The following is a 69,527-nucleotide window of genomic DNA, read 5'->3' as shown; positions in this document are numbered from 1 at the left end:
CACGCTAACTGCGCTGGAATCCAATTCAAGAGAAGACAAGGGTGAAAGGTTCCAGCTGAAGAGACGTGACGGGATCAGACTGTCCCGCAGCCCCTACTGAGGTAATGGGTCCAGGCCAGAGCCGCACTGCCCACGTCGGAGAACGAGACAGCAGGCGTGCCGGGCCTGCCCACGCGCGGGCTCTGTACCGCCGTGAGAGCTCTCGCACCCTCAGCTGGAAACTAAGCAAGTCTCTGGGTCCCACTAACAACGTGTAACGAAATGAGGAGCAGAAAGAGTATGTTAAACATCACCCCAGAGATAGGTCGTCTCCAAATCTAGACTACAGGAAACTGTAAGACAAACCACTTGATTTCAAGGAAAAAGGAGCGGCGGGGGAAGCAAAGAAAAAAAGAGAAACTCTAGATAAAAAACACTTAGGAGATGGGGTGCCGGGCTGGCTCGGTCGGTGAGCGGAGCAACTCTTGCTCTTGGGGCACGCGTTTAAGCCCCATGGTGGGTGCAAAGATCACTCAAAAATAAAATCTTCCAACAAATAAAAAGAGAACCAACCAAAGAGAAGATATAAATCTTAAATGGAGGGGCGCCTGGGGGGCTCAGTTGGTGGAGCAACTGCCTTCGGCTCAGGTCATGATCCTGGAGTGCCAGGATCCTGTCCCGGAATCGAGTCCTGCATTGAGCTCCCTCCTCGGCAGGGAGTCTACTCTCCCTCGGACCTCTCCACTCTCTCTCGCTCTCTCTCTCTCTCAAATATAAAACTTTTAAGAAAATCTTAAATGGAGATCCATTCAAATAAACTATTCAAGCAAATTTTGAGATAATTAGAAAAATCTGAACACTAGCTGGCAATTTTAAAATACTAAGAAATTACTGGTGATTTTTTATGTTGATAACGGTTTTGTGATATCCTTAAAAACAGTCCTTATCTTTTATAAATACACTTTGAAATATTTATGGATAAAAATTTTGTTTTAGTTGGCGATAGTCACTGCAGTCTGTATATAATAGTAAGTAACAGAATGTTATACAGACAGCCCCGTGGGCAATTCTAGGAGCCAGAGGACACACTACAGTCAACATTTCCACAGGTCACAATACAAGCAACATGATGACACAGAATATTAAATGGCTTAAAATTATCTCATCAGTTAAGGAAAACATCATAACTTCTCAACAGTGCGCGCAATGATCCCTTAGAAAGGTACCGACTACAAGCGTCAGACACTAACAGGGCTTAAGGTAAGGTTGTGAGTGACTTTTCTTCATTTTCGTATGTTCTGGATGTTCAGCAATGAATGATTCCTTTTTAAACAAAATAAATTAAATGCTAACATTTTTAAATTGCAGAAAATCCCACAAAAATGCACAATCTCCTAATTTTTATCATTTCCATGTTTCCTTAGTTCTTTGTAACTGAGACATTCTCTCTCATGACCAATTCAGTTTTGATTAATCTACTTGTTCGTGAGAACTTGTTTTTCTCAAAGAAGCACAGCAGTGACGACAGACAGACACATACACGACCAAACAGCGGACGGAGACAAGACTCCTCCGAAGGAAGAGACTCCTGTATAATACTCGCTGTCACAGAACCTAGCAGTTAGACCCGAAGGACTCGAGGGACGTCTGCCCACCAGTCTAACACCAGAACAAGCGTACTGGAGCAGCTGCGGGCGGGGCGGGGGGCGGGGGGCGGGAGAGCGGACGGACGCAGGGGGGAGGCTCACAGCGCAGGCTCCAGGGTGCCCACCTGCGTCAGGTCCTGGCCCAAGCTGGGCTGTCTTTAGGACCTGTCCCTGCCTGTGCCCTCATCTGTGAAACGGAGGGAGCTGTCATGAAGCAAACAGGGAAAAACACATGGAGACTTCTTGGAACAGACCTGGGCCAACAGTTAAGCGTGTCGGTTATGAGAGGGGTCTGACCTTCTCTTCCAGTGGCATGACAAGGATGCCCCCTACTTTGAGAAGACTCTTCATGTACTCTTCATGCTCTTTCTGCACACCAGCCCCACAGTACACACGATCGTACTGAGAACAATCTGGAGAAATCTCCAGGCAATTGCCAGTAACAAAGGAAGGTTCACAGAAGTCAAATCTAAAAGCAAAAAATGTTTTCCGTAACTGAATATATCACATTGTAGCAAGTCTCTACAGTAAATCTATCCTACCCACAGGTTACGTTTTCCTTGCACATAATAAATACCACTGACAGAGTCAGAAGCTGCAAGTCAGACCCCCAAAATAATTGTATCATTAATAAACCGAACCCTAGAAATCCCAAACAAAATATTATGAAAGTGAACGCCACAAACTTAAGACAGACTTCTATCATCTAACTTCCCATCACCACTGTCTTTGCTCTGTCTTTACAAATCATCACCTTATTTAAGATCTAAGAAAAACAAGCAAAATGAGGGGCACCCGGGTGGTTCAGTCGGTTAAGTGTCCGACTCTTGGTCTCAGCTCAGGGCACGACCTCAGGGTTGTGAGACGGAGCCCCATTTGCTTCAGGTCCCACACTCAGCGTGGGGTCCATGTGAGATCCCCTCTGCCCCCGCACTTATGTGCACAAGCATGCGCTTGCTCGCTCTCTCTCCCTCTCAGATAAGTCAATCTTTAAAAAAGTAAAACATAAAAACCAATAAAATGAAAGAAAACTACATTTGGTGTTTCTAAAAATGTTAAATCCTAAAATAAAAACTTTAATGCCTTATTTAAAAATGGCAAGAGGTAGTTATATATACTGTCCAAATACAAATGCAATAATTCTGTTTAAGAATTAGGAGATAAATTATTATCTGTGTTGGAAACGTGAAAATCGGGCAAAATGAACATTCTATTTCCCTCTCCTATTACACTAGAGAAGAATTACCTTTCCCTGGCGTCATAATTAAAAAACCTAAAGCCCTCAAAAGCACAAAATATTTAAGAAAATAATTAGAGGGGCGCCTGGGTGGCTCAGTGGGTTGAGCCTCTGCCTTTGGTTCAGGTCATGATCCCAGGGTCCTGGGATCGAGCCCTGGATCAGGCTCTCTGCTCAGCGGGAAGCCTGCTTCCTCCTCTCTCTCTCTGTCTGCCTCTCTGCCTACTTGTGATCTCTCTCTCTGTGTCAAATAAATAAATAAATAAAATCTTTCTTTTTTTTTTAATTTTTTTTAAAAAGAAAATAATTAGAACAGCTTTGCATACACCCAATTCTCCTGCCAAAACTGAATCATGTTATATGAACACTAATAAACTTTTCTCTCCCGTCTAATCAAGTTTAAATTATAATTCACACAGCAACCCAAGGGTAGTATTTGATCTTACTTGTCAAAGCTGTCGCTGGTTCTAATGAAGAAGTCCAGCTTCTGCTTTGCATATTCTATTACATCCGAATGGAGTTCAACCCCGTGGTTCACACCAAAAGGACCTAAAATGTTCCAGAATAAAAAAATTTTTAGTACTAGGGCAAGAACTCTTACTCTTTGTTTTATCCACTGCAACGCACCAGATTCAGCATGTATAATTACATGAAGAAATTCGCAAGGTTTAGAGGTCTTACCACATTACCAGGCCTAAATCACCCAAGCTAAATCTTTAAATACGCAGGGTAGACTATGCTCACCACACTGTAAATATTAATAACTGTAAATGCTTGTTTCTTTGATATTACCGACGCCACAGCTTTCCAAAGCCTGGGTTGCTCTGCTCTCAAACCTTTGAAGAATTATTTGAAGATGTAAAAAAGCCAAGATCTGCAACCAAGAATTCAAGATCTTACTAGTGAATTAAAGAAGAAAGACATTATTTCCAAATGACACTGGACTCAGGACTGTGTTCCACTAGAGGTTGCCCCAACTACTCAGACATGGGCACAAATAGCTTTTGATCATTAAAATAAAACTGTAACAGGGGCACCTGAGTGGCTCCGTCGGTTGAATGTCCAACTCTTGATTTCAGCTCAGGTGATGATCTCGGGGTCCTGGGACTGAGCCCCATGTCAGGCTCTGTGCTCAGCGCGGAGTCTGCTGCAGATACGCTCTCTCCCACTCCCCTGCCCCTTCCCCCACTCGTGTACGTACACATTCTCACTCTCTTAAATGAATAAATAAAATCTTTTTTAAATAAACTATAACCAAACCACAATGAAACATTTTTTATATCAAAGGAATTTTATCAGCAATTGGAAATAACGATGTGAGAAAGGTTATAAGCCCACTTAACAATAAACGTATTATTCCCTCTGTATAAAACTGCCTCTAGGTCAGATCTACTGATACAGACAGCTTGGGTGAGTCTCTGTTTTGGGAATTCACTTATACGAAGGTCAAAAACAGGCAACACTTATTATGATGACGGAGGACAAAAGGGTCCTCTCTCCTCTCTGCGTGGGGAGGGACAGCCGGAGAGCTTCTGGGGCGCTGGTCCTACTCCATACCTTGTTCTGGGTAGTACCTGCACGAAATTGAACACGTACACAAAAAGTCACCAAGCTCCACACCTCACACGTGTTCATTTACTGTAGGTTAACTTACACAGCCATTTTTAAATATCTCCATGGGAAAATCAACAGGGCATGAAGAACTTTATTTACTGGGCGGACATACCGAAGTCACAGTGCAGCACTTAACCCTACGGCCCAACAGAAATACTGAAAAATGAGCAACCATCTGCGCACCCGTATCTTGACATTTTGCCACTTGGGCTCTCCTGGTCCCCTGACAGCACAACACCCACCCCAAGCCAAGGCCTCCTTCTCCTCCACCTGGACAGCTCACCTGGGGCTCTCTTCTCCCAATGTCTGTCAAATGCACAGCTGCTGCTGAATGATTCTCACTGAAACACAACCTACCTGAGAAGCATTTTCAATAATTACATCAAATTCAAATTGTCCAATCTCAAGCCCCTCTGCCAAACCACGGACTTCCCTCCCCACGGCCCTCTGGCTAGGAGCTCGCGCCAGAAACCAAGCAAACCTTTACTTCCGCACTCTTCATAGTTTCATTAGCCTCCTCCTTTATCAAAACCTGTTAAGCACTTAATTCTCATAACAGATATAGGACATAGTTCCTAACCCCAAGGAGCTTAACACCAAACAGAGCAGTAACACGGAGCCCCCGACTCAGCCCAATAGAAAGCTGACTGAGGGGACGGAGGGCACAGGAGTAAGGACTGAGTCCTCAAGGGCATGGCACTGAAGCCAGCCCAAAAGCCCTCCCACCCCTGCAGGAGGGCTTCCCACTCCCTCATCACACAGCACCTTCAGGCCCCTGCACACAAGTGCAGCAGCAAAGGGATGAAGTTCAGGGCCAGGCAGGAAGGCAGCCGGACCTAGAGAAGAGTCGGATGAAAGACTCCAGACCTCATGGCTGCGGGCTCCGGGAGGCCACCACGGTTTTCGGCCCTGAAGTGGTGTGCAACACTGAAGGCTGAGCTGACCAGAACCCGCGGGGTCCACACAGAGGCATCGGCCATGCCAGCGCAAGGTGTCAACCCGGGAAAGCAAACGCCCAGTCGCCTCCTTCACATGCATCACAGCGGCACGGAGTACCCACTGCGACCCCCAAGAAGCCTCCCTTCCTTTACAGCTCCCCCACCCAACATCTGATCACACTCCCAGCAAACAGGGAGCTCCCAGAAGAGAAGCTGTTGAGAAGTTCTGGGGCATGTCAAGTGCAACAGGCCGCGTCTGGCTTACTACAAGAACCGAGCATCTCAGTTCCTTTCCAGAGCAGCTCTAACCTAGTCCGTTGGATGCCCCATCCCACTCTCCACCAAACACCATCTCACCCTTAGCTCCCCCAGTTTCTCAGCTGAACTGAAGGACCTTTCACTAATTCCAGAAGGATACATCACCTGGGCTCTTCACAAAGCAGTCTTGATCCAAGACAAATTAAGTTCAAAAAGCATATCGCTTCAAAAAACAAAACAAAAACAAACTTAAAAATTTGAGGATAGCAATCTGTGGCCTAAAGTCAAAGGGTCAGTCTCAAAACTTCATCAAATTCCAAACTCTAGGAACATATAAAGAACCCAAAATTTCATTCCACACCCACAAAATCAACTGTCCCTGCTGAGACATTCTGTACCGCGCTGTGGTGCAGACGCCGTGCTCCCTCGCCAGTGCGGCAGCAGCCCCAGCCCCGCCTCCTCTGCAGAGAAATCTTTCCAAGGGCAGGTCAGCCCCCATTACTCCTCTGGCAAAACGGTTCTATCTAAAACAGACACCTAAACCCTCAATTATTGGACACTGCCGTTTCAAGAACAAAAACGCCCATCGCCACGTGCAGTCTCACAACTTACTTGGGGAGAGAGGCAAAACCTGTGAAGTCCTTCCCATCCCGGGAATTTACTGACAAACAACACCGTACAAGTACTAACTTTCTGAGCATTAAAACAAAACAAAACAAAACTTCTTGGAAGAACTTTAACTTCCAGGGAACTTTAAACTTGGTCTCTGTTTACAGAGTGACAAAGCAGGCTGGGTGACTGTATCGTAAAACGAAAAATCACCGTAAGGTCCTGATTTACACACTTCTCATGGCCCTCTGCTGTGCGGAAGGAGGGTGCACTGAACAGACCGTGGAGGCACAGGTGGGAGGGGGAAGGGAACAGGACGGTCCCTCCAGGACACTCCAGCCCCCCAAGACTGTGCATAAACCAAAGCAGCAGACTGCTCAGAAGGCGCTCCGACGAGGGCCCTACAGAGGAGACACTGCCCCGGCACCAGGAGACAGACGGTGCTCTGCTGCACTCTGTCCAGACTCACCGAGAATGAGCCCCACCATGGAGCTGAGGTAGCCCGTGCCGCTGCCCAGGTTCAAGAAGGAGAGGCCCGGCTGCAGGTCCAGGGCCTCCATCACTTCCGAATAGATGCACGGAGCCGAGAGGTGGATGTTGCCGTGCTTCCACGCCAAGTCTTTGTAAGCGTTTTCTTTAAACTCGTCAAGGTAATAGTCCGCGCGATCGATAGCCCGGAACGCCTGCTCGACCGGCGCGGTCCGGATGTACTGCGCTTCCTTCAGGTTGTCCACCAGCTCGTCGTTGTCCTCACCGGCGCTCACCGCACCTCCCATCCTCCGGATCGCACGCGGGCAACGCTGCAAAGACAGACGTTTCTGAAGGGCTAGCTACATTAAAGGCCAGAGCACACCAGTTAGGGTTCTAATAACATGCCAGTCTCAAATTCTGAATTCTGAAAATATCACAGATGGAATATATTGGATCAGCAACTGCCTAACCCACCCCCCCCTCCAAATTCAGAAAGAAAAAAAGCCAAAGATGAAATCCCATTATAACCGTCCGGAAGCTTGTAATTTACAATTTCAAATGCATTCAAATGAACTGGAGGTACCTAACACATATCCAACAGCTGCAAACCGCATTGAAGAAAGAACTCGATATTTTACGACAAGTCATCAATCTACAAAGTCAGGTATTTAGGGTTAAAATTATCTTGAATATGGATCTGCATTAAAAGGGATATATCCACATATGGCAGAGTCAATGGATATAAGCATAAAAAGAATATAGATGTGTCTACAAAAGTCACACTACTACCAACTTCGCTTTGAATACTTCAAGTACTACAGATCACTTCTGATAAATAAATCTTAAAAGCAAACAAAGGAAGTAAAGGTACACAACACACACTATAAAGTTACTCACTGTTTATTTGAAATTTGAATTTAACTGGTGTCCTAAATTTTACCTGACACCTCTACACCCCCACATACACATCAAGTCAAGGAATCCACTCAATCTGTTCATTTGGATATTCGGATGTACAAATTCCAGGCAAAAATACTACAGGATGAATGGTGATATTTTATTTTAACAAATACAAAATCTGTTTTCAAGCTACAACTGCTCCAAGGACTCCTACTCCCCCTTTGGAAGTGTACGTAACGCAACCTTTCTACCCCTTTAACGAAAGGTACATGGCTTTCCTTCTTCCCAACTGCCTTCAAGAAGAAAAAGCAACAGTGTGACCCCTTCTTAGCCACCTGCTAACATACAATGTGCTTCCATCTAACTCACAGGGACCGTCACCATAAAAATATCTTCTCCAATTTTATAGGCACCCCATGTAACTCTTTCTGAAAGAATTATTTTACTTCACATAAAATGGTAACATTTTACAAAACACCTGATGTAAACTGTTGGGGAAAACAGAAAGCACCAGACTTCACAAAGACTGACACATTTTCTAATTCACTTCCATAATAACATACTATAATTTATTATTACAAAGTGTATCTTTGCTTTCCCCCTCCCAATCCTCTGGATTTCTAACAGCAGAACAAGAAGCATAAAAACTGGGGGAACAGCTTCCGTACACATACCCCACGCACACTACTGGCAATTGTGGTGGGAGAGGTTTTCCCAGGAATAAAAATAAATGAACTCATGATAAATCTTTAGCTTCTCACAACAAATACACAAAATATGTGAAACCTAGGGCTTAGTATAAACGCTCTAACATTTCACAGTTGGAACAGCTCATCTTCATCATCAAAATTTTAGACCTGAACATTAAGCTTTCTAAATCACCAGGATGGCCCAATTATTAGATTTTCACCCCATTTCAAGATGTTCTGGAGCCCTTGCTAGGTTAGGGTCCATGGCCAGTTAACTTAGCCAACTGGACGGACTGCTAATGAGGTCAAGCTTAATCTTCAATAAGCTACTTACTTCTGAGGCTACAGTCTACATCCCTAGTCTAGGACAGTCATCTTAAAATTTAGGTCACTGCTTAAAAGTGAAGTTGCGCTTGCTGCCCAAATGTCTATGTGGGAAAAGGCCTGGAAACCACGCATCTTCCATGGTGGATCAAACTCTCTACGTAATGTTCTACCATCCTATCTCAGTGCCATCATTCTACCTTCAGAAAGCAAACACTAACTCTATATTGGGTACACTTTATTTTTTCTACCATGTAATCTATCACTTACTTCCCACTTCATCTCACTTTGAAAGTTTACTCACATGGAAAAGCTAGCATTTTAGTAAAAAGAGCTACAATCTTACAGGCACCACCCACCAGTCCCAGGGGTCTGGTTAGCTTCACAACATACTGAGGCAAACTGGGACCGAATAGTCATTTTACTCCTGATTACAGACCAGTGCATGAAGAGACTAGAATTCAAACCCACGACCATCTAGCCGAAGGCCTACATTCTCAAATTCTCAAAGAAAAAAACGTTCTTTAACACATAACATGTTGGTCATCTTTGCCCCAAATGACAGACTCTGTGACGATGCGGGAGCCCTCTCTGTTGCCGTCGGTAGGAAGCGTGTGACCATCAGCAGGGTCTGAGAGTACTAACTCTGCCTGCTCTTCTACCTCTCCTCACACTGCATACAATCACGCTTACTCCTGACCACCCCAAAACACCAACAACAGATTCAAAGATATTCTTGCCCAACCCAATAATGGCTCTACCATCTAGTCAAATCCAACTGCTGGAAGTAATGAGAAGTAACTTCTGGATGCTGTACTTGATTCTACTTCGCAATCCTCAGTATAATCCACTCTTCTGGAGTCACGGGCCAACAGGACCACCTTATTCTCGCACTGCTCCTTCCAAAACCAACTGCCAAAGGGCAGTGAGGAAGACAGGTGAGCAGCAGCAGCAGCCATGGGAAGGTCCCAGTCCTGAGCCAAGGAGGCTAAAGCCGGGTCAACCAGCCTGAAGCCACGATCATGGGGGTGTGCGGTTCCAGTCAACACTGCGTTTGTCAGATTACACACGGAGGGCCACGGCCCACCCCGCATATCACTCCTTCAGGGAAATACGGACGAGGTAATTTCATGTGGGAGGAAGGACCCTGTCCTGCAAGCCCTGAAAAGTTTGCCTTTTTTGTAATGCAAGGGCCTGACTTAAGCTGTGACTGCTGAGGAATAAACACTTCACCTCTGCCAACCATGTCTGAAATCAGCTCTTAATTGGTTTCCGTAACAGTCCTTTTGGGCCACTTGTCTTTTCCCTTCTCATTTTTCTCTTCTCACGCTTCACATTCCCTCTTTTGTCTTAATATTCCGCAGTAAAAAGGAAGCCCGAGAAGCCCTAGGCTCCACCCTCAACCCCGATGCCAGCAGAAACTAGCCCTAACTCTCTTCACGGCCCCACCTCACTGTGGGACCCCAGGTATGCTGTCAACTTTCCAGGTTCTGTAGGTAATAACCCGCTACTCTTCCCTCTGCTTCCTGCCGGCTGTTGCTGAACGCTGTCTTGGATTACAGGAACTGCAGGGGCTGGCGCAGGTCACGGAGACCAGCAGAACACAGAACCAAAGCCACACCTCCTGCTGGCAGAAGAATTAAAAGAAACAGAGACTTGCCGTGAAAACTAGAACTCCTACAAGCGGGATTTTCTTCCAACACTAGAAAGGCTGCCGTGTGTACCCCATTCCTGGAGCTGACAGAAGCTGGATCCGTGGAACACGTTAGATGAAGATTATCTCTACTCGACACAGAAAAGCTTGCTAACAACTAGAATCCCAAACACGGACCTGTTCTTAGAACCTCCACAGCCGGTCTCCCCCAGGGAGGGCCCAGGTTAGGTACAGCTGAGCTGGGCGCCAGGAGGCCTAGGCTCGGACCCCTTCCCCTCAGAGGCCCCCTCTCATGGCACCTCTAAAGCTCTACTTCCCCCGAGCACAGCCCCAAGTTCTGGGCTGACTGCACCGATTCTGGACTGTCTACTCGACACCCAAATCGCAGCCGCTGACTTCGACCACTGCCCTGCGGGAAAGAAAGAAGAAGACCACGACAGGCCAGTGATGAACCAAGGGGCGGGCAGGGATCTGGGTCACTTTCCCGAGGGGCAACGCTGGAGCACACGTCAGCACGGCAAGTCCGAAGCGCCGGCACCAAGGCCAGCCGAGCTCGCCTTCCCCAACCACCCACCTTCTCCGGGGGCCTGGAGTCCCGGGGTTCTGAGCCACTTCTCTGTCGGAAGGGCAACAACTGCCCCCACGGCTCCGCCCTGGAGACTGGAAGTTCCGTCCTCCCTACACCTAACCGGCCACTCCCAACCCAAGACCGCCAGGGGCGGCTTCCACGGCTGCGCCCGCGGGTGCAGCCAGACGGTCGCCTTCGGAAAAGGCCCGAGGTCACTGGTGCCGAACGCGGACCCGCCTGCACGCGCCGCGCGACTCCCCGCAAACGTCCCCCGCTCGGCACGCCCGGCGCGGGCCGCGCGTCTCTCCGGCACGTCCAGGGGCGCCAGCGACGGGCCCCGGGAGAGGCCGCGGGGGCCCCGGGGAGCCGCAGGGCCAGCCAGGACGCCCCCCCCACCGACACGCCCCCGGAGCGCCGCAGGGGACGGGGCCGCGCTCCAGAGGACACGCGCCCCGGGAGGGTTGGGGGACGAGGGGACACGCAGGAGGGGGACCCGGGGACGGGGCGGGCAGACGCGGGGGAGGGGAGCTGGACGTCCGGGAACGGGGGAGGCGGGGAGAGGCGGGGAGAGGCGGGGGCGCCGGAACGGGGGGGCCGGCCCCGGAGGAGGGTCCCGGCGCTCCGGACCGGGGGGGGGAGGTCGGGGGGAGGTCGGGGGAGGGAGGTCGCGGGGGGAGGTCGGGGGGGGAGGTCGGGGGGGGGAGGTCGGGGGGGGAGGTCGCGGGGGGAGGTCGGGGGGGGGAGGTCGGGGGGGGAGGTCGCGGGGGGAGGTCGGGGGGGGAGGTCGGGGGGGGGGGAGCGACCTGCCGCCCGCCACAGGCCGGGCCGAGGGCGGCGGCGGGGGCGGCTCTACCTCCGGGCTCGGCCGGCCCGCGAGCTCGGGCTGCCTAGGCCGCGACCTGCAGCTCCCCCGGCGCCCCTCGCCCGTCCGGCGCCCCTCGCCCGCCCGCAGCCCGGCTGCGCCTCCCGACCGCCGCCGCCGTAAACATCCGCCGCCCCACTGCGCCTGTGCGCGCAACGGCCCGACTGCGCGTGCGCCCGGGCCTGGCTCTTAAAGGGGCGACGGCGCGGCGGGTGGGCCCCGGCGCGGACGGTCGGCGAGGCGCGTGGGAGGCCCCGCACGCTTCCGGGGTATTGGGGCGGGAGCGACCCGAGAACAGCTGCAGGCCAGGGTTAGGGCTTCCCCGCACCAGCAGAGCCGGGACCAGGGAGGAGGGCCAACAGGTGAGAAAGAAAGAAACTGGGACGGACAGTAACTCTCGGCAGTGGCTCTGGCTTGGGTGACACGGACGTCCGAGCCAAGGTGCTGGGACAAGAAGGGTCCATCTGTGCCAAGAGAGGGCCCCATGGCTGCGGCCCCGCGAGCGCCCGCCGTGCACACCCGAGAGGAGGCCACAGCAGCCCCCACCCGTCCTGCGCTTCCGTGGCTGGACACCGGCCTCTGCGCAGACCCTTCACCGCTTTTCTGGGCCTCGGCGGAGAAACACAGACTTGGAACAGACCCCATCCAAGATCTGCCCCACAGAGTGAACCGTGAACCCGTCCATCCCATGTCGTGGAGCCGGTGTGCCCAGCCGTCTCCGCTATAGACAGCCGCAGGCATCTGCAGTGACACAAGACCCAGCGCCTGGGTTCTCAAGGTTTCTATTCCTAGAGGATGGTGGCGTCTGGGCAAGGGGCAGGCTGGTACAATTCTTTGGGTCCTACAAGGCAAAGAGAACTGGTTTTGAATAATATGAATAGGAATAATATGAAATGGAACATTATGCAGATAAGAACTTCCCAAATCCAGGGGAGGAAGGAGGAGAAGCCTGCCTCTAGGAGGAGTGCACTGCTTGGGGGGGCGGGGCGGGGGCGGGGGTGACATGCTGGGCGGCAAGAGGAAGGTCCTACAGACCTGGAGAAGTTGGGGTATGTGTGCCCCCGCGTATGTCCCACACAGAGAGTGCAGAGTCAGGACATGTCTGCTCTGGTTGCCCTAGTGAAGCAGGCCAAGCGAAGCTTCGGCGGCCTGTGGGACACCACATAGGAGGCCAAGTCCCCAAGGGCTCATGTTAGACCTGATCTGCGGCAGGGAAGTTGTGCTGACAGCATCAGGCTTGAGATGTTGACCAGGCACGTGGCGCCTGCACACGCCACCCTCCAGGGGAGATCGGTCTGAGAATCCTTGGCTGGGCATCAGTCAAGGTCGTTCCCATCTCAAAAGTGACCTTGTGGCTCTGTGATCAGGTCCTCAAGGCTGCCCCCCCTCACCACACCCCGGCACCCAGGGACCCAGCTTCTGCCGCGCACATGCCGCGTATCCCTTTGTGAACCACCTGCACAGCCCACCTGGCAGACTTGGTGAAATTCTACCCCACTCTTCCTTTCACTTCAGTCCGGCCTTACCTGTGGTTTTCCAAATGAGCTTTTAGCAGCAGAACCCTTTCTTTGAACACAGTGTCAGTAGCCCCCCTACCCCATCTCTACAACAGCTACGAGCATAGCTACTGGGGAGGATAAGGCTTGCCACCAATCTCATGACCTTGACACTGCCTCTCAGAGTCCTTCCTACCTGCGTACCTCTGGTTATCTGTGACCGTTTCAAATTACAGAGGTCACAGAGCCACCCTTGACCCTCTCCCCACCGCCTACACCCTCCATATACTCTACTCTGTCTTGGCCCTGTATCCCTCATTCTTGCCAGGATAATGTTCACTGACCTCCTGCATACCTTCTCGCCACCCCCTCCCTCCCTGGGCTCTGCCAAGTCATCTTCCTGAAACACAGTATGATCACATCAGTCCTTTAGACCTTCCCTTAGGGCCCATGGGCCTAGCTCTCCACGGTTATTTCCCCACCCCTCTGTGTCAGCGCCACCAGCCTTAGACCATCAGGGTTATCTCTGTAGAGTGCCACAGGAAGCACTTTATGTGGGTTATTTCTGCGACGTGGATACTAATATGATCTCTGAGAATGAGAGGAGCGGTGTCTGACACCGCTAGCCTGGCCCTCACGGCAAGGCCATGGACTCTCCTGCTGGATGTGGACAGTCTTGCAGAGGCACCACATGGTGATACAGTGAGACAAGACATCATAATTGTGCCCAAGCACAGACAAAAACAAGGTCCGTGAGTCACCCACAGACCCTCAGACATGCTCTCTCCCAGCCGACAGCAGTGAGCCCTGCTCCTTCTCCTTCATCAGTTACAGAGGAGCCCCCCTGGGGCAGAGCTGGGGGGGGGGGGCACAGAGCATCTGCCTGCAGAGGAGCCTCCCTCCACCCTGCCCGCCTAACAGAGACCACTCCCTGGGAAGTCCCTGCTCCCCAACAGCACCCAATCTGCTAAGAGGCTCCCTGTCTGTCAGATGGAAGTGTCAGTGCCCAGCCAAAGGCCAGTGGACACACCCAGCACGGGATGAGCTCATTTGTCTCATCTGTGAGTAGCAAGCCCACCATGGAGGGCAGCAGCGCGTCTCTAACAGGAGTCGGGAGACTTGCTGAGGGGTATGGGCTTGGGCTGGGAGACGTGTGGGCCGCTCGTGGTTGGCATATCTGGAGGAGGAGAGCCCAGGCATGGGGGAAGCCGTGTAGACGCCTGAGGTCAGTGTGTGCCTGGGTGCTTGTGGCTGGAGCTACCTGCGGTGGATTGGGTCACTGTCTTCAGTGTGCTGCATGAAGACTTCCTTCGGCTAAGATGGCCCTTTAAAAATGGTTTTAAGGGACGCCTGGGTGGCTCAGTTGGTTAAAAATGGTTTTATTGTGGAAATAGAGAGATAACATAAAATTTACCATTTTAGCCATTTCTAAGTGTGCCACGCAGTGGCATGAAGTACATTTCTCACTGTTGTGCAAACATCACCACTATTCATCTCCAGAAATTTTTTCATCATCACTAACTGAAATGTGCCAAGAAATTCTGAAACTCTGACCACGATGGACTGGATTTGCTCTCATGCCTGAGACAACCAAGAAGTGGGCTACTATGTGAAGCAAGCATTCTTAGAACCTGGACATTGTGCAACAAAGCTCGGGGACTCCTGAGAGATGAGAGACCAAGGGGCTGAGCCCTCCCAGGGCTCAGAGGGGGCCGAGAGGGGGATCCCACGCAGAGCCTAGAGGACTCCCTGAGGAGAGGAGGTAAAACCTGGAGGGCCGGGAGACCAAGGTGGCTGGAGGGCGCAGGGCAGGGGTCGGCTGGGGAGAAAGTGACAGAGAGGACTTGGGAACCTGCAGCAGCTCTCCCTCAAGGGTTCAGTGGAGAACTAATGAGCATGTGTGTGTGCAGAAACAACCCAGGGCCAGGGAAAGAATCGTCCAAAAGGGTTAGAGGGCACGCTGCCTGTGGTTGCGCGAGGCAGAGAGGCAACAGGTACCAGCAGCCACACTGGAAAGATTCTCGGTTCGTGGAACCCCCGTGCCTGGAAGAGTACGCAGGAGGGTCTTGCCTCCGGAGTGAGTTACCAGCTCGCCACAGGCTGATCCCTGCTCAGACCCCACCTACCATATCAGAGAAAGATCTAAAAGGATCAAAATGTTTCCTGGCCACTGTGACCCAGACCAAAGCTCAAGAACATTTACAGGACTTTGGTGAGTGCTGTGAAGTGTGTAAACCTGGCACAGACCTGTACCCCTGGGGATAAAAATACATGTTTATAAAAAAATAAAAAAATTAATTTAAAAATTTAAAAAAAAACATTTACAGGAATACAAAATACCCAACACTCAACAAGGTAAAATTCACAATGTCTAGCATCCAGGCTAAAAGGAGTTTCTAAAGGGTTATAAAGGAGAGAGCGTAACAAGGACGTAAGTGCAGACACAGGTTACATCGAGAGACCCCAAATCTAACTTCCAGAAATAGAAAAAAATACCGTGGATGGTATCAGCAGCAGCTTGGATGTTGCTAAAGAAAGGGTTGCAGACACGGCAGCAGAAACTACCCCAAATGAAATGTGAAAACAGCATCAACGGCACCGGCACCGGGGTGGGGAGGCAACCTCATGCGGCCTGACACACAGTAGAGACTGTCCCAGAAAGAAGGGGCCCAAGCCGGGACAGAAGGGTTAGAGTGGAGGAAATGCTGGAATCTCTCCCACTTTGATGAAAACTCTGACCCTCAATGAGCCCCAAGCACGGGAACGTGGAAGAAAGTAGCAAAGCACAATATTACCAAATTGCTCAGAACCAATGATAAAGAGAAGAAATCTGAAGCTCTCAGAGAACAAAGACTTGTCCCCAACAAAGGAATCAAGAGGGGGAGGCCGGCAGGTTACAAGACACCACGTTGACCACCAGGCGTCGCCCCTGGGCCGCGGCTCGGGCGAGCCGGTGCAGCCCGTCCCCCAGAAAGGAAGGAAGAATTCCTCCTCCGCACAAGCCCTGTGCAGCCTCGTGAGGAGGAAGAACTCTTCCTTCCGCAGGCAGAGTTAGCCCTTCTCTGGACGCGTCGCACGCTCATGGGCTCTCCCTAGTCTGCGGGTGAGTGCAGCGTGATGTCACCTAAAAGCACCGGTGAACTCCAGGGCATTCGTACCAGAGATGACTGAGAGTAATTTCTCGTCTTAAAGCACTTTAGTAAGAAGTTAGTGATGTGTGGGCTCCGGGAAGAGGTCTGTGATGGTTCGTTTCTGTGTTCGCTTGGCTAGGCTCCGTGCCCAGCTGTTCCGTCAAACGCCGATCTAGATGCTGCCGGGGGCATTTTTTTTTTTGAAGTTATGAATAGCATATCATTTTTTTTAATTTATGTATTTTTTCAGCATAACAGTATTCATTGTTTTTGCACCACACCCAGTGTATTTTTTCGCCGTGATTAGCATTTAAATGAGCAAGCACGGAGTAGAGCAGATTGCCCTGCATGATGTGGGTGGGTCTTAACCCAAGCACTTGAGACCCTCAGAGTGAAGCCTGACATCCCTCGGCCGGCCGCAGCCCTTCCCGGTCTCCAGCCGGCCCCCTGCCCTGCAGATTTCAGATGTAGCCTCCCCAGCTGAGTGTGTCAATTCCACAAAATACAGCCCCTCGTCACCCCACTTCCTGTGCGTGTGCGTATTTTACATACATGGGACACAAAGAAGTAGCAGCAGACCAGGGTCCGGAGCCCTGCCCACACAGTACCAGGGGAGGAAGCACCCCAGGAGCTGACACCCCCCTTTCTTTAGAGATGGAGGGGCAGAGGGAGAGTCTGAAGCAGGCTTGACGTGGAGCTCAGTGTCACCACCCCAAGGTGATGACCGGAGCCAGAACCAAGTCAGACACGAACCCAGCAGAGCCACCCGAGTGCCACCCCCACATTTCTTAAGCGGCGAGTCCTAGAGTTCAAGGTTCCTGGGGTTCCCCGTGCCCTTGGCCATCCCTTCAGACTTTCCTCCCTAGCTTGTAACCTACAAGAGGAAAGGCTTGAGGGGAGAACATGAGTGCACGGCAGCCTTGGAGGAGGGAGGCAGTCTGGGGAGACCCATCTCCGGAACTCCGGAACGCCGGACTGCAGCTGTTGGCCAGGCCAGCTGCTCACAGGGTGGGAGCAGCAGAGGTACTCACCTCCACTCCCCAGATGTGGGGCTGCAAACAGGAGGTGCCTACAAGCCCAGGCCTTACCTGGCAGCTGTCGTGGCACATCAGGATGCCAGGCAGCTCACCAGAAGCAGACCTTAGAGACAGGAGCGGTGGCTGGTGTACGTGGGGAGACACAGGGAAGGGGGGGAGTTCAAGGCTGTCCTCAGAGTGTCAGGGGAGGGTGTCTGCCCTGGGGCTTGGGCCAGCGCTTTCCACTATGTGTTGTAGACCCCTTTACAGAGAGGGAAACCGAAGCGCAGAGACTAGAAATGACCTGTCTCCAACTGTGAGGTGGCCCCTGACAGACAGAGTGTCTGAAGCCAGGGGACCCCATGAACGGGACTTGCCCAGCACCCCTAACTCTCATCCATGCAGACACATTTCCTGCCCGCCACCCCCCCCCCCGCAGAGAGCACACATGCTGTGCTTGGCGTTCTCCCCCCCCCCCCCCCCGTGTGCTCTCTGAGGCTCTGTATGGGGCAGCTCTGTATGGGGCAGCTAGGCGCTCTGAGGCAGCATCTGACTGGGGCCGCCCAGACGTGCTAGGCATCTCCCTTCGGCCACACCAGTTCTGAACCTCAGTCTTGGCCGGAAGAGCACAGCGGCTCCGTGGGACTCTCCACGTAAAGGCTGGAAGAACTTGAACAGTGTTGGAAGGTCCCCAGTCCTGACTGAGGGCCTGAACGTGCCAGGCAGCTGCCCTCCTCCCACAGTGCTGGCTGCTCAGGCATCAGGGCGCTGCTGCAAGCTGCCCCGGGGCACCTCCCCGTGGCTGGGGGAAGCGAGTGGTGAGTGAGCCTTGGGGCCTGAAGCAGACCACCAAGGTGACAGGATCCTCTCACGGATGCCCCTGTGGCAGCTTCCCAGGGACCTCGAGCTAGTGGGGCGTGGGGGCATCCAAACACTTCCGCTGTTCCAGAATGACCCAGTCCCCACTGTGGGGAATGCACAGGTCTCCCTTCTCCTCATGCCCCGAGGGGATGAGAACAGATAGGGAAATGGCAGCAGAGACAGTCAGCTTCTCATGGCCTAGCCCATGGCCATAATGAGTGTCCTATTCATAGGACACTTTGGAACTGTGAGTCAGGCAGTTCCCTCACTGCTCAAGAACATGGGAGGGCTTCAGATCAGGAAACAGATCCCGCTCCCGGGCACATACACACATCATTTCTCAAACAGTGTCAGAGGATTGCAAACCCCAGAAAGGCCCCCCTGGATTCAGCACTGCAAGAAGGAAATGTGCTTGGGGGCCTCTCCCAGTGACCCCAGAGCTGCTTTCAGGCCCCACCTCAGACCTGAGCTCAGCAGAAATCCTACAGAGCACCAGCGCCTGGGAGAGGGCCAGGGAGCTAGCTGACATACCCTCTGGCACCAGCAAGAGGGTACAAGTGTGCTGGCGGCTAGAGAAGGATTAGGAATGTTCTGGAGACTGTGGCCCCATTACAAGGACCATGTCTTCGTCCTTTCTGTTACTGACAAAAATGTGTGCAGGGGAAGACACTGCCTTGCCTAGAAAAAGGATCTTGCACAAGCGTAACTACCCTGTGGAAGAGCCCTGGCCAGCTCTAGTGACAGTGAATCAGGCAGGCAGCCCAACCCAGCTGATGGGGGCAAGGAGAGCCCCCTGCAGGGACATGCTCCACCCCACTCAGCTCTGCAGGCAGGACAAGCCACAGAACCAGGGGAGAGCCTGCCTCTACCTGGAGGAGACTTCAGAGTGTAGATCTGGTCCCAGCGACCTCAGGGAATGGTCAGAGCCTCCCAGAAGGCCGTGGTGCCCACGAGGCCGACTGTTCCAAGACTAGGAGACCTGTCTGTCCACACTGCGCCTGGACAGATTCTTCCTGGGGGCTCCTGCCTTCTCCTCCGGCTCCTCCGCACCCGCTGGGTCTGACTGCTCCATGGAGCTCAGCTGAGCTGACCCCGAGAAGGACAGACCCCAGGGCCCAAGGGCCTGATGTCAGTCCTGACTGGGTAGCCAATCCTCTGGGTGACCCTGGGCAGCCTCCTGGGCCTCAGTCTCCCGGTCTGTATGATGGGGGCAATCCTAACCTTCTGCCACGGTGTTGAGAAGGGGTTCGTCTTTACTTCCCTCCTGTACCTGCTCAGGGCTGAGCCAGGCAGGGTTTTGTGTGCGGTGACTCAGCTGAGACTGACAGACCTTTCAGGTTTGGTGCCTGATGGGGTCTTGGGTGGTCAAGCCCTGCTTGGGTCCCAGCCAGTAGCCCGGGGGCATGGTGTAGGACTTAAACGCACTTCTGCTTGGTCTTCGCGATACGGCAGGTAGGCTTCGGGTGGATTCCTTACCGTCTCTCCATAAACAGCACCACATTTCTCCTTTGCTGTTTTGACAAGTTCTACAGAGAGAACTGCGACAGAATTAAATACAAGGAAAACACTTTTGACAGCGTGTGAAAGACATGGGCAGAAATGTGTCCAATTTGGCAGAGGTACTCTCTGAGCAGCGATGGGCAGGTCCGATGAGGGGTGTCCGCTGGCTGGGTGCCGGGAAGGAGCTGTACTTTCCTCCTCTACGGTCCCACGTGGGGAGCAGGGTGGGTCTATGGGCTTTCCTGCCCCTCCCCCTCCACCCCTCATCCTGGAAGTGGCTGAGACCTTACCAGCTCCTGCAGTCCTGTAGGGCTCCTGGGGTGCCCCAAAGACCTATACTGGCTCAAGATATTGCTGTGGGGGGTGGCCAGCCCTCAGGAGCCAGAACCAGCCCAAGCAGACACCTCAGTTAGTAGGAGGGGCTCCCCTGGCGCTCAGCAGTCGCCGTGTCCTCACCGTCCTCTATGAAAGACAGGGCATGGCCGGGGCCATAATCTTGCATCCCCTCTCAGCTAGACACGTAGCCCAAATCCCCACCTGTTCTCCCTCAAGTCACACGCTGCCTTCATTAGGATAGGCCCCATGGGTGGCCCAGATCGGGGTTCCACGGTAGCACCGACAGCCGTGTGACGGCCCCTCTTGGTAGCTTGCATGTGGTCATGAGTTCTCCAGCTGGAGGTGGTTCGTATCTCACCGGGCCTGGGGAGGGTCAGGGTGGGAGCCATCAGTGGGCTAATGTGGTCACCTGGGTACCTGTCCTATGGCCTATGGGACATCCAGATGGAGTCCCAGAAAGTGCTACAACTGGGAAAAGCAGGCTTGGGAAACAGTGTGGGAGTTGTCGGCACGTGGCCGACATGAGCTGTGGGGATGTTGACTCAGGGAAGAAGGGAGGCCAGGATGTGGACTGGGGCAGCTTCTGAGGAGGACACCGGGGGCCAGCATCCATGGGGCAGGTGCAGGCTGGGGCAGAAACCAGGAAGGGACCACAGGCAGATGAGAAGGTGGCCCCGTAGAGGAAGGGAGGACGGAGCCATAGAAGTTTCCAGAAGAGGCCAGGCTTCAGAGGCCTGCATATTGTAGACCCAAGAGGCAAGAGAGAGAGGCAAAGACAGTAGGAGCAGGGGTGGAGAGATGGGTCTGGGGAGCAGGGAAGGCCCACGACGTCTCTCCTAAGGGTTAGCTGCCCTCCAAACACACCAGATGTCCCCAGGTACCTTGGACCCTGTCTGACTCAGACCGGGTTTGGAAATCAGGCTCAGAATGTCTAAGCATTGTCCTTTGTCAGGTCAGATGGGAGCTCCAGGTGGGCCTTCAGGGCCAGATTCCCAGGGAGGCCAAAGGGGTTGACAGATCAAGTTGAACATCCAAACCTAAGTCAGGTTAGAAGCTCCGAACCTGAGGCTCGCCCTGTGAGAGCCGGAGCCCCACCCAACACTAAAGTGTGAAGACGGTGAGCGGCCACACAAGGCCAAAAAGCCAAACACAAGCATTTAAGCAACAAGGAAAAGAAGAAGGGGGGAGGGGAGGAAGAAGAGGAGGTGGGGAGGAGGGAAGGAGAAGTTCATGCTCCACATAACTGCAAAGTGCAAGGGTGGGCAACCTTCAGTTACGGCTGGATCCAGGAACTATGGAAGGATAAGCGTTCTCTCATCCTCCTTGACCTCCCCAGGAATCTCCCCATTTCTCAGCTCTGCTTCCCTCCAGAATGTCCAGACTCTCTCCTACTGCAGATGGCTTCCTCTTTGTGGCCAGAAGAGATGGCCTGTGGCAACCCCCATCCCGCCCCAACCCCCTACCCTGTCTGACCACCTCAATGGGGAGAATTCGCTCTGAGCCCAAGAGAAAGTGGTGCACTGCATGTGCTCAGTCACGTGGGAAGGGGCAGGGCACTGTGACTTAGACCTCTCAGAACCACACCTCAAGGGAGAGATGTTGGTGCCACATGGGGGAGCAAAAAGAGAACCAGACGAGAGACAGAGGCCGGCATCATCACACACACGCTCCTGGGTACAGTCAGAGTGGACTTTTATTAGGAAATCACCCTGCAAACACGCCGAGAAGTGCTGTGCTGTGGGTTCCACGCATTTCCTGAGGAAGGGGAGCACAGTATCGGCGCTGCCAGAGGCACAGGGAGCCCGTGAGTGGGAACTGCTCGGCGCCACGCGCGGCGAGCACTCCTTCACAGCAGCGCGACTCGGCCCTGGAGAACCAGCACACAGACGCCACACGAGGACCACGCCAGAGCACACACACCTGCGCTACACTGAAATAAATGAACAATACAGCGTGCCACTGGCTGCTGCCGTGCCTGAAACAAAAGGAACCGAAGGGACAAAGAAAACCACAAAGTCTTTCTTTCCATTGACCCAGGGAAAAATATCCCCAAATTATCAAAATTCCTCAGTTACAAAATACTTTTTTAAAAATTCCATTATTAAAAGAATAAATAACAAAATATATAAAAAATAAGTAGGTTGCATCAAAATTATAAGAAGACTTCTATATATAGAAGTTAGAGCAAGACCTTTTTGTGACCTTTCATATTCTATAAATAGAAGTTAGAGCAAGACCTTTTTGTGACCTTTCATATAGTCCGATCATGGAGTTTGCCTTGATTTCACGGGTTTCCCTCTCGTGGTGTCCTGGCATGGGGTCTAGTTGTAATAGTACAAAATTAATAAATAAAAAGGTTAAATAAATAGCAAATGTTAACATAAGAGGTTGTGAATATAAATACTTACATCTTGACAAAATTAAATAATTTACAGAATAATTAAACTAACTACTTTTTTATTTCTTCCAGGAAGTGCAATTCTCTACGTTTAAATACTAACTTGAATTGTAGTCACAACCGATCTGGACTCTATTTACATGTTAGGGACATTGCGTTGAACACTTTCTAGTACAATTTTTTTCTCATCTTGAATGAATGGATCTTAAAAGAAATGAATCTTGGTCGTCTCTAAATTAGGAATCTATCCCTGACCCTGCTGACGCTGTCCCCATCTCATTCGAGCGTGGCCGTGACCGGGGTAGTGCGGCAGTGACAGGTCACGGGCACGGTGGACACACAGAGATCCGGAGACCCCGGCCCTGACCTAGCCCTGGATCTGAAGGCTGCCGCCCCAAGAGGGAGCGTGACCCCGAGCTGTACGTGTCTGTGCAGGTGCCAGCCCCCCGATGTGTGAGGTGCTCTCCTGTGGAACATCCAGGTGCATCCCAGGCTGGAGCCCTCACGGTGACCACGGGCTGTCGGTCTCTTTCTAACCCACTGGAACGGTGCTTTATTCCGTCCTTAAGACAAAACTAAATTAAATGAAAACAGAAAACACACTTGCCACATGGACCTCATTGAGCAGACACGCACCCTTGGCCGCGTGCTCCAGGCTGACGTGTCACCCACACCACCCGCCCCGTGCCCACGGCTACCCTCCCAGCCTCGACAGACAAAGGAATACTGTGGTTGCAAAGTCTGAAACTTCCCTGAGAACCTTGTCCATGAGCTTCCACTGGAGACTTGGAGCTGCCCTTCAGATCTCTTTCAAAAAACAAAAATAAATCGCTTTGTAATACGCCGTGCCTTGCCCTGCACTCGTGTGGGGAGGTCGAGGCCTCCAGCCTGGCAAGCCCGGTGAGAAAGACACGGGTTTCCAGGCACCCCTTTGGATAAGCCTGCCCTGGGCTGCCAACTGGTCGCTGCCAGTTGGGCGTCTCCACCGCGGGGGCAGGGCAAGGGAGGTAATCGATGGAGCCAAGTCGGGGTGCCCCAGGTGTCCTGATCGGTGGGGTGGCTTCTGGATGGTGAGCTCTAGACCTGGATGCCCCTCACAGCCCGTTTGATGCTCTCCAGGAGGTCCTTGTTCTCGGGGTTCTGGTAGCACTCCTGGTTGGAGTACATGTCAGTGAGGGTGCTCACGTAGGCATCGAAATTCTGCTCACATATTGGCTCCTGGGGAACAGAAGTGGGTCAGCAAGCCCCATCCGTACAATGGGTCCGTGATTTTCAGAAGCCACAGCAATCTATGGGTGAACACAGCACGCCCCCTGAGACAAGCCCAGGCCTTCCAGGGGCACCACCGGCACCCTGGGGCTGAGACAAACATGAGTGTTCCCACAGCCCTCGGAGACGGAGAGCCTCCATGGCCGGCAGCCTGGGGGGCCGAGCGCCTGGACTGAGGCCCTTCAGGCAGGACCCCAGATGCAGAGAGGTGCCCCGCCCTCCTCACCTCCCCCAGAGTCCTGGGGCTCAGCCACCAGCTCGGCAGTGTGCCCGCAGGGCCACGTCCTGCTCACCATGTGCGGAAGGCGGATGTTGGCAAGACTTCGGATAAGGGCCTGGCTCAGGCCCGACAGCTCCAGAAACAGGGCTTCGTTCTGCTCCTCAATGACCTTGTTCTCCTCCTCGATGTTCTTGAGGCTCTTCTCCATGGAGGAGATCTGCACCAGACCAAGACGGGAGATGCCTCCTGCCGTGGGAGCGCCACGGACCACGTCCCTCTCGTGCTCCCAGGACACACCCAGCTATCTGTGTCACATTTCATGCCTCTCTGGGAGCGGGCAAAGAGGCCGGGACCCTGGTGCCCGGATGGAGGAAGGGCTGCGGTGACGGAGCCAGGGGCCGTGTAGAGCCACAGCCTTCTGAGCCACCTCTGTCCTGCAGGGTCAGGGAGGAACACAGACTCCGAAGCACCCTGGGCTCACGTCCCAGCCCACCACCCGCTGTGCTATTAAAGTTCACCATGTTTCTTCCTCCTTGTCTGTAATGGGAATACTGCATCCATTTTGTGAGGGTCTGGCCACCTTTGGGTCTTCCTCCCACCAGAAAGACCAACAAAACGCCTTCACAAAGCTGTGGAAGGCAAGCTTCTCTTTCTGCCGGTCCTAGCTGAGCAGAGCCCCTCAATGACCCCTCCAGCACACCCTCGAAGGGAAGGCGACAACAGGGCTGACAGTCATGGCCGGTCCTGCCTGCCCTGGGGCATCTCAGGGTCAGCGCAACCCTAGGTCCAGGTTCACAGCTGGTGTGGGGAAGGTGGGAAGCCTGCCTGGGGCCTGGTCTGGAGAAGACTTGCTTGGGCAGGCAGCTCCCAACCGAACTGCATCCCAAGGGAGCTCGAGCAGTGGCTGAGTGTGACTCACTGCACCATGCCTTAGGTGCAGGAAGGTGAGCTGCCTTTTAGGGGACAATGCAGGGAGTGGGGTGCTTTCTTCCAACCACGCGGCTGGGAAACATCGTGCTTCAACGCCTGCTAACAAGTCCTTGGCTTAAAACAGTTTGAGTAGGAGTTAGGAGTCTGCCTTCTCCTTGCCCGAGCCTTTCTGCAGAGGACAGGACTGAAAACTCCCTCCAGAGGAAAGAGGGCTCTGAGTCGGTCCAAAAAATGCTAGGGAATAAAAAGGTGGAAATCAGCGAAAGAAAAGAGAAGAAAGGGAAGGAAGGGAGGAAGGAGGAAAAGAAACAAGAAAAGAAGAGAAAAGGAAAGGAAAGGAAAGAAAGACAAACCAAAGAAAAGAAAAGAAATCAGAGGAGCTGCCCCCAAGGCTTGGGGAAGAGAGAGAGCAGTGAGAGACAGAGGGTGACGGGTCCACAGTGATGTGTCTCAGCACCCAGAGACGCCCCAGGAACTCCTCTGCCTCTACTGCCTGTGAGCCTGAGGGAAAATGATGCATGGCAGAATGAGAGTCCTTCCTGATCTCCATGGGCTGACGCTATTTTTATCTGGGCTTCCAAGTCCAGCATAAAAGCCTCTTGGCCAGTAGAAGGAACAGCATCACAAGACACGTGGGCCTCCAGTATGTCCCACTGCAGCCTCTGGGAAGGGCCTCCCCACCTTCCCATCTGTCCTTTCTGCCCTCAGACCCTGCAGGGTCCGGTCACCTCCTTGTCCCTCTGTCACTGCCATAGGGGACAGAGCTACGTGGGGCCCCTCCTTCTGTGCCCCCAGCTCTGCTCTGGCCCCCTATTCGATAGCTAAGGATGGGGCTTCTTTCCAAAATAAGAACCTCATTGCTTTTTTTTTTTTTTTTTCCTGATGGCCAGTGTTCATTTTGGGGAAATCACAGAGATATGCTGCACATACTCGAAGTAATTTGTAACCTTATCACACAGCAATAGTGACTCTTTCAGAGACAGACACATTCCCATAGAAACGCGTTTCTCTTCCAACAACCTCACAGAGTTGATTTCTATTATTCTACCAGTAAGGACATCAAGGTACAGACTGATAACAGGTTTGCCAGGTCACTAGGCTGCTACATGGCAGTCTTGGGGTAGAATCAGGCTCCGGCCCAGCCCTCAGAACCCACCCCATGATATTATTCCTTCGGACAGGGCCAGCAGCCAACCCTGACCCCCCAGCCATCGGGACCCCCAGCATGGGCACCTCAGGACCCCTACTGCTAGAAGAGCTATCGAAGCTGGCAGGTGTGGCTTGTTCTGAGTGTCCCTGAGCCTGACAGTGACCTTGATGAGGAGCTCAGCTCTCCTGCCTCATGGAAGAGGAGGCTGAGAGGACAAGGACCCCTTGAGTTGAGGGGGTGGTAGGTGGGCAACACCATCCACCTGGGACTGCACCTGGGCCTGCAGGTGCATCACCCACTGGGACTGCACCTGGGCCTGCAGCTATGCCACCCACCTGGGACTGCAGCTGCACCATGGCGGCCTCCATCTCAGAGTTGGACTCGTTCAGATCACGAATCTCCTGATTCAGCTGCTTGATCTCCTCATCATTCTCCAGTACTGCTCCAGAGAGAAACCTTGGTTGTGGCTCTTGGCTTTACCCCCAGGCCAGCATGTGGGGGTGCAGTGGAGGCCTGTTTTCTAGGTGGAACTGAGGACCCTCTCCAAGCAGAGGTGACCAGCCTAGCATGCTGGGCAGCTCATATCCCACATGTTATGCTAGAAAAGTTGGTCTTGGAGACTAGTGGCCATGTGTCTACATTTGCGCCCTGACCCTAGGTGATGGGTAGGAGAGTATTAATCTCTCTGTCAGGTATTAATCACGAGGAGGAAGATGGAACTTTTCCAGGCGGTGCTGAATTTCCTCAGCTTCCTTCTTCCTTGAAACTGAGTTCACAGTTCCACAAACCCCGAGAACGTGGCTGCTGCTGCTGCCATCAGGGTTCTCTGACACCAACACTTACCAGTACCCAGGTGAGAGCAGGCATGCCACTTGAGTGTCAGGAGCCCAGACTCCAGGCAGCCAAGGGTTCAGAGCTGAGGCTGGGAGACCTGTCGCTCAGGTCAGGGGTCTGTCCCCACTCGTTCAGGAGGGACTCTGCCTCCCTAACCCTCCCACCAGCACTGCTCCTTGCCCGGGCCGCGGAGGTCCCTCGGAGGAGCCGCAGGGACTTACCGTCACTTGTCTTGAACTTGGTGCTGAGACCCTCATCCCCTGAGACCTTTCCCTTCTTTCCAGCAAAGGTCGCTCTGGGACAGCCAGACAAGCTGGAAGCAAAGGTCACACACCAAAAACCAGTGCAAAGTCACACACCAAGGTCCCGTCCAAGATGACACGTCATAAAGAACGCCAAGTCCTTGCTGGCTGGCAGCCTGGTAGGGTCCTGGCTTGGAACTTTCTCAGTGACTTCCTTTGTTTCTCTGCTCCCTGGCTCCAGCCCCCGAGCTATACGCTCCTTATTCAGCATCCAGGCCTTTCCCAGCTCTGGCCATAGCCCTAAAGGCTCGTCCCCAGATGGTGGGGGGCCAGCTCCTTATCCCCTTCTCAGAGAGGCCTTCCTCAGTCTTCCTGGTCTCTGTCCTCCCCACAGCACCTCCCCCTTCCGCCGTCCTCAGTACCTCACTCAATCGTTCGCTTAGAATCGTGGCCCCACCCGCCTGGCCCAAATCCACCCTTGTTCCCGGCTCTGTCTAAGGGCCTGGGCCTGGTGTGGACCCCTGTGAAGGCTTGTGGAACGAATGAGCTAATTAATCTTCTAGGCGGAGAGACAAGGGCAGAATGAAAGAAAGACAAAGCAGGACTGTGTGGGAACCCCTTGTGCCTTGGTCAACACCTCAGCTGCCTGGCACCCAGAGGAGGAGAATGGGGGCTCTGAGGCCCCCCAGCCCTGGAGCAGGTATTGGGGGACAAGCGAGAGCCCAGGCAGGGAGATCTCTTGTCACCATGTCTCTTCCACAGCAGGCAGAGGCCTCAACCCAAAGTTCCAAGGAGAGGCCCCAGCGGGAGGGGACAGAGCCTCTCGTGAGAAGCCAGCGGCCTGTTTCCAGAATGCGCACTGAACTCAGGGCTCTGCTTGCTCTTGCTGAAGGGATGCTGCTGGGATGGGGCCAGGGGAACTCCTGACAGCAGCCTCATGGGGTGACACGTGTCACAAACACCATGGTCTGGTCCCCAACACATCGTCCGTGGCTTTCCCCAGTCGGCTACCAGGCTGGGCCTTGCTTTTCCCTGGAAAAACTGTAGGCCACAACTGAGCCCTAGTCTGGCCCATCCCAAGGAGCCTGCCCGACGAGACCCAGGATATGTGGGGCCATTACCTCCTGTGGGTGAGGAAGCTACCGTTGGCGTGGCCGGAGCCGTCACAGCCCGGAGTGGGGCAGGTAGGCCCCTCATTCTTCAGTGATTTCCAGGAAAAGGGGGAGCCATTAAGGGAGCCCTCTTTCTGCCTCCGAGCAGCCAATGGGCAGCCAGATGCACTTCTGTGGGATGCGTATTTGCCACTGATGTGACCAAGCCCCACACAGCCGGGAACAGGGCACCTGGCACGAAAGGGTCAGAGGTGAGCACAGGGCACTGGAAAAGGGGGGAAAAGCCCAGAGACTCTCCCAAGCCGGACGCTGAGACTGCTGGGGGCTCCTGGATAAACTCCCACTGCCCGAGCGGTTCCCGAAGCCGTCCCAACCAGACAGGAAAGCAGCAGGGGCCATGTTCCCTCTCCAGCTGCAACCTCGCACCCCTGCATCCCTGGAAGGTGACCAGCGACCCTCTCTCCCCAGCGCCCAGGAGCCGTGATGCCCCTGGGCCCTGGGCTAGCTCTCTGGAGCCTCTGGGTCTACACCTAGACCTTGCTGCCACATGAAGTCTACATCACCCCAGCAACACGGAGGCCACTTCTGGGGGTTGCACCAGGCACAGCACCGGGGGATCCTGGGGGTCCCAGGAGGTCACCAGTGCACCTGCAGCCACGCAATGTGGGGACAGCTGGGGCCCCTCACCCCACAGCACCCCAGAATGAGACTGTTGTGGCATGATGTCCACAGATGTCCCAGCTTTGCTTTGCCACATCTGAAATGCGTGTTCTGGAAGGAAGAAGCCAGGCTACCGGGCTCATGCAAGAAAGACTCAGTTCAGACGTTCCGTTGTGACTCCTGCCCGAGGCCGGCTTGTAATGGCATTTCCTGTTGTTCAGGCTGTTCCCGGACAGGGAGAGAAGCCCTTGAGGAAATAACACAGGCCCCAGGAACCCGTGAGGTAACTGGAGAAGGTTCAGAGTGAACACCACCACCCCCGCCTCGCCATGCTGCCGTCGGGATCCGTGCACCACAGAAAACAGGCTAATGTGGGGGGCTCCGGGCATCCGACCTCATGGCCTTCAGGAGAGACCTGGACCAGAAGTCCCCGCCATACCTTCCGAGCACCAGCATTTCAGAATCATGGGCTCTGAGCTTGGGACCCCCTAGGAACCCACAACTGCCCGAAGATGAGATCCTGCCCTGCAAGTTCTCAGTTTTCTCCCTCCGGCAAACGAGGCCTTTGTAACTGGCCATTTGGTTTTACCCACTTCGTAGGGGCTGCAGGCCTGTCAAACACACAGGACCCTGAAAAGGGACACGTTCCCCCAGTTCAGACGCGGTCCCTGGGGTGGGAAGGTCAAAGGCAGGAAGTCTTCTGCGGGGCGCGGCCGTCCCAGAGCCCCTGACACGGCAGGTGAGGGACAGGGCCTTGCTGCCCAGAAGTGGCCCCTGCACTGTGGCCTGGCTCCCCAGGTGGCCACTGTAGACATTTTCCCAGCCTCTTGGCCTGGATCTGTCCTTACTTGTCCCCTCTCGGTGCCCATCCCTCTCTCTTCTTCTTCCCAACCACGTGGGCCTCAGACAGGCAGGATGGCCACAGAGCCGGTCAGGGTCATCTCAGCAATCAGTCCAGAGTAGAAACACTGCCACGGGCCCAGTAAGGTGCTTAGGGAGGCTGCGCTCCATGTGTGCCCCTCACACCTGGACACCGCCCAGCTGTGGGGGCCCAGAGGACCCTGACGCAGCTCTGAGCCCCCCAGAGCACAGCATCAAGAGACCAGATGAGAGATCGCTCTTCGAGATTACAACACACGGTTGAGTCTGAATTCTGTTTACTCATATTCTTTGCAAAACCCTAACCCTCCTCATCAGGAGAGATTCGGGAACGCCTTCACAGTGACCGCTTCAGACATGTCGACAGTAACACTGCTTTGCTTTCCCTCCACATCCAGTGTCCAGTCCTTCTGAGCTGCCAGGTGAGCTCATGTCAAGATGCGTGTGGGGCACCAGGTCAGGTAGCTTCTGTGCCTCCCAGGTGAGCTGGCAGTGGGACCCCCAGGACCCCTCTTTGTTAGCTGCAGATGTGGCTGGGGACGGTGGCAGGGGCGGGGGCTCTCTTCCAGCCCCGGCGACAACCCACCCTGGCACACGCACAGACTTGCACGGCCGCTGACTTTATTCTGGCCAAACGATGCAGACACAGGTGTCCTGAAAGGGAACGCTTCCCCGCACAGCAACCCAAGCAAGCCGGAGCCCAGGAAAGCCTCAGGCTGCAGGACCTGATTCAAGATGGCATTCAGTTGTAAATACAGTGAGGGTCTGTGGCTGGGGAGGGGCCCTCCCCGCCTTGCCGTGCAGCCATTCTCCACCTGCTTCTAAGTCATATTCTCCACTTGGCTGCAAAAATCTTGATATTTAAAAAGCAAAGTTGACAGCACATTAGCAGGAGGAAAACCATTTTTTTCCCGTTAACTTGAAAAATGCTGATCGTGATTTTCATCATTTGCAAATGCAGCCCAAGTCCCTTCGCACGACCCGCCAGCAGACCCTGTCTGCCTCCAGAGCGGCTTGCGTTGACACGGCTTCCCGGAAAGACAGATGCTCTTCCTTGTGCTAGCGTTTTAGTGGCTGCATTCATGACACCAATGTCCACATACTTTGCATTTTTGTGTTAGCATCCATTGTAGTTTTACTGTAAACACTAAGTTAAAGAAACAAGCCACAGCTTTTCACACCTAACAGCTGGTGGGGCCAGCCCCCTAGAAGGGTGTGGTGGTTGTCACTCGGGTCTATCCTCTGTGGCCAAGCAGATGTTTGGGTGCAGCTGGGCTGAGCTCCAAGGAGGAGCCACTGACTTGGTCCTGGTTGCTCCCCTCCACAGCGGTGGGCATCCAGCTACACTTGGCCCAAAGGCAACACAACCAGGCAGCCGGGCTTTCTGTGCACCTGCCTGGCTATGTCCTGACCAAGCCCACCCCAAGGTCTGCACCAGCCGGAACCCCTCCTTTCCACTGCTCAGCTGGCAAGGGGCCCGACTGCTCTGTCCACTGTCAGCTCTGAAAGTCCTGGGAAATGTGAATGATGGGTCACTCTGTGTGCCCCTGTGGCCCAGCCTTGCCCCTACCAGAAAGTGGGAGGCTCAGGGGGCAAGTTCCCTTCTGCAAGCATACACTTGCAGCAATGCAAGCCCTGCCAAGTGGGGCTCTCACGGAGTCAGTGTTCACGCACCAGCCCCTGATGACAAGTTAGACGCCCCCAGGGAGACGGCCAGGAGAGGGTATCAAGGACTTTGAGCATGCAAGGCCCAGGATGTCCTTGGTCCTCCTCACAGGAGTGTCGAGGTCCCGGCTCAGGGTGACCCTCCTCGGATTGCTCTTTCCATACGAGCTCCTGCGTTGGTGTGTGAGTGTGCAGACACATCCGGTCTGAAGACGGATCATCTTTCTAACCACCCTCTCCTCCCTGACTCCTGCACCTGTCGTTTCCCTGCACAGAAGACCACAGCGGGGCAGGTTTCAGTACCCATGAGCTCTGGGGCGCTGCCCCTCATGCCCTGAGCCCACGTCCAGGTGGGCCCCCAGGTCCATGGGCAGCAGGGCCCTTTGCCTCTCCTGGCCCCACCAGACCCCCCCACCCCAGAGGTGAGGCGCACAGACAGGAGCAGTGCCCGTGCGTGTCCTTGATACAACACGCACGGCTCCAGCTTCCCAGGTGCCCACACACACCGCAGGAGAGCTTCTGTAAGAATGGGCATGTCACTGGCCAGCGGTGTTCATGACACGGGAGCCTAGAAGGAGCTTTTCACAATTAAAACAGACAGGAACCTCCCAATTCTGCAAAGCCCCCACGGGAGTCAGTAAGACCCCAACTTACTTCATCAGCTCGGGGTCTTCCTTGTCGTCCTTCGTGGGCGTCACCCTGGCTCCACTTTTCTTGGCCCGAGGGCAGCCTGACAAGCTAGTTTTGAAAAAGGAAGAAAAGCCACGGTGGTCCCAGAACAGCAACCTCTCAGCCCGTCTGCCCTGCCCCTCTCACTCTGAGACTGGCAGCCCCGCGGGTCCCCAGGGAGCTTCTGTCCTGGAGCACTCTCCAGGGCAGGGGCCAAGGCAGGCGGTGTCACCATGAGCCCTCTAGGTCTGGCAGCACAGGGCGGCCTGAGCAGGCTTCAGGAGATCAGTTCAGACGACAGAGACAGACAGGGACGGAGAACCAGGCTCCAGCTCCCAGCAATGTCACTGTCCCCTTGGGAGCACGGCAGCTCTGTCTGCAGAAGAGACAGCCCCACCCCGACTCCATCCGTCCTGGCGCCCCGGGGCACGGCTCACCTTCGGTGTGAGGCGTAGTTCCCTGTTATGTGGCCGGAACCGTCACAGCCGGGGGTGGGGCACCTGCGGAGGACAGAGGATTTGGAACCAGAGCCAGGGAGGATGCCTGACCAGAAAAGGGCCCCTCTGTCCCGAGTCCCTGAGCGGGCCCACCACCTCCGCAGCACTGGTCTCGGAAAGGGCGTGCGTGTCCGGCCGGCCTGCTGCCATGACGCCCGGCCTTCAGAACAGTGCCACCCAGTCTCCCCAAGGGGTCCCAGGAGGCCAAGACAGGAGCTCATCTCTACTGCAGGAAAGATGGGCTCCCACTTTGGCCTTCTACAGGGCTCTAGGCTGGACTAGAAGGTTCCAGAACACATATGGGCCTTTACACAGCATTCAGAATGGCAAACCTAACAGCTAAGATGGGCTCCCCTTCCTTGATGTGACCAGGAGGAGGAGGGGTTGTTTTCATGGAGGACAGCCTCTGCCTGAGCCAATGAACTGCTATCTGCTGGGCACTCAGGACACACCACCCACGGAGCCATCACCTAGAGTGGCGCGACTCCGTCAGTCCAGATTCGCAGGGCCAGAGGCTGATCCTCACTGCCCAGGGTAAGGAAGGGGACACCCAACACAGAAGCCCAGCCTGATGCATCCAGAGTGTTTGACAAATGGATCTCATGGAAAGTGAAAATTACACTTGAATACACAAGTATGCGTTTTCTTAAATTGCTTTTCCCTGGGGCACCTGGGTGGCTCAGTGGGTTAAGCCTCTGCCTTTGGCTCAGGACGTGGTCCCAGGGTCCTGGGATCGAGCCCTGCATCAGGTTCTCTCCTCGGCGGGAGGCCTGCTTCCTCCTCTTTCTTTCTCTACCTGCCTCTCTGCCTACTTGTGATCTCTGTCTGTCAAATAAATAAATAAAATCTTTTTCCAAAAAAATTGCTTTTCCCTGAAAGTCCACAGTGGAAGAATGAGTGAGTTTCTGCTGGTGCCAGAATGGGGAGGGCTGCCCGGTTCTGCATGTGGGTCCACCAGAAACCTCTGGAGCAGGCCTGCCACTCTGTACCTTGTTCGGTGGAAGGGTGCGGCTCTGACCCTGCGGAACCGGGCGGGACCCTGGGGCTCACAACCAGAGTCTCACTGATCAGTCCTCATCCTCACACAGAGAAGAAACCGTGGGAACTGAGGCCGTTTCCCGATATGAAAGTGGCCCCGAAAGGGCTATGGGGACTTGCGTCCACTGATAGAGTGCTCAGGTGTCTGCCTCTCAGTCAGCAGAGCTCTCTGGGCCTCAGGCCCCTGTGCTATGCCCACACCCTTCCTCAGGATCTTCCTGGCACAGTCAAAGGCTGCCCCCCACGGCTCTCCAGCTGCCTCCTAGAACCCAGCAGGACCACACTGCCCGTTCCCATCTGAGGACACACAGAGCTGGTGGAGCAACACGGGGGGGGGGGGCATGCCCATCCCACCAGCTCCTTCTCCAATCCCACTGTCTGTCTCGAGCCCTCCTCTTCCTCCTGTCCTGTGGGCCACACGTAGGAGGCCCCCGGCCTGCCTGCAGACCGTCCAGTCCAGTCACCCTGCCGTTGGATTCAGGGGTGACTCCAACCCCATGAGGTTATGGTGGGTCCTGGCCTGCTCAGGTGTGCTCACATCCCAACCCTCCCACATTACATCAAGGGGGTGTTTGCTTGATAGGAGACACCGCCAGCATCTCCGTGCAGGTGGGCCTCAGCCCTTTCACACAAACGCCCAACCGGTACATGGGTCCTGCTGGGACACTCTGTGTCTCACTCCAAGGTCCCAGGGAGCGAGCTACTGGGCTTGGCTCCTTGCTGCAGCACGGAGTCCTTCAGACACATCAGGGTACGCCTCACACAACTCTCCGCTGAGCCCAAGGCCCTGCCGCTGCCCTGCTGCCCCTCCTCAGCCCAGAAGGCCCTGCCGACCACCCTCATGGCCCACGCTAGCAAGAGCCCTGTCCCTGCTCTCCGGAGCTCTGGTGGCCGCCTGGGGCTTCATTTCTTTTCGGCTTCATGAAAACATGGCAGAACTCAGGTTCATGCTGCAGGTGGTGGGCAGGCCCTCAGCAGCCCCAGGCCTTGATGCCCTGTGTGTGGGTCCAGACTCTGGTGGAGCCCCCACGGCCCCTAGTGAGTAAGGCTGGCAGAGGAGTGTGCGCACATGGGGAGGGTCCCTGCCAGGCCCCAGCACAAGGGTGCCCACAGAGGCACACCTTCTCCAGGCAGGGGGCACCAGCACTCCTTGCCAAGGCCCGGGTCAGTCGCTCTTCCCAAAAGGCGTGACCAGTAGAGGACGAGGTGTGGGTGGAGAAGTGGGGAATGCAGGCGCTGGCCGCGTCCACCGCTCTTGTGCCCCGAGGGCCCGCCGGGCCAGTTGCAGGAACCCTCCCGCCGTCTGCTTCTGAGTGCATCGTCTGGGCAAGAGGACGGGTCCGGTGTCTAAGGGACACTCTGCATCTTGGCGTTGTGTAGCAGGCCTCGCCTTGGAGCCCCACCCTCTCCCGTGGTGGGGAGGCCACCCACACCTGCCAGAGCTCCCATCACAGCCTTGCAGGGGATGCACACTGCACCTCACATCCCCACACATAGACAGGGCTGAGCGGCCCACAGCAGCAATGTCCCCAGCCCCTGACCACATCGGGCACTCGGTAGAGAAGAGCAAATGCCCTTGGGATTCGATTAAAGCCCAGAAAACACACGATCTGAGACTGTCTCTGCAGCCATTGTCAAGAGGGAGGCCACCGAGGGAACCATTTGCAAGGCGGGGCTTTTCCTCTCTGGGGACAGGTCATCTTCCCCATCACGGCCACAAGACTGGTCAGGAACAGCCTCTACAAGACGTCCACTCGACGGGAGGAGGGAGAGGGAAACGCTAGCACGCCAGGACCACGTTGGAGGCCTGCTCACGTCCACCCCAAGCCCTTGCTGTGTCCTGAGAGGACAGCACTGACTCCCACAGAAAGACCTCTGGGTCCAGAAAAGAGCTTGGGTCCAGTCAGGACCCCTTCCCAGACCTTGCCGAAGCCGATGAGTGACTTGTTTCCACTCGAGGAAGACCTCCTGCTGCTATTTCTAAGCAAGTGTGGGTTAAGGTTCCTCACAGGCTCTTCGTCGTAAATGAGCACTAACCCTCCTGGAAGGCCATGTTTCCAGACCCAGACCAGGCCCCGAGCACCTGCTCTGCAGGAAGAAAATCCTAGAGCTCTCAAATCATTCAGGCCCTCAACCTGGAAAACCAGGGGAGCTAATTACTGTTCAACTGGAAAAGGAAACCGGAAGAAAGAGCGTGGGACAGGCGTTAAGAGAAGAGAGGCAGGGAGGGAGCGGAGGTCCAGGGAGAGGGTCCTGAGCCCACAGGACGAGGGTTCCAACTAGATACCTGGGGCTGGACAGGCAAGGGGACGGGGGTGAAAGTGCCACGAGCTGAGCCTTGGAAAAGGTTCACGTTACAGCTGGTAACTCTTCGAAGGGCGATTCTGGTGGTGAGCCTTGCCCAGAACAGAAGGCCCCGTTGGTAACAACAGCCAATGACACGCTTCTGGCTCCTGGGACCAGAACAGCCCCCCCAGAGTAACAAAGAGGAGGCTAGCAGAGTCGGGACACTGCAGAGAGCCAAAGCTTTCTGCCCTGTTTCTAGATCAGCTCAGGCCCCCCGGAAGACTTTGGCAGCAACGGCCCCTCGTCTTAGAGGCCCCAGGACCCCGGCTCCTATCTGGCCTCAGACAGAATGAGCCCAGATTCAGGAGCACTCAAAGTGGAGGCCTGAGGGAGGGTCAGACACTCCGGGGAAGGGAGTGAGCTGAGCGCACAAGAGCTGAACCTCCTTCCTGAGCCTCTGCTTGGCCTGGGAGCCGGGACTGGCACGGCCTGGCTCAGGGTCACAGTGGCTGCCAGGCCGCAGCTCACCTGAATGCACAAAAACCTATGACGACTACAGCCCCCAAACCCAGCCCCAAGAGGATGCTGAAAACCTGGGAAACCTCCGGTGCTTGCATTGCGTTTGAGCGGGGTGGTCAAGCAGGCTAGTGGGTGCCCACAGGGCCTGGCCGGCCTGTGTGTTAGGGATAGGGAGGAGAAGCAGAAGGCGGGGGTGCTCAGCAAAGAGAAGGGATGAGCATGGAGAGGCATCCCTGGGAGGATCACCAGCGCCAAGACAGAAGCAGCTGCAGCGGTCATCGGAACAGGGAAGGGCCAAGAGTTTCCTCTCTCATCAGCAGCACCCAGATCCCTTCACGAGAGCTGCACAGCCTGAAGCCTGCGGAGCCACAGCAAGACCTAGGAGCCAAGGCCAGCTCTGGGCTTCTCCCACACCTCAACGGCAGGGACAGAAGCAGGCCCGGACAACCCCATCCTGGGTCCTCAGGAGAGGGAGGATGGGCTGGGCCACTAGGGGCCAGAGGCAGGTCCTGCTCTTCGCAAAGCCTCCCTCCTCATAGCAGCTGGCAGGGCCGAGGGTGGCACAGGAGCCCGCAGCAAGGGACAGGCAGACAGCAGCACTCAGAGAGACACAGGCGGCGGCAGCAGGAGCCCCAGGCAAGCAAGTCGGCCCCTCCATGGCCTGTCTCTCTGCCCCATGCTGCTGGGAAGGGCTTCCCTAGGGCCGGAGCCCTGGAGAGGGCCGACTTTGGCTGGAGCCTCATGGAAGGAGAGAGCAGAGCAAGGGAGCCGCCCAAGAGAAGGGAGGCCAGGAGGCAGACATACTTGAGGTCAGCAGAATGGGCAGCCATGAGGTTTCTGAGGCTCTTGTCAGCAAGAGGGCAACCAGAGAGGCTGAAAGAGAAGAGATGGGACATCGGGGTGAGCCAGAGGGGAGCAGAGGAGGAGAAGGGAAGACCCACCACACAGCACCCAGGCCAGCCTGGACCCGAGCAGGGACGAACCTGCGGTGAGAGGCATAGTTCCCGGTGATGTGGCCGCTGCCGTCACAGCCAGGGGTGGGGCAGCTGAACAAAGGAAAAAGAGTGTCAGAACAGAGAGCACGGCACACCTGCCAGGCCTGCCCCCTGCGCGCGCCTACTGGGGGAGAGGGGCTGACACTCGTCCTCGACTCACCCACGAGCCAAGGGGAGAGTCCTCCCCCCACGGGCCTCAGACAGCCAGCTTCTCCCACACAACTAAACTCAGGGAGGAGAAAGGAACAAAATTCCAGCTCAGTGTGAAGCGGGGACATCTCGGGACGCACACGGGTGCGCCCGCGAACATGTGGGCCGGCGGGCCCTTCCTACAGCGGCGTGACCCTCCCTGAGGACAAGGTCCCAGACCAAAGCCCGGGAAGAGCCGTTGCAGGTCTGGTTCACAGGCAGCAGAAGAGGAAGCTCGGGGACAAACCAAGCACAGGGGAGGGCTGGGTCCCTGGAGGCACAGCCATCAGCCACAGTCTCCCACAGTCCTGCCAGAGAAGCAGGGCTCCAGGAGGGTTGACCAGAGGCTGTGCGGTGGCACCCAGCTGTGGGGAGACTATCTGCCAGCAGCTTCCCCTGTCTGCAGCAGCATCTGCTAGAAGCCTGTGAGGACCAGCTCCAGGCGGCTGGCTGGGCTGGCAGAGCCAAGGGTACCGAGTCCTAAAGCACAGGGCATGCCAGTGGGCTCTGTGAGCCAGGGCAGATGGCTGTGGCTTGGGAGAGGGTCTGCTTCCCTCAGCCCTCACGCTGCTCTGTGGGCCCGAACACGGGCTCTCCCTTGCTCTTACTAGAAAAATGTGTTAGATCCCAGTGCAGCACAGCGACAACGGGAAACCTGTCACCCACTGCCGTGTGCGAGAGGGCCGTCACGCAGGTCGACCCAGCCTCTCTGGCCAACAGGACGGTCGGCGCTAAGCTGGGGCAGGGACAAGGCCTGGGGCTGAGCACATCTGGTCTTAGGGACTCAGACCAGGGCACGCTTTCTTCCAGAGTACGAAGGCTCTCAAGGAGCCCTCTTGGCCCAGGTGGGGACTTACGTGAGCAGTTCCTTCTTTATGTCCTTGGAGAGAAACTTCATCTTAAAGTTGGTCAGGGTAACTTCCCCGGGGTACTTCCGCTCCTCAAAACTCTCTTCTGACACTTCCTGGTCATCTGCTTCAGAAGAAGCAAAAGAATGGGCTGCTGGCTCTGACTGCAAAAGACCAGCAGGGAGACGTTTTAACCGGCTGGCGGGGGGCCGGGTGCCCGACCCGGGGCGGAGGGAGAGGGGCCCTTCAGAATAGGGCTGGCAGAGACAGTTCCCCGAGGCTCCTGCCTTCGGATGAGGGAGGAAGACCTACCTACCTCCCCGGAAAACACAGAAGACAGCAGCCCTGAGGGGCTAGAGTGCTGCACACTTCAGCCAGAGGGGCCTGGCCACCCTGGGAACGAGGCCTGGGTACCGCCCAAGGCAGCCAGCCCACCGCCCTCCCACAGCCTCGGGCCTGTGTGCCCCTGCACCTGACCACTGCTGGGCCACCTTCCAGACACAAGAACCTACACGTGGCACAGCTCCTCGGGGCTCAACGCACACTACCACCGAACAACGCTTGTTGAGATACTAGGATGGTGACAGCACAGTGCAAGCAGTAACTTACAGGCTGTGGCCTTGAGACCCCCTGTGCCCCCCCCACCGCCAGCACCAGGCCCCGGCCACAGCAGGCCCCTCCCGAGCCCAAGGTCGAGGTCTAGAGGGGTTAGGAGCCAGCCGAGGGCAGGACACGACGGACACAGGGCTGAGCAAGGACAAAAGAAGAGAAGGCCAACACCCTGCTGTGGGTCAGTGCTGGTTCACGGTCCAAATCCCGGGGCTGGCACGTGTGCGTCTCAGGCAAAGGTTCACCCTCTTGGGGCCCAGGTGGTACATGCTCAAGCCCGAGACAATAGCAGCCCCTTGCAGGATTTCTGGGGACTCGGAGCGCAGAGCCCAGAGCAGCAGAAGCTCTCCAGGACGGACAGTGAGACTTCTCCATGCCGGGGGCGGGGGGGTGGGGGTTGCGACTCCTGCTGCAGAGACTGTGACTGCACAAGGCACGGGGCAAGTGTTCCCTCCCCTGAGCAAGCCGGACTTAAGCCAGGTCTCCAGGATAAACGACAGCTTCCCAGAGGCCCAGGGAGGAGGCCATTCCACAGCAAGGGAGGTGTCCCCGAGGCGCCCGGACACTGTTCTGGCCGCCGCCAGAGGCCAGGGTGGGAGGTGAGGCTAAGGGTGGGGGCGTGGGGTGAATCGAGGAGCCTCGCGCAGAGCTGGGGAGTCTGAGTCGGGGGTCCTGGGCCTGGATGAGGGAGGCATTTCTGGGGGTGACCCACCCGTGCCCAGAAGGGAGCTGGAGGAAAGGGAGGGACTGGGAGCGAGCTGAGGCTCTGGGGGGAGAACGACTGTGGGGGCTTCTGGGGGCAAGGACCTCAGGACCTCTGAGACCGATGACATGAGTCTTGGGGGGCTCAGAGGGTGTGGAAGGAGAAGGGGAGGGACCAGGCAGCCAGGGATGTTAGCCTGAGCGGGGAGTCATGGAAAGGTGCGGGGAGGAGTCAAGCGAAGGTTACAGTCACCAGGAAGGGGGCTTAGACCTTGGAGCAGGACTGGAGCAAGGTAAGCGCAGACTGTACTAGGGGGTCCCCCCTGTGGGGGCCGCATCTGGCCTCAGACTGGGCTCCCACTGGCCAAGAAGAAAACCAAACACACAGTCCCAGAGGCCTTGCCCAGGCCAGCCCGTCCCACTCAGGGCTCAGTCTGAGAGGCGCCCCTCTCCCGGAGCCTAACACCAAGTTCTAGCCACGGGACTGTGCCAAGTGACCTCAGCCGGGGGCCCAGTCTCCCCCTCACGTGTGACGCAGACACACGTCGAGGGTGCGGGGCTGGGAGGACCGGACTGCAGGCTGGTTGTCTCCCAGAGCGGTCTCCTCCACAGGGACCGGCCCCTGCCCTTCTGGGGTCGGTGGGAGGGGGTGCTGGCAGGGACAGGGAGGGAGGATGAGGGGACCTGCCGGCCTGCCCACACTGCGGAGGCCCCTGGGAGTCTATGCCACCCCCGCAGCGGGGCTCTGCTACTCAGGACGCACACATCTGTGGGGAAGAGCTTTCAACCAGTCCCACTCTCAGGAGGGTAGAGTGACTAGAAAGGGCTGTTCCCCTGTCCCCAGCCTGCAGCTCCGACAAATACACCTGTCTTGCTGCTCTTTAACAGGGGGTGCTGGTCTCGGGACTCAGGCCACTGCCCACCCTACGGCCTCCTCTGTCCAAGGAGCCAGGCGGCTGGTATGTCCTGCAGATGGTCAGGAGGGACCGCTGCAAAATTCAGGGTTGGGGGAGGCCACAAAACCCAGGAATTTGGAGCCGTTCCCGAATATGTCCCATGGGATGTGAAAGAAGCCCTCCTCCTCCCCATGCTTTCCGGGGGCCCATGATGGTCCTGATCACCAAGTCCATGGAAGCGGGAGAATGACCTCTCTCAGGTGGGACAATACCGCAGCATGGGCCCAGGCTGAAAAGCCCTCCAGGATGGCAGGCCAGGTTCTCTCTTGCCAGAGGTGGCCAGGCCCCCCGCGTGCAGGGACAGGTCCCCAGTACCTCTCCCCAGAGACGTGAGAGCCCGCAGGCCCCACACCCACCTCCTCGGGCTCCTCCTCTCGCAGGCGGCTCGGCTTGGTGTAGTCCAACGGTCGGTCCCACTCGTCCTGGCGGGAGGCCTGGCTGCAGGGGGGCGAGGCCATGGAGCTGCTGGGGGCGGCGCTGGCGCTGCTCTGGCGCTGGGAGGCGTCGGGAGCCTTCCCGCCAGGGCCACCTCCCGGGAAGGCGCCATCGCGCTTGCGGTGTCTGTGCATGCTCAGGTCCAGGGTCCCGTTTTCATCCACCTCGATGTCCACGGCCTACAACCACAACGGCAGAATCCGTGCTAGGGACTTCACCCCACGGATGACTTCTGGTCCACGAACCAGCATCACAGACAGCCCAGGACACTGTTTCCCTCGGAAGGAAGCAGGCCCAAACCAGAACACGAGAGCCTCTGAGAAGCAGGCTTCCTGACTCGACAGCTCCTGAGATGGATGGGGGGGGGGGGGGGGCGCCACTCTCTGCCAGGTCCTGCTAACCCCGCCAGACCTTGAGACGCGCTGACCGTGATCACACAAGGACATGTGCTCAACCATCAGCTTCAGGAGAACATGAGGTCTCATATATGTGCGTGACCCTCAGGCTCAGGGGAACACAGAGGAACATGCGTGTGCACAGCCATTCAGCCCCACTTAGGCGCAGCAAACAGAGCTCCCACAGGGGACGCCCGCAGCCACCCCCGTCACAGGAGCCACGAGCCGGAGGAAGAGAAGGTAAGAATGACCACTGTCCAATGGACACTGAGTGTCCTAAGCACATGTCACGTGGGGGCTTGTGGTCCCGACTGTAAGCCCCCCGGCCTGCGGCTGCCTTAGAGGCTCCTGGGGGGCCGCACCCACCTCGCCGGGCAGGTCCCGCACCCACCTCGCCGGGCAGGTCCCGCGGCTTCGTGCTGAGGTTCTCCGGCGTCTCCCAGCAGCGCGTGGAGAGGTTCAGGATGGCCGTGGCGGCCATGTGCGCGGCCTCGGCGTCATGCGTGTAGTCGAAGCCTGCAGAAGGGGGCGAAGTGCGGGGGCTGTGCCTGGGGGGAGAGGCCTTTGGGAAAGGTTGGGCTGCAAAAAGGGAACAACAGCAGCTGGTATGCGACTGGAATGGGAGGCGGCCGCGCGGACGCAGTGGGGAGCTCCGGCCGGCTGGGAGGGCACGGCGCGCAGCTCTAAGGAGGCTGGCCTGGGGCAGGGCCACTCATCCCGGTCACAGGGCCACAGCACACCCTGCTCGTCCCCTCAGAAGGCGTCCAGGAGGCCATTTCCGGCTCGTTTAACATTTGGGCAGAGAGAACAAATACCTCCAAAGTCATTCCAGCCTGTCTGAAGCGTCCAGCAAAGACGCTGCCAACTGGGGGCGCTGACAGAGGGCACAGACCTCTGTGAGCAGGAGTGGCCGGGACATGACTCAGGGAGGAAAGCCCTTGTCCCAGCATCTCAAAAGGCGACTTTGGGTGCCCCCATAATACCACTTCAGTAAAGTCATGCTATCATTCAAATAAACATGGCCAATGAGGGCATAAAATCTTGTCTCTGCTAGTGATTATATTGTAGCCCCAAACCAGCCATCAGGGGTCACACTTCCAACGTCAGGGCAGCACCAGTAAGTCCCCAGACCTCCGGAGAGATCCCTGTGCACGCGAGGTCCTCCCTGGGCGTCATGGCACCGAGCAGATGGGACAAAGGTCCACACTGATGCTGGCGGCTGTGTCAGCCCTTGGTGTTTCCATTATTAATGTGACAGAAAGTCCTCACAGCTGCGTCGGAGGGCTGGACCCCCCGGGAGACGCCAGCTCCCGTCTCACGGGCCCAGTGGGCTGCTTCTCCATTTCATATGTGTTTCTCAGGCTAATGGGCTTGCAACCCACAGATTGGTATATTCAGTGACCAAAACAGACAGAAAAGGTTGTTCTCCAAAGTTCAGAGGAACACATTTTGTTAGTACAAGTACCCAGAAAACCTGTGGCTAACGCCGCAACACACTGTCCAGTGAGACGGTCCTCAGGCAGGAAGGCAAACAGATTCTGCCTGCCCAGGCTCAGCGTGGCAGCTCTCTGAGCCCCCGCGGGACGGGCCACATCAGGGAACGTATTCTCAAGACTTCAGACACGCACGCCGTGAAGGACCTGGGTGTCGTTTCACCAACAGGGAAGAGATACATCGAGTGTGATGGGGAACATGGTGGCAGTAACATGAGGAAGACACGGACTCTGGGAAAGCCACCGTGGTAGACACGGGACACCTAGATAGCCCCGGGGCAGAGAGTGCTGGTGAGGGGTCCCTCCCCCGCTCTCAAACCCTAACCTCTCAGGAGTGGGTCTCCCCAACTTACATTTAAAGGCTTTAGGTGAGGTTTCGCTGGTCTGAATCTTTGGGGCAAGCATGCGTTTGCCAAAAACCTGAGCGTCAAAACTTGCGTAGTCAAAGGTGACCTTGGAGAACTTCTCCAGCTCCTTGGCCAGGTTAGCCCTGGGGGTGGCAGGGGCCACGTTAGGCCGGTAGCTTCCATACGGAGGGACTTCAAGCTGCTTCACGAAGCACATAGGCCTGAGGTGTAGGACAGAGGTGTAGCACCGTGAGGACAGGACCAGGGACTCCAAGCCCCACCCTACAGCCCAGGCAGGAACCCCTCAGAGCCCCATGTACACAGAGACCCTCCCCCATGTCCCCCCACAAAAGGATGCCTGGGGCCTGTTCTGGACGAGGAGGAGAGCCAGGAGCAATCGATGAGCCTTGAGCGGATGACGGCATGTGTCCCCGCAGATCAGAGGGGGAGGGCAGGCCTCAGACGTCCCCCCAGAGCTTAGGAAGGCCGCTTTCAAAGAGCTTGGCTACCAGTAGTGGGAGCCTTTGGCAGGCAAGTCCACAGGAGCTTCCTTCGGACAGTGGCCAGCCACCCCTAGACGGAACTCTGCTGCAATCACAGAGCTGCCCAGTGAGAAGGGAGACAGGACATGCAGACATAATGTGGGCGCTTCTGAGAACCGGGCTCAGGGAGGGCCCGACTCAGCTCTCGACTGGCCAGGGCCTCAGCCCTGCACTATTCTCTGCCTGACGTCCGTGGAGAAGAGCCGCAGAGGGGCTGAACAGGCTGACAGCAGGGAGCCCCTGCGGGCCTTCGCTCACGGTTACGAGACCGCACAGCATTGCAAATACAAAACGGGGCGTGAAGAAAGGAGCAGAGACAGCACGGGGCCGGACAGGAAGGCCAGCCAGGCGGGGAGTAGCCCCCACACAGGGTGGGGACAGGCTTCTGCGCTGGTCAGCTCAGAGAGAAGGGAAGGGAGAGGAGAGGCCCGGCAGCTCTCTCTGCTCCGGACTCTGAACCAAGCAACGACTGCGGCCTGGGCTCAAGAGGGGGATATGGGATGGTGGAACAGGAGCCCCGGGACAGACCCCGCAACGCTGAGGAGATCAGATCTGAGCCTGGACCTTGGAAAAGCAGCTGTCCCAAGCACAGGTCCATGCCCCTTCCCCAAGGAGGGCAGAGGGCCAGGCAGCATCCAGGGGAGCCCCCGGAGAGTGCTCAGGCGCCACCCAGCGGAGAGAAGAACCCTGACCTTAGAGCCGGCGGCTCGGGTTGCCGGCTTCCTTGGCCGGGGCCCCATCCCGCAGCAGGTGGAGTGTCTGGGACGCCAGCACGCATCTGCACAGCCTCGCCCCACCCCCCGGGACGACCCCCAGAAACATGGCCACGCCACAGGAGCAGAGCCTGAACACCGGCCTCCATAGCTACTGTCTGAAGCTTGGCACCAAGGACCTGGGGAGGCGAAATGTCACGACCTTGTTCAGGCCTCACGGGTATTTGCAAAGTCCACAAGACAACGCTGTCATCCACTTTCACAGGCAAACAAAGAGGGGTCCGATTCCCAGGACCAGCCACTGCGTGGGGGACTCTTGGCCCCGGACCCTGAGCTCCCAGGGCCTCGCCTGCCTGCTTGTATGACTTTTACCCGTGACTTAGATCAAGGCAGGAAAAAACTGGATTAGTAGCATGGCAAGCTGGAAGAAATAGTTATGGGATAGAAGCAAGAAGCAGCTTCCAAGTGTCTTCAGAGCCAGCCAGCAGGTGGGAAGGAGCCCACGGGACACGCAGGGCTGAAGGCCCCGTAGATGGGAGAGCAGAGTGCAGAGGGGTGAGGCCCCGGCTCTGGCCCCACCCGGAGACCCCTCACAGGGGACCCACAGAGCAAGCCAAGGGGGGTGGCCAGGTTCTCTGGCTGAGACCTTGGCAGGCACACACCAGGGAAGGGACAGGGGGCTGCATGGGCCCTAAAAGGAGGCGGGCCGCTCTCTAGACCAGGGTCTGTGCTAATGCCCAGGTTCGTGCCTGTTCAACATTCTCCTCTGAGGGGCAGACACGGGACTGGGATCTGAAGAACTGGGGAAGGGAAAGGCTTCTGAAGCCCCAGTCCCTCAGAGACACCGGGAGCAGAGTATCCACAGAGTGAGGGCACTTGGTGGGGAGCCACCCCGCTGGCCAAAAGCAAGAGTCTGAGGCCAGGCTGGCCGGGGGCCAGTGCCAGCTCCCTCCACGCCCCCCTCGCCAATAATTGCTGTCTTGGGCAAGCTCCCGACACTGTGGCCTTCATGTGGCTCCTGCCTTCACAGAGTCACAGGGGTGGCGGTACGCCAAGCACATACATTCTTAATGGCCTTTGGGGAGCCCCTGATCGCTGACATCTGTCTACACACGCTTGCCTACGGCTGCCTCAGAACCTCTGGGGCCACAAGCAGGCCGTGCTCTGAAGGGCACCACGTGCCTTCGTCCTCGCCCTCGGTTCAGGGTCCTTCACTGAGGTGAGGGAGGTGCAGGCAGGAAGGAGCAGCTCCTGGAGGGTTTGGACGCCAGTGGCCGCCAGCTGGGATAGTCTGGTCTCTGGAGACAGGACCAGCATCTCCACAAACAGCCCCTGAGCGTTCCCCAGCGGGGAGAGCTGATGCCTTTGGCGAGAGCAAGGCAGGGCGGCCAGGCAGGGTTTGTGCCACAGCGGAAACACGGGTGAGTGCGCGGCTGTCAGACTCTGTCCTATGTGCCCCAGAATCTAGCCTCCAGGTCCCCCCGGGAGAACCCCAGGGCAACTCGGGCCCTCAGCACACGCGCACACATGCGCGTGGGCCACCCAGAGATGCTGGGAAGACCCCTATGGGACCCTGAGGGGCAGGCGCGTTAGGCTCTGGGGCTCATCTCACTCACCTGAGGATCCGATCGGAGCTGGAGCTACTCTTGGAAGGGTCTCCCGTCTGCGGCTGTTGCTTCTCATGAGATTTGGCCAATTTTTCAGCAGCAGCAATGGGACAACCAGACAAACTGGAGAAAGGTGGAGGTCAGCTAAGGACTGTCTTCCACAGCGCAGAGTACTAACCACTATACGATCACGGCAAGGACTGTCTTCCAGACCCAGACCTGTCCAAGCCAGGAGCTCGCCAACACCACCCAGAGCCCAGGAAGTCTCCGGTCTCTCTTGCTCTGTCCTCGAGCCCTCGAGTAGCTGTGCACGTCGCTTTCCGTTTGGGGAAACCCTCAGCAATGACAGGGAAGACAGAGCAGACCCTAAATGCCTTCACAGCTTGAGGCGGGTCTGGGCAGTGGGCCTGCCCTTCTCTCACTGCCGACCAGAGCGGAGCCCTCGGGACCTGTCTCTGGCTCGTGCTCCGTCGGCCGACCCATCACGGCCAATGGGAAGTCCCAAGGCCACGCAGCCACACACGCCAGGTGCTGACCCTGGAGGCCAGGCCCCTCCCCGGCAACTACCTGATCTAAGACACCGTGGGAGCAACCTCAGCTGTCAGCATCGGGCTGGCCGGCTGCTGCCCAAGGGATGGCCACAGCCCCACTCAGGAGCGTGGCCTCTTCTCAGGGAAGTGCAGCCGCCTTTGCAAGGACACAGCCAGTCACAGCCACACTACAAGGCGCTCCGCGTGGGGAGTGCGGTCACCTCTCACGGTGCAGGATGGCAGACCGCAGAACCCCAAGGGCATCCCGGGAGTATCGGGTCTGCCTGGGCCACGGCCCCCACACTCTAGCCTGGACCTCAGTCCTGGCAGGTGGAGGGCTCCCAAGAGAGCCTCACCTGGCTCTCCCCAAGGTCAGGAGGCCTCTCTGGGGGGCACACACCCATCCCTCCAGCACCCTCTGGTGTCTCAGGACCACTCCCATAGGGACCACACCTCTGGGTGTCATTCCGACCCCCCACCAAGAGGCCTGCCCTGAGCTTGCACCCATCCCAGGCCGGGGCACACACACGAGGCCCAGCCTGCCCCCCCACCGCCCCCCCCCACGCCCGGCTCAACCTGATACCTTCTGTGAGTGTTGCGGTTGCTGTTCACGTGGCCTTGGCCGGTGCAGCCGGGGGTGGGGCACTTGAGCACGTTCTCGTGCATGGCCAAGACTGCGAGAGAGCCAGAGGGAGGGACACGCTGAGCACGGCCAAGGAAGACGGAGGGGCCCCATGTGAGGTCTGCAACCTTGTGGGAGGGTGGCAGCTGAGAGCAGCAGCCGGCAGGGCCCGCCGGCCTCAGCCCAATCCAGCTGCGCTCCCTCCCACCGTGGCCCCGGCCTCCCTGGGGCGGAAGCCAACTTGCCCTCAAAGCCCCCAGTGGTTCTATGATTTGCCTTTGAGACTCCTGTTCGCAATTACTGCCTCTAGGCTGGAAGTGAGGACAGGCCTTCTCCTCTGCCCGTCAGAGCACAGGCAACTGGCTGTCTCCTCACAGGCTTCCTGGGGCCCTGGCATGGGGCTGCGGTCTCAAGGCAGGTGACAGGGCATGCCGCACATCCCCAGCCTCGTAGGGTTTGAGTTGGGGCATCTGGACAGAGCCGGTCCAAAGGGACAGGGCCCTGGGTGACCCCTCCTCCACAGGAATACCATCCAAGCAACAGAGACGGTCTGAATCGTGCACAGCTACTCACTCTCCGGGGGGATTCTGTCCTTGTGGGGGCAGCCAGACAGGCTTCGGTGGTGAGGGTACAGCCCTGTGACGTGGCCGGTGCCATCACAGCCTGGAGTCGGACACTTGATCTCACGCTTCTCAGCTCTTGAGGGATCTAAACACACAAGATGCATCAGATCGTGCAGGGAGAAAACTGCATGGTGGGTGGCGAGTGGGGAGGGGGATGGGACAGCCACGCTCCTTCCTTCACGTGCAGAGCAGAGTGGCCGGACTGCCCAGCTGCCTGGGAGGAACCGGGGCTGCATCATTCTGGGGACAGTGGCCCACGCTGGCCGTCCTCCCATGTAACAAGATGGGCAGCGTGATCAGGAGGATGCAGGTGGCAGCTGGCGCCCTCCCTGTCCACCCCTGCTGACACTGTGGGAGCCTGTTGCCTTCAGCGCTGGGGCATGCCTCCAGAGCCCCTGAGCCTAGAGCTCCAGCCTCTGCACAGAGAGGTGAAAAGTGGAACTAGTTCCTTGCCGGGACCTGTCCTGGCAAAGGAGGACAAAGACGTTAACTTGCCAAAAGCCGCACAACTGATAAAGGCATGGACAGAAATTTCAACTCAAATCTCAGTTGCTGAACTCAAGTCTAGGCTCTGTGGGCCAGGAGATGTCCCTATAGGATGTAGGGTCCAGAAGGCGACGCTTGTCAGGACATAATGATCCCCAGAGCATAGCCGATGTCCCAGAGAAATTTCTGGGTGCAGCCCTCCCCTCCAGGAGAAACAGAGGTCACACAACCACACCCAGAATGCCTCCCCCGGGCAAGGCAGAAACCCGGGGGGGCTCTGAAGTGCAGGGCCCCAGGCTCTGCATCTCCACGTTCAAATGAGCAGGAAACGGGACGTCCACCAACCCAGCAGGCAGGGTTGTCCCCAACCCATCCCCCATGCCTGCTTCCAGAATTCGGGCTCTATCTGGGGCTCGGGCTGCATCCGACCCTTGGTGTGAGCCCTGTCTCGCCCCCGCCCGGTGCTTCCGCTCGGCCATCTTCCTCACCCTGAGGCTCTGTCCCCTGGGTCCATGCCCTCAACTCTATCCCTGAAGGCAGGTCCGCTAGTGTCCATTCCCACAGGTCTGAGTCACCCTAACACCTGGGCTGTGGCCATCACTCAGCCGGTGTCCCCCAGCCATACACGGTGTGCCCAGCCATATACATCTCTGCCCTGATCCGTGAGCCCCAAGCCCACGCTCTACGCAGCTCCGACTCCCTAAATTTGGGTCTCCTTGCACCTGCGTCCCCTGAAGCCCCTGCCAGTCTGAATCTGAGCTCTGGAGCAGCTGTCCCCACATCTGTGCCACCCTGAAAGGTGACAGGTCTCCTCCAGGTTGAAACAACGTCCTCATCTGCGTCCCCTCAGCTGTGTCCCTCAGCGTCTGCCCCCAGCTCATCTCATCAAGATTCCCTAGGAAATCTGTGCCCTGTGTCCCTACTTACCTACCAACTGGGGCTCCCCAGAGCTCACTCAATGTCTCTACGACCCAGCTGTGTCCGCCCAGGGCCTGCCTGTGTCTCTCCATGACCACGGCCAGCCCCCAAGCTGCGGCTGAGCTGCTGGAGCCAGCTGACTGCCCCTCCTAGCCTCCGCTTTCCCCCCCAGGAGCTCTGCTGCTCTCTCTGATCACCCCACAAGGGCAGCGTGAGCCCATTCCCTGCATCTGTGGCCAGACTGCAGTTATGTGTGTGTGTGCTCTTTGTTTGCACCTGTCAGCCTTGCCTCCAGCCCGTAAGGCCCTCCACTCTGGACACACCCGTCCCTCAGCCTGCCTCTCCATGCCCAGTGGGGACGGTGGGGGGACGGGCGCTACCCAGCCCCGGCAGGGGTTGGGGGGGCGGGGAGGGGGGGAGGGAGGACAGGAGGGTGTGTGGGCCCGGCCGCCAGCCCTACCTTTGCTACAGTAGCTCTTCCGGGCATCCAGGGGCCTCACTGCCTTCCCGGGCTCCCCGGGGCCCAGCTGGCCCTGCTCGGTGGGCGGGCAGCCGGGCTCACAGACGGCTTGTACCTGCTCAGCCTTTAGGGCAATAGCCTGCTCCAGGAGACCCAAGTTCCCACGTGTCATCACGTCGTACATCTCCGACGCGTCGGTGACCGCGGACTTCTGGGAGCGCGCGTCTTCGTCCCGGCCGTCGTCGGAGCGCTCCTCCCCCAGGACGGGGTACTCGGGCTTCGGGCTGGGTGAGGCCAGCGGCCGGGCTTCAGGGACCTTCTGGCCGGGGCCAAGGGGGGCATCCTCCTGGCAGATGACCTCAGGAGCGGCCTCCTCCTCCTCCTCCTCCTCCTCTTCCTCCTCCTCCTCCTCCTCTTCCTCCTCCTCCTCCTCCTCTTCCTCCTCCTCCTCCTCTTCCTCCTCCTCTTCCTCCTCCTCCTCCTCCTCTTCTTCCTCCTCCTCTTCCTCCTCCTCTTCATCCTCCTCCTCCTCTTCGTCCTCCTCCTCTTCCTCTTCCTCGTTACCCAGAGCGACTTTCCTCTTGCTGGACTCCTCACTGGCCACACCCTCCACGGCCTGGGGACCGAGCTCCTGGGGACGCTCCCTGGTGGCTCCCACCACCTGCTCTGCATCCTCTGGCCTGAGGAACACGTCCTTCTCCCCCTCGTCACTGGTGGCCCCTTCCTCAGCCTCCTCCTGCACCAGGTGCACAACACCAGGGCCCGGCTTGGCCACCTGGCCCAAGTCCTCCCCAACTAGGGTCTCTACAGCGATTTGGCCCAGGTTGAGGAGAGAAGTGGCAATGATCTCCTGGTAGCTGCTGTAGCCGCCCTTGGCGGGGCCCGCAGAGCTGCCGACAGGCTTGGACCCGAAGTGGGACTTGACAGGGCTCCTTCCTGCACAGAATCAGAAACATGTGGAAAGAGCCTAAGGAGCGCCCTGCCCCAACCGCCTGGGGAGCCCGACACCCCCAGAGAGAGGAAGGTGGTCGGGCATGCCTGCCCCTGTGCTGGGCCGCAGACGCGCGGTGAACTTATCTGAGGAGGAGAAGGGGTCACTGCTTCTTCTGAAGCTGGAACACTCTCCGATACTTGTTACTAACAGCCCCTCCCTTTAAGGCTACTTTCTCAAATCGGGTAAACCTGCATTTCATAAAACGGCACTTAATACAACAGATTCTAAAATTTGCTTCGTAAACACAAAGGAGAAAAGTAATTTATGTTTTTAAAAGACCCACGTGTACACATCTTAAGTGCCATGACCTTGCTGTGGTGAAGGCTCCCCACACACTGGCCTGTGGGGTGGTCACAAGGACGCCCCGGGTGCGGGCGCCTATTCCGGGGGGCCCGCTGGGGCTGCTGCCCAAACCCCAAATGCCCTCCTCTGTAAGAAAGCTGGCAAGCTAGTGCTTTCTCCCTAGAGCCCATTGGGCCACACAGCACTGCAAAGACGACCAGAGACCCCCCCCAGGAGTGAGGTGAGCATGAGGGCGCTCGCTGAGAGTTAGCTCCACAATGAAGTAGAAATGCCGTCTCGGACCGTGCGAGGCCAGAAGACTCAAGCACCTTGCTGTTCTGGGGGTTCAGGACCTCAGGTCCCAGTCCCACTCCCAGGACTGACGTCTGCCAGGCTGGGGGGGGGGGCGCGTGGACACTTCCCTCCGGGACCCAGAGCCACTTTCACACCAGCATTTGCCGACGTCTGGGCCGCCCCCACTGGGAAGAACGCTTGGCGAGGAATCCCTTCGGATCCCCATCCTACCCCAGACTTCCCTGGACACCCCCACAGTCTCACCTGACGCCCAGCAGACCCCCGCCCTACCCCCAGCTGCCCTTCCCTGGAGCCAGGGGGAGGGGATCTCTCGGAGCCCCCTTCCGCCTTCCCCCACGACCCGAGGCACAGCCCACGCCCATCTGTCCATCCATCTCTCTCTCTCTCTCTCTCTCACACACACACACACACACATCCACACACACACACGCACGCACACCCACAGCGTTCCCAGAGATGTGCCCACAGGCCCCTCCAACGCCCTGCTCCGGCCCCTCTCCAGGAAACCCCGACAAATGTCAGGACAAGACCTCGCTTGTTCTCAGGAAGGGCTTCCTCGGCGGCGCTTTCACTGCCTCGGAGTGGGGCCCCCTCCCCACTCGCAGGCTGTGATTCTCCAGGGCCACACTAAGCGCCCTTTATTTCGGGGGAGAAAGAGCCACAAAGCACCTTCAGCTGGCTCGGGACGATGAATCTCCTCCTGTCCCGGCAGCTCAGCCTCGTCCTCCTCCGGAGTTCCTTCCGATTCATCGGAGACAGAGGCGTCCTTCACCGCGGGGTCCTCGCTGCCGTCGGTGTCCGCGCCGCAGCCCTCGTCCAGCGCCAGCTTCAGGGGCCGGGACTTCCGTGTGGGCGCCAGGTGCTCGGCCGGCGCGCCCTCCAGCTTCCTCTTCTTGGCCAGCGGGCAGCTCTGCGAACTGGGGGGAAGGGGACCGGGGCCGCCCTGTCGAGGCTCTCTGGGACCCACCCGCCCGCGCTCCACCCTCGGCAGCGCGTTCCCTGTGGTGAAAGCTCGTCTTCGTCCTCAGCTAAAAGCCCCACATTCAGGACAGGCAGGTTGATGTACTCAAGTTTTCTGTGAATTAAAAACTCACGTGCTTTAAACTGCGCTTCGTTCTTCTCTCAAGCCCTCACCTCAGTGGCCCCGTCCACCGCACGCGCCCTGCGGGGCTGAGGCGGGCACTGGCCCTCTGTCGGTCCCCGCCCACTTCCTCCCACCGGGCAGGCCATCGGGTGCCCGGGCCTTTCCTCTCCACCTCCAGACCCTGCACACCCTCCCTCACTGCAGCCGAGCTGACAGCAGCCACGACCAGGCGGCAGCTCACTGAGGCCACCCTCGTGGATGGCAGGTCAGCTCTGAACTCCCTCCCAACGCCCTCCTCTGGCTCTGAGCTCCCTCCCAACGCCCTCCTCTGGCTCCCAGCAGAGAGGCCGCGGCACGACGCGCCACAGCCGTGTTGGCCTCAGCAGCTACAGGCACAGATGGAAGGTTCTAGATCTACAAAAGGGCCCAGAGAGGGCAAGGGGCTCCAGAACCCCGCAGTCCCACTGCTCTCCAGGAGCCCCCTTACCTGCGGTGTCTGGAGTACTTGCCCCGGATGTGTCCTGAGCCTGTGCATCCTGGGGTGGGGCAGCTGGAGGGAGAGAAGCAGAGGTGGTCACACGGGGAAGGACCTGCCCGCCCCAGACCCTTCCCCGGGAGCAGGAGACTGTCTCCAAACAGTGCATCTCAGAACGGCTGCTTGCAGTTCACTAAAAATTAATGAAATAACTCACCCCATTTAAGTAAACGAATGACTCATTACAATTTTATGAGTGTGTCTAATTAAAGGCCTGCATGTATGAGATCGAGACTGCCGATGTCGGTGCCTCCTAGACGGCTTCTCTTCTCTGCGCATGAGTCTTCCCCACTGGCGGCAAACTGCTGCCGGCTTCCCAGCAGCCAAGAAACAGGGTGCTCTGGGAAGCCCCCAGAACCAGCACCTGAGGCAAAGCCGGCCATCACTGTGCTCTGAGGCCCGCAGCCTGGTGCAGACAGGTGAGGCCAGGAGGGCCTATGACCCGGGGCTGACCCGTAGACGTGTAGGGGGGAGGGTTTGGAGGGAAGGGGGCTGCTGGGCCTCATGCACCCTGGGGCCAGCAAGTGCACGGGGAGGAGGGCAAGGCACCCAGGAGTCCCTCCCCCGCCACTGTCATCTGTCGCCCTACGGAACCAACCCATGGAAAGCTCTGGAAACGTCAGATCATGGGCATGGGGCCTACCACCCAGCCCAGTTTGCCTGGAGTCAACCCTGTTCAAGGCCGGGATCCCATGGGCTGCTGCGCACATCCACAGACTGCAGACAGCAAGAAGCAGACATGCCCTCCTGTTCCTGAGTGGCAAGCCAACGTCCCGAGAAGTGGGAGAAGGCATTGAAGGTCACCCCGGGGAGGCTGAGCCTGAGCTCCTCCAGGGAAGGGCCGTCCCAAGAGGGGAAGCCCTTGTTTTTAACAAGCGTGGCATCAGGGGGTCTGGGCAGGCCCTCCCAGAACCTGGGAGGGAAGAACAGGGTGGGCCCCGAAAGGGACACGGCCCGCGACCTCAGTCTAGACACACCTGGTGGTTTCTAATTTGACGGATCACAGCCTAACGGCAATGCGCTGTGGGACTCCCCAGGCCACACAGGTCACCCTCGTGGGAGGGTCAGGGAGAACAAGACAGTGGACAGAGGCAAGCCCCACCCCACCTAGGAGCTCAACAGCTGCCCTCCAGGCTGAGGCGGCCAGGGCTGAGTCTCAGTTTAAAAGGAAGAAAGGAGCACGGGAGGGGGGGAGGGGGGAGGAGGGGGACGGACGGGGAGGGGAGGGAAGACCCCGTTTTATTGTGGATTTCCTTTCCAGACAGCCAGGACTTGCTGCCCCCGCTGTCTACTCTAAAAATCTATGCCCCACGCTTGCTTTCTCTCTCTCAAGAGCTAGCTTTGAGACTTTTCACAAAAGGTCCTTGTTACTAGGGATTTGAAGCTGAGGTCCCAATTAGCCGATTAATCACTGAGTTAATCAGGCAATTATGTGGCAGCTGCTGTGGAGTCCTGAAGGCCGCTGGCCCTGCCCCCGGATGCATCACCATCTCTGAGCCACACCTCCAGCCACCAGCTTGCCAGCGTCCTGGCCTCTAGCCCAGGGGGCAGCAGGGCAGGCGGGGAGCCCACATGTCTGGGGCAGGTGAGGACCGCTGTGGGATTAGAAGCCGCAGCCCCTGCACTCTGGCTCCCCATGCAGTGGCCACGGGAGACCCAGTCAAAGCCCAGCGGCTGCCTGCCCCTCGCCTGGGCTGCACCACTCACACCATTTCCCTTACAAGCGCCCCCAGGGTGCGTGAGGCCCGGGTGAAGAAGCAGCACCAGCGTCCCCCGTCTTGAGGGGAGGAGGCCGACGAAGCCAGGGTTTCTTCCTGAAGCTCCCTACTGTGGCTCCCGGAGGGCAGCAGGGACAGGGAGATAGGCAGAAGGCTTGCAGACAGCCTGCTCATGGTCCCCACTGAACAGGGTCCCGGTGAAAGCTTTGCACATCCAACCATAAGCTCCAGGTGTCAAGGGAAGTCAAGGCTGAGGCCAGGAAGACCCCCAGCCGGAGCCCTGCACTCAGCTACCAGCCCTGGACAGGACTGACTTCCCTCCCGCCCCCTGCAGGCAGGTGGGGCACCTCTCCATTCTCATCTGTCCCCGGGGCAGAAGCTGGCCACTGGCTCCGAGGAGGGCCTCCGGTGACGTCACAGGGCTGGGAGGGAACCCAGATGCAGGTGTGACAGATGGGCGGCTCTCCTCAAACGTGCTCCAGAGGGGGCCCAGCAGGCATCTGCAGGGGGAAGCAGGTGCCCCATCTTCCCACCAGCCAACCCCTCCGACAGCCCCTCCCAGGCCGTGTGGCTGCAGGCGGGCCCAGACCAGGACACAGACCGAAGTGTCCCACAGTTCTTCCCACTCTTCACAGATGCAAAGGAAAAGCCACCAGGTCCATTTGCTTTCTCTTGGGCGCTCAGCGTTAAACCCAGGGCACAGAGAAGCAACGTGGGCTCCAGAGGCAGGAGAAGGCACTCAGAGCCCTGGCGGCTCCCGGTCAGCCTCCTGTTCAGCTCAGCTCCTAACAACGGCCATGCCACTCCCCTGAGAGCAAGCAGCCTCCTGGGGGCCTGCTCGAGTTGGGAAAAAACAAACCGGGACAGGGGATGTGGGCCGAATTCTGGGACAGGGAGGCCTCTATCCCTCGTCCATGGAGCGGGTCCCACCGTAGAGCTTCCCCCTAACTCGGCTCTCCCTTCCAGTGACTTGGGCATGAGTTTATCTAATACGGTGATGTCCTGTTCCAGGTCACAGGCTCCCTGCGCTGGCACCCAAAGCATAAGCCTCACCAGGACAGGGCAGAGTCACTGGTGAGCTGGGCAGATGTGCCGGCTTGCAGCGTCTGCCCATTCTCACAGCATAAAAGTGCCCGTGTGGTTGGTGTGCCCAGCTAAGGAGCGAGAGCCACGATCCCACCACACATCACAGCCCCGGGTATAGCTCAGGCCAGCGAGCGCCCAGGAGCACAGGAGTGACCCGCACCTCCCAGGCAGGACACGGGCGTCTCTTTGGCACAGAGGACTCCACTCAGCTCCAAGAAGCCCCAAACCTTGAGGATTGTTGCTAAAACATTAGACATCAACACGTTTGTCCCTAGTTTCTCCACTAACACTGGCAACAGTCTCCCTACTGCCGAGAAAGGAGGCTGAGACCTCACGGTGAATGAAGGTGCTCACAGGACCCTCTCATGGCTGGGTCCTCTCTGAGAGCACTTCAAAACAATACTATCTTCAGAGTCATTTCTGTTCTATTTCAAAATTAGGAGAGAAAGGTCTTTGGATCTGCCTTCGCAAGTCACTCCATAACTTTATCTGTTGCCCAAATTAGCTGCTGTGACCAAAACCCAGAGCTTCCTTGATTCCCGTGACCAGCCTCCTCCCCTTCATGGTCTGAAGAGGTTGTCGCTGAGCATCACACGCCAGAGGAAGTGACACCTCCTCCTGGAGGCCTTCTCTCCCCTGGAGCCTCGGGCCACCCATCCAGGGAGCACATTCTGTGGACCTTCCCCCAGCCTGGTTTGGTAGCCTTCCCACTCTCTCCCCGTGAGCTGGGCTGGGGCCTGGGGTGGTACGCGTATGACCCAGCTCTTCTGGTCAAATTTCAGTCCTCCAAGCCTCAGTTTCCCCACTTCCCACACAGGGTGAAAACAGCAGCAGCCGTGTCTCCTGAGAGCGAGACTAGGCCGGGCAGCCAACGCAGAGTCTGTCGCAAGCCTGGGCCTCCAGTCCCTTCCCTTCTGTCCCCAGCTCACAGCCTCAAAGGTTAGAGGGACGCTGCCCACTCCGGGGTCTTCTCAGCGTCCTGATTGGCAAACCAGCCATCAGCCACTCTGGTGAGAAATGAGACAGCCCCGGCCCCAGACTTGTTCCGTTCGGTAAGATTCTTTCCCCCTAAGCTCCAGACGTGTGCAGTGACGTGGAAAGTCTGCTCCAGGCTGGGGGTTGGGCAGGGCAGGGACAGCACGGACCCTCAGAAACTGGAATGTTCTGTGTGTCCCCCGCTGGGAGTCCAGGAGGTCACAGAAACCTCACTGAGGTGTGGTTGTCGCCCTTGGCCCTTCTGCATGGGCACGGCGCCCCACCAGCATGGCCAGGGGCTGGGGGCTGGGGGCTCTGTGGGAATGAGGGTGGGCCTGGAGCCCTTCTGTCCCCCAAGGACAAGCCTCTGGCAGGTTAGCGCAGCTGCAGTCCAAACCCAGCTCCGTCTCATGGGGAATTTGTGGCCATTAAAGGGGACCCCGACACCCCTTGGCATTCTGGGACCATCCATGAGCACCACTTTCCTTTCCCCTTTCCTGTCAGAGCCAGGACACCTGGCACTGCCCCTCCTCAGGAAACAGGGGGGTCTGAGGGCTGGTTTTCCTTGTTGGAAACTGAACATCACCAGCCCTGTCTAAGCAAAACAGCACTGAGGGCCCCAGCCCACTGAGTTTGAAGTTCCAAGGTCGTGTGGGTGGTTCTGGGACAGCCCTGACGCACGGGACTAGGGGGGCTTCCTCTCTGGCCATCCCAGGGGCCAATCCCAGGACAAAAGCTGGCAGGTGGGGGCAAGTCGACCTGGCCCCTCCTGCTTGGACCTGGCAAATCCCTGCTGTGGGCTGCCCTCTCTTCCTCCTCAGGATGCCCCTCCCGGTGAGCCCTGACCTAGAATCTGGAAATTCACAGAGCTCAGCCAGCGCAAGATCACCAGCGCACCAACCACGCTCGGCGCCTGGAGTCTGTGGATGGCTGGGGACCTCACAGGCCTTTCCTCATCCCTGCCCAATGGGGCCTCTGGCCAGCAGATGCACAACCCTTCCTGAGAGCCCCTAGTGACACCTTGCTGCTGGCTGGGGGCCACGGGGACAGGCGGGCCTGGTGGGTGACCACAGGTCAGCACAGCTCTGCCCCTGTGCCAAGGCTGACTGCGTGGTGGGGTCAGGACAGAGGTGGGAGAGAGCAGAGGCAAGCGGAAGATAGCGGGACTCGTGGCAAGGAGGAGCGGGGTCCCGGGGGGCAGTTGAGCCATCCAAAGTGCCCCGTGTGGGACAGTGGGGTGTTCGGGGTCACGGGCATGGGCCATGCTAGGTGCTAGCAGAAAGCCTTTCTTACCTGAGGTCGGCACTTGTGGGCTCTGGGGGCACTGGGTGAGAGAAAGAGAGAAACAGGGAAACACATATGGCAGTCCGAACTAAAAAGGCACAAACGGAAAAGAAGCGGAGACAATCCCAGCGAGAAGGGAACCCCATCCCTCCCTGACCTCCTAGAATGTGTGGCGGGACCAGGGGGGCGAGCTGCCGCCCCCCCCCATGCTTTCCCCAGATCTCCCCGCGAGACGTTGTTGGCCTTACAGAGGGGTCAGGCATCCCAACCAGTCCCTGCTCTCCAAGCCTTCAGCACCAGGACAGTGTCTCTTTCTCAAATTGCCATGGGAAGTCAGCTTCCAACAGGAAACTTGACCCAGCAGAGAAGCCTGGGCGGAGAGAACCAAGCAGCTGGTCCCTGGTGATGGGGCCACACTGGGCAACAGTGCATCGGGGTCTAGCTGAGCAGCTCACATGGGAAGCTCGGCGCTCTGGCCCCTCCCCACACCAGACGTGCAGCCCTGGCCCAGTGTGTACTTAGGGAGTCAGGGAGGTGAGCCAGCCAAAGGCCCCCCCAGCCCCTGCCAGCTCAATCTGACAAGCCCCCCAACCCCTCGCCATGTCTTCCTGCACTAGGACTGACCTCCCAGGAGGGCAGGAGGCTGTCACAGAAGCCTGGAAGCATTCTAGCTCCAAACGGAAAGGTCTCCTGAAGGACCTTGGCCTTCCGTACTCTGTGGGGCCATCTACCTGCTCACCCACACCCCAGGCCGTTTGGTCTGGACCCCACCGCAGGCCTCACAGGCTCCAGACACCATGGACAGACCCCAAGTGCTCAGCATCAGGGGAGGAGCCTCCCAGGGCCTGGCCACCAATGTGGGCTTCTGCTTTCCTGAGCAACGTAGTGTCTTTACTTTAGGACCTGGAATTCACAGCCACACTGGGCTGGGAGGGGGTGCACTCACCTCGGAGGGCCTTGGAGCGCGTGCGAGCCCGTTTATCCTCATTTTCTAAGCTCATCTGCAAGCAAAAACAACTGGGGTATTAATGGAGGCCAAGCCCAGGACCTCCCCTCTGGAGGGCCGCGCAGGGCCCCAGCTCTTCTGGTTGCGGAGAGCCTGTGACATAGCCAGACAAGGGGTAGGCTCGCAGGAAGAGAAGACCTGAGACCCAGGCCAGCAAGCGTGGGGCAGGGGTTTCAGTGGGGAAACCCCAGCTCCCGGCCCGGCAGTCAGCCCTCCCCCTGCCCCCACCTTCCCCCTCCCACAGGAACCTCCAGCAGGAGCCCTTGCCCCATCTGCCGGATGCTTGTGGACAGTAGGGCTCCCAGCACACGGGCTCCTGACCAGTCTGGGGAGCTCCACCCCTGCTCACTTGGGCATCACAACCGGGCCCCCACTGGACCCCAGAGCCCAGCTTCCCACAGGCGTGAGGGCCCCAACACATTGGGGTCACCCTCTTAGAAACAGATGGCGGGGACTGGAACGGGTCTCCACAAAGCATCCAGAAAATGAATTACTTCGATTTCTACCGTGTGCCATCCTGGAGGGAGCCCAGGGACCAGTGGCCTGACCCAGGGACAGGACGTGCTCACTGAGGCTGTGTCCCCAGAAGTTGGGCACCAGCACCCAGTGGGGACAGAGAGCACGTCAGGCACAGTGACGTGATAGCAACCATACTACAAATGTAAAAGGACGCGTGACACGGATTTTAATATACAAAACCTTACCTGACCTGACCATTGTCACTTCAACAGTAATCCGTAGAAAAGCCTCTGAGTGGGAGGCTGTTTTGTGCTAACTCGCAGAGACCCTGCATGTCTGCTGGACTCACAGCACCTCTGAGTCGGGCCCATGGCCCCCATGCTGGAGACTGTGGCTCTAGAGGTGGGAGCCAGCTTCAGGCAAGAACACAGGCTGAGGGGCCACGTGGTCAGGACCCACAGGCCACCCTCCCAGGGATGTCCCTTCTCCCAGGAGTGGGTGAGTGGGTCCTCCTGAGGGGGCAGGGCACCCTGCACAGTGCAGACCCCTCACCACTCTGACTGCCCCATCTGAGCCCATCAGTGCACCCCCACTTTCCCCGACCCTGCCTAATCCCCATGGGGAACATGGTCCACATGGTCCTGTCAGGGAGTCGAGGAAGAGCCCTCAGGAGGGTGAAGCCAGGGTACAAGCATCATGGAGAAGCCCAAGGAGGGGATCTTCCCAGGGCCATAGGTCCTCACGTAGAATCTTGGACGGATGTCACCCATGACACATCTGGCCAGACAGGTAGTGACGAGGTAGGAGGTGGGTGGGACAGTGGAAATGCCCCTGTCTCTGAGGTGGGGGGCCAGGGGCCTCTATCTGGCAGGAGGTGTCCCATGAGCCCCACCGGCCTCACTACCTGTCCCTGCGGTCGGGAAGGGGACAGAGTGATGCCACCTGTCCCCAGGCCACAACCAAGGCTTGTCAAAGGCAAGGCCAAACAGCAGAAGGGAGAAAGGAAGGGTGACAGACTCAGGCTTCCAAGCCTGGAGGCCCTCGAGAGGAAAGCCTGAGCTCTGAGGTACGGAGGCCCCTGGCAGGAGGGAAGGAATCCCCCCAGTTAGGAAGATGAAATCTGTAAAGTGAGCCTCCCCACAGGCAGTGGTCACACACAACATTTTATGTAATTTGTTAAGGACCAGAACTCAAACCCGGGCGTGATCCACGCAGCTGCGGGCCCAGGCGGCAGAGCCGGCGTCCGGAGCCCCCAGGCCAGTGACAGCTCTCCGGCAGCACGGAACGGAATCACTATAATCTCTATTTTTAAAGCAGAGGCTCCCCACGGGCCAATGACTCACATATAAAGTGAAGAGAGGAGCAGGTGTCAAAGGGACTTCATTACATCACGAGCCTTCAACTGTCATCTGCGCGGAGCCCAAGCGCACCCCTCCAATGCCGGCCGCACAATGGAGCTCACGCGTCTGATGGCTGGCGCCGGCTTTCAGCTGAAATGCAATCGGCAGCCGCCTTTCTATTGTTTTTTTATTTTTCTTTTTCTTTTTTTTTTTTTTTTTTTTTTTTTTTGTCAGTTTTCCCAGGGAAATTGGCAATCATTCTGCTAGGTTAAAGCATGCCTTGGCAATTCGGATTTCCTGCAGTTAAATTATTCAAGAGCAGAGAACAGAAAGGGCTGCAGGGGCGCGACTGGGCGCTCCCACTGATGCAGCGCAGAGCTGGGACACTCACTCTGCCGAGCACCTTTCCATCTGCGATTTATCTGCGTCAGATGGCCAGTGAGTGAGAAGTTCTCTTCAGTGCATGTAGCTTTGATTCTAAAAGGAAAGAAGGAGCCCAGTCCAGGAGGAAACACAGGTTAGCTCTTTAACACGAGATGAGTCTGTGAGCGGGTGACAAGGGACATCGGCGACGGAGCAGGGAGACTCTGACTTCTGGGCTGTTGGGAAGTAGTGGCGGTGGCTGCCTCAGAGCATCTGGGCAAACACACGATGAAACCAGCTCCGTTCCGCATCCCTGTTCTCCTTCCCAGAGAGCGGAGCACTCTGCCAAGGTGCGCTCTCCGCTCGCCCCCACCCCGTGTTGTAGATAGAGACCAAGGCCCCGGCGTGAGCGCCACAGGGGTTCAGGCCACCACACCGCACCACAGGTACCGCACTGCCTGGATTCCTGGCAGCCCCCCAGGGCCTTCTGTCCCTAACCACACCAAGACAGGTCCCTCATCGGCACAAAGACGACACGTTCCGACGTTTTACGGATTTACTTAAAGGACCCTCGCTTTTTCCAAACACAACCCAATCACTTCTCTGCTTTTGCACGACCCAGAGAGGACTGACTGACCTTACACCTGGAGGGTGAAAAGGCCCCTTGTCACAGCCAGGCTGGCCTCAATGCCCATGTTCTCTGTGGGGCAGGGACTCGAGCGCCCTCTGTGCTGTGTCTGTGAGCCACCTCTGTCCGGCCGCCAGAAGCCTGTCTTACAGCTTCCCTGTGCCCCTCACAGCACCACTGCACTCTAATTAATATTTCACGAGTTCTGTCTTCAGCAGGAAAAGTATGGGGAGGGGAGTCATTTACGGATGCAAACACTTCCTTTTGCCACAGCCACGAACCAGAGACTTGTCTCTTCAGCCCTCCTTTTAACTGGCTCTGTTAGTGCCATGTGACGGGTCTCACTCAGGAGCTGTTACTATTTTGTTCTGTTTTGCGTTTTTTTCAAAAGGTCAAGATTCATCACAGAAGCTCTTTTTAAATACAAACGGTTCCCACAACACCCAAGACCAGCTCCTTTTCGAACCCATCTGCGGAGCACCCTTGCCAAAACTGGGTTCCCTAAGTGGGACATTTACAAACTCAGGGACCAAAAAAGAAATGCCCTAATTATGCAGCCTTGAAACCCATAGATTTGTCTGAATTCTCAGAAACACACTCAGAAGCCAGGAGACGGCAGAGAGGACAGATTCTCGGCGTCCGACAACCTGCAGCTGAGATTTCTCACGAGGTGCTCCATGAGGCCCAACAGACTCTGCCAATCTTTGCCTTTACCCTCCAAGGCCAGGTCTGCCCCCGACCCCCCACCCTCCCCAAGTCAGGGACGTCCGTGGTGGTGTCTGGAGGCCCCTTCCCCCTCTGTCGTGCACTCTCCCTCCCTCTCTCACATCTCGGGGCTCTTCCCAGGCCCTCACAGCTCCTCTCCTGTGCCATGTCCCTGCTCTTCTGCACGGACAACTAAGGGTGGGACAAAGAACAGAATTCATGCTGAGGTTGTCCTGGCCTCAGCAGCCAGACCGCGGGGACCGCACCCCAGGGGAGAGCTCAGGAGGGAGGGAACAGTTCAGACTCGGGAGCCTGGGTGGGAGTGAGGAGGCTCAGGGAGTCAGTGAGGGCCTGAGGGTCTTAGGGCTGATGGCCTCCAAGTGGGAGGTGCTCCAGCCCTGGGAAGCAGGAAGCATCCCTGGGTGGCCCGGGCCTCCCGTTTCCCACCCTCTCCCGCTCAGGCTCCACTCTGTGCCCGTGTGTCTCCCGCGTGGTCCTCATCTCAGTGTGAAACAAGCCCATCCAGTCATGTTTTCAAAATCACCACCCCTCCTACAGAATTTCATTCACTGCTCAGTACGCGTCATGTAAGGATGGACAGACAAATGGTGATCCTGGGCAATGTCTCTGAGGTCCTGGAACTGGGGAACACGGCCAGGAGCAGTCAGAAGGGGCTGAACAAGTACCAGAGCCTGAAGCTGGGTGGGGGTTCCAGACCCCTGACCATGGGGGACATTCATCCCAGCCCTGGGCTGGAGGAAAAAGAGGTTAGGGCTCCATTTTATTTAGAATGTGTCCCAGGGGATGCCTGGGTGACTCAGTGGTTAAGCGTCTGGCTTCCGCTCAGGTCATGATCCCAGGGTCTTGGGATCGAGCCCCGCATCAGACTCCCTGCTCAGCGTGGAGCCTGCTTCTCCCTCTCCCATCTCCCTGCCTGTGTTCCCTCTCTCGCTGTGTGTGTGTCTCGTTCTGTGTCAAATAAATAAAGAAAAGGGAAAAAAGATAAATCTTAAAAAAGAAAAAAGAGAGTGTTCCAACAGCTAGCATAGCTGGAAAATTAGAATGAACCTAGGACATTTTTTTTAAATCCATAGGATTCTAAGGATTGTAGAGTTCCTGTGGGCAAGTTTCAGTGTTTTCCCTCCTGGAAGACCTAGACAAAGAGGGGGCATCCACTGACTCCCAGGAGACCACACGCAAACCTGCCTAGAAGGAAGGATGACATGGGATGAGGAGGCAGAGGAACATAGCAGGAGTGGCAGGGAACTGGCTGTGACCCACCATGCTGGCTGCAGCAGCGTCGGCCAGTGTCCATTTTCTCCGAGAGAGGGAAGGGGTGAGGGAGAAGCAGCCATCTGGGTTTGTTTGATTCTCTGAAGTATGAGCAGGGGCAATGCCCACTCGCACAGCACCGCTAGGAAGCCCTTCCATAGACCCATGTTCCCACCACTGAAGGGTTTAGGCCCAGCCTTCAAGGGTGCTCCTTGCTGCCTCTTCCCACCAAGCATTCCGGTGGAACCCTTCAGAGCCCCCATCCCCAGTCCCATATACTGTCTACTTACACAACCTCGCTGGTTCCCAGTTTTTGAACATGCACCTGCAAACCTGGTCAAGGTCAGCCTGAAGGGCAGTCTTCTTCTTCAAAGACATACAAGTTCTACCACCTCAGGAACCCTCCGCACACATTCCGCTTTCCATTCCCTGCTCCATGAGACTAAACCGCATGCCCACACACCTGACCCCTGACCGCGGCCGCCACGGCACCCCTGGCTCCTTGAAATGATAGTCCTGCCCCCTCTGGGGGGAGTCCGACTGTGTCTCTGAAGTTCTGCTGACATTCCACCCACTGCTCGGCCCACTGGCAACGGAATAGAGCTTCTCCCTGATTTATAGAAAGGACACCCCAGAGAGTATTATTTAACACATATCTTGGGAGAGGTTTTCCTAACATCTCTGAGCAGGGGATTAGGGCTCACTCCAACCCCAAATTGAAAATGATAGTTCTATCGAGACAAACAAAGAAATAACAAAAACCCAGACTCTAAACCATAGAGAACAAACTGGTGGTTGCCAGAGGAAACGCGGTTGGGGGCACGGGCGAGACCGGTCATGGGGTGAAGAGCACATTTATCGTGATGAGCACTGAGTAATGCATAGAATTGTTGAATCACTCTACTGTACACCTGAAATTAATATAACACTGTGTTCATTGTATTGGAAATAAAAATCTAATTAATAAATGTTTTTTTTAAAGATTTTATTTACTTATTTGACAGAGAGAGAGGTCACAAGTAAGCAGAGAGGCAGGCATGGGGGGGGGGGGTGTATGGAGCAGGCTCCCGCTGAGCAGAGAGCCCGATGCGGGGCTCAATTCCAGGACCCTGACATCATGACCCAAGCCTAAGGCAGAGGCTCAACCCACTGAGCCACTCAGGTGCCCCTAATTAATGAATTTTTTTAAATTATAGCTGTAGGGACACCTGGGTGGCTCAGTTGGTTGAGCATCCGACCCTTGGCTTTGGCTCAAGTCATGGTCTCAGGGTCCCGAGTTGGAGCCCTGAGTCGAGCCCCATGCTCAGCAGGGGGTCTGCTTGAGGTTTTCTCTCTCTCTCTCTCTCTCTCTCTCTCTCTCTCTCCCTGCCTCTGCCCCTCCCCCGCTCACATGCACTCTCTCCTTCGCTCTCACTCCCTCAAACAAATAAATAAATTTTTCTTTTGAAATTGCAGCTGTGTGGTAGACACCCTGATACAACATCTCTATGTCAGGTCCCTCTGTTTGAAACTCCAACATAAATGGGATTTCTACCCGAGGATAGGAGTGTAGTCACACCCAGTGAAGCAGGCCAGAAAGGTCATGCACAGTGGCCCCCACTCCCTTGTCAGGAAGAAGGACTGCTAGACCTCCATGCAGTCAGCCTTCTCCTGGATTCGTATCTGGACTCCTCCTTTGAATATTACATGATTGGAGCCCCAGTGCTTCATTCTTAAGGTCAAGAAGTGATTTAAGGACCTACCATCAATGCCTACTTCTTTTCTTCTTAAGTTAAAAAATAAAAATAAACAGCTCAATGCTCCGCACTTTCCCCAAGCCCACAACCGTCTGGGCTCAGCCCTTCTCCGCCCACCTCTGAGCTGTCCGCATGCCTGGTGCTGAACCCGAGGCAGACCGCCGGCCGTGACTACTACACTCCCACCACCCTCCAGACACAGAGGTCCACATCAACAAGCCCCCATAGAAAGTCAGCCCACCCTGGCTATGTGATGTTCTGCTCTCCCGTGGCCACCACTACCTCCTGCTTTGGACTCCCCTAGCCTGCTCAGTGAGCTCATACCACCGGGGCCAGCCCTGCAGTCCTTCTGGAAACCCACCCTGTCAAAGGCACATCCTCCCTGCTTCTCCGACCTCTTAGTGTCTCTGCTCAGAACAGTAACTCAGGCCCTATCTGCCAAAACTAGAAGGAAGACTGTAACAGAGCAGTTGTTGCCAGGAAAGCCTGAGCATGGACCACCAGGCTGCTCACAGCCGGCGCTCTACATCACACACCTCCAACAATGGTCAAGACATGTCATCTAGAGCTCCTAACCTCGGTCCGAACGCTCAACACTGGGAAGAGATGAGTGAGGCATTTGCACCAAGGTGTAAATTTAAGATGGGAAACAAAAACTCAGTCATCAAGATAAACAGTTTAGTGACGGTTTCAAAATATCAAAATTAATGCCAAAAATCTATTATGATTTTTAAATCATAATAAAGATAGGATCGGTACTACTGACTTTTCCTTTTGCCTCAGGCTCCAACATGGTAGAACGCCAACAAGCCTACAAGAATAAAAGCAGGAGTAGAGGGACGCCTGGGTGGCTCAGTGGATTAAGCCTCTGCCTTCGGCTCAGGTCATGATCTCGAGGTCCTGGGATCGAGCCCCGCATCAGGCTCTCTGCTCAGCGGGAAGCCTGCTTCCTCCTCTCTCTGCCTGCCTCTCTGCCTACTTGTGATTCCTTTCTGTCAAATAAATGTCAAATAAATAAATAAAATCTTTAAAAAAAAAAAGTGGGAGTGAAGGTGCTTAACAAGGTGCCAGGAGAAGCCCATTAGAAAGTATATTCTAGTCACCAGGTTCAAAGGGAACTACAAACATCCTCAAATAATCTTGCTGCCTCAACCTTTCTAGCCCTTCCTGTGCACACCCAGGGCCGTCACATCTGGATGGCCCTGCCCTGCGTCAGGGCTAGGACCCTTGATGAGAACCATCTCCATGCGAAGAAAATGGAGACAGGACTCTGAGGTCTGGAAAGGAATGCCCAAAAGCCTGTTGTCACCTCTCCCTCCACCTCTGAAGGTCACCAGACCCTGGGAAGCCAGCCTCACCCAGAGTGCATCCTGGGAGGTTTAGAATTGGAGGCTTGGTGTGGCTGTAAGCACATGGCATACCCTGGGTTTGGAGCGTTTCTGGCGAGGCACGGAGCCTGAGACACCTCCAGCAATGAGACCCAAGCAGGTATGAGCAGGTGTGTGTCATTTGCCTCCACTTGAGAAGATGGAAATAAACAAGGCCGACAGACCTCAGAAGCTCCTGCAACAAAGTCTCCTAGCGATCCTCGGTCTGTCCGGCGGGGAACAGCTCCGGAGGCAGCCCAGGTGTCACCAGACCCAGAGCAGGGACGTGGCCTGAGGTCTTCTTTGAAGTTTGCCATAACCAGATCGCTGATGGTCTACCCCCCAATTAACCTTCTATCTGCTCAAGAGTAATGGTGGCCAGACAGAAAGTCACCTCCATGCCTCATGCCTGGAAGAGAGAAGGACCCCTGCCCAGACCCTGGTGGGGGAGCCCGTGGCAGGAAAGCGGCTGCCTTCCCAGCGCCTCACCTTGCCGTGTCTGCCCAGGAGGAGCCTCGAGGTCCTGCAGTTGCTGGCTTTGTCTCCTTGTGTCCACCTCTGACTCAGCAGCTCACCCCGGAACTCATTTTCTGAGGGGTCAGAAAAAGAAAACTTAATGAAGGCAGCTCAGTGTGGTGGAAGGGACATGGGAAACTTGGACTGCTCTTTTCCACAGCATTTATGCAATCCCCTTTCTGGAATCACCAGAAGGATGTGCAAGGTCGTGGTCCTGTGTCGGTTCCAGAGACAAGGGCCAGGAGCTCTCTGAGGAAAACTGGTCTCTGATTGGGATGCTCCTCAGAGGCCCCCAGCACCCCGTGCCCCTGCTCTGTCTTCCCAGAACCTGCCTCAGAGTGGGTGTGGTTTCCACTAACAGCTGCCGCAGCAGGGGGCTGGCACAAGTGGGGGGCACTTGGCCTCCACCTCTGCCCTGGTCCCCGCCATCTTTCCTTCCCCTGTTTTCGTCCCTCTCCAGGGCAATGTCTCCAGTTAATATTTAATTCCACACATAAATTCACATGTCTGAGCAGAGGCTTGAAGGCATCAGCTGGACATGACAAAGAAATGCCTATTCCCTGCACGGCACTCCCTGTTTCCATGACAACTAGCTTTCTACCACGGCGGCGTTTCAAGGAAGGTCATTAAGTACCAACAATAAAAACAGGAAATGAGTGTTCCTGCGCTGCGCTCTCTGCTCCTCTTGAGACGTGAGTTTGAGCCCTGTTGCAGGTAGGTCAGCACTGGCCGTCATACCCAGTATCTTTCTTTCCCTCGTGCTTCTGACACGCACTCCAAAGGCAGTTTCCCTAAAATTCCACCACTCCTGCCCCAGGCAGCCCTGTGGCTCCGGCCAGAGCATCCTCTCGTCTGAAAATGTCTCTATCCCATTAAAGGGCCTCCTGTGACCTCGAGGAGCACAAACACAGAGGGAAATAGATTGGTAGTCAAGGAGATGGCCTAATGCAAGGTCTTCAAACGAATGAGTAAAAACACCGGGATTCGACACCTACTGTGTGCACCTACTGTGTGCCTCCCTCTCACTGAGCTTTGAGTCCCCTGCAGGGGACCCTGTGAGGACTGGCCTCCTCCAGGGAAGTGTGAGCAGCGTGGGTCTTCCTGGTGGGTGCCCAGCAGTCAACGGCTCCAAATGGGACCAGGCCACCCATTGGGTGTTCACATTCCCAAGCCTCTGCTGGAAGCGTGGGGGCGTTGCCCTGAACTCCCCAGGAAGATGCCACAGGCGTGGGGAAGAGGGGGTGCCCCCCGGTGGGGGAGGGAGGAAATTCCATGGGCGAGACACAGGCGTCACCCGTCACACTTACAAGGGGATGAGAGTTTCCCCTGTCAGCTCTGGAGAAGGCGGAAGCTGGGAGACCCCAGGCTGCAGAGTGCATGGGGCTGACCTTCCACGCGGGCCTCCCAGGAAGAACCTACCCCCGGGGCTGAGCTGCAAGGTGCGGGAGGAATGTTCGGTCACCATCACGCAGGTAAATGCACGAGGTAACCGCAGCTCGTCTCCCCAGCAGCTCCAGGAGAGGAAGTGTGCCCTAAGATCTTAGCAGGAGCGGGACGGTTCCCTCCTCCTCACACCCCAGCAGGGCACCCTAGAAGCCGATGGGGGGAAAGCTCTTTCTGCCCTCGGTCTCACCTGCTTCCCCGGGGAGCCCAGCCAAGGTGAGCTGCAAGTGCCAGTGAGGGGACGTCTGGTTGTCTGTGTGCCCTCTCGCCTGCCCCGGGGGGTCAGCAGGTAGAGCCAGTGCTCTGGAGCCTCATGGCAGCTCGGACAACCTGCTCACATCTGCTCCAGCATGACCACCTCCAAACAGAGCTCCTGCCTCCTAACAGAGGGTCTAATGGCCTCAGACGCCCTCATGATGCACTAGTGCCCTGCCCCGGGTTGGAGACGGAAAACAAGACACACATCCCCAAGGCCAGAACCTCTCTTATGAG

General features: G+C 56.9%; 2 protein-coding genes across 9 annotated transcripts in view; both read right to left on the bottom strand.

Annotated features, from left to right (window-relative positions):
- Positions 1–11,906, bottom strand: part of PCMTD2 (protein-L-isoaspartate (D-aspartate) O-methyltransferase domain containing 2) — a 22,816-nt gene extending 10,910 nt beyond the window's left edge. Inside the window, exons 1-5 of one of the 8 annotated variants that reach the window (XM_082746554.1) lie at positions 11,741–11,906; positions 10,326–10,447; positions 6,751–7,081; positions 3,309–3,411; positions 1,923–2,094 (exon numbers count right to left, since the gene is read on the bottom strand). In XM_082746554.1, the coding sequence (XP_082602680.1) occupies positions 1,923–2,094; positions 3,309–3,411; positions 6,751–7,057 (582 nt within the window). In that variant the 5' untranslated portion in view covers positions 7,058–7,081; positions 10,326–10,447; positions 11,741–11,906. Of the gene's footprint in view, positions 1–1,922; positions 2,095–3,308; positions 3,412–6,750; positions 7,082–9,426; positions 11,431–11,740 lie in introns of those variants that run through there. The other 7 variants (XM_082746555.1, XM_082746558.1, XM_082746557.1 and 4 more) reach the window with 7 other exon arrangements.
- Positions 11,907–21,764: 9,858 nt separating this feature from the next.
- On the bottom strand, positions 21,765–67,666 carry MYT1 (myelin transcription factor 1). Its single transcript, XM_082743110.1, has 23 exons — positions 67,566–67,666; positions 59,147–59,201; positions 58,210–58,240; positions 53,090–53,152; positions 52,188–52,435; positions 49,928–50,863; positions 48,014–48,148; positions 47,402–47,492; positions 46,298–46,411; positions 43,433–43,647; positions 41,978–42,102; positions 41,113–41,370; positions 38,499–38,653; positions 37,441–37,503; positions 37,262–37,330; positions 32,555–32,617; positions 32,103–32,186; positions 28,254–28,475; positions 27,112–27,203; positions 26,392–26,495; positions 24,050–24,193; positions 22,338–23,705; positions 21,765–22,291 (listed from the first exon to the last, which is right to left on the bottom strand). The coding sequence occupies exons 2-22, from the start codon at positions 59,199–59,201 to the stop codon at positions 23,565–23,567; spliced, it is 3,408 nt and encodes a 1,135-aa protein (XP_082599236.1). The 5' UTR covers positions 67,566–67,666; the 3' UTR covers positions 21,765–22,291; positions 22,338–23,564.
- Between the last annotated feature and the right edge of the window lie 1,861 nt (positions 67,667–69,527).

The sequence above is a fragment of the Mustela nivalis genome (genome assembly GCF_964662115.1).
Source record: "Mustela nivalis genome assembly, chromosome: 8".
In the NCBI taxonomy this organism is placed as follows: Eukaryota; Metazoa; Chordata; class Mammalia; order Carnivora; family Mustelidae; genus Mustela; species Mustela nivalis.
The sequence above is the reverse complement of the archived record's forward strand: the minus strand, read 5'-3'. Positions and strand labels throughout refer to the sequence as shown.

What these genes read in the sequence shown, in the direction of transcription:
- MYT1 (XM_082743110.1), bottom strand. Translation starts at nt 59,201, where the DNA reads ATGAGCTTAGAAAATGAGGATAAACGGGCTCGCACGCGCTCCAAGGCC. An exon ending in GCGCTCCAAGGCCCTCCGAG is followed by an intron (nt 58,241 to 59,146) that starts GTGAGTGCACCC and finishes TCTCTCACCCAG; the next exon opens with TGCCCCCAGAGCCCACAAGT. An exon ending in TCGTCCCGAGCCAGCTGAAG is followed by an intron (nt 50,864 to 52,187) that starts GTGCTTTGTGGC and finishes GATTCTGTGCAG; the next exon opens with GAAGGAGCCCTGTCAAGTCC.